The sequence below is a fragment of the Gossypium hirsutum genome, chromosome D05, assembly GCF_007990345.1.
Source record: "Gossypium hirsutum isolate 1008001.06 chromosome D05, Gossypium_hirsutum_v2.1, whole genome shotgun sequence".
NCBI lineage: Eukaryota > Viridiplantae > Streptophyta > Magnoliopsida > Malvales > Malvaceae > Gossypium > Gossypium hirsutum.
Genome location: NC_053441.1, coordinates 57,976,582 through 58,048,670, shown reverse-complemented (window position 1 = coordinate 58,048,670; position 72,089 = coordinate 57,976,582). Strand labels below are relative to the sequence as shown.

Here is a 72,089-nt window from a genome sequence, read left to right as displayed (position 1 = left end):
TTCCTCTCTTGAAGTTCTTTCTTTTTTTTCTTCATTTTTCATATTTCTTTTCTTTTTCTTTTACCGATCGTTAGGTTTCGAATGGATAAAGTATATAAACAGAGGTAACCTTAGAGATTCAGGGGATTGTGTTTCCGGCTAATCTAATGAAACTGCCTTTTGTGAATTTGATTTGATTTTGGGAATGGATAGGCTTGTAGAACATCGAGTCAATGTAGATTGTGCTGCTAAAAGGGTTACTCTGAGGATGGATGAGAATAGCGAGGTTGTTATGGTTGGTGAGTGTCGAGATTACCTCTCGAATGTAATCTCCTCCCTTGTAGCTGATAAGCTAATCTAAAAAAGGTGCGAGACAGACCTTGCCTTCATAATTGATTCTTTTTCTACAAAGCTTTCTATAAGAGATATTCGTATTGTGAGGAAATTCTCAAATTTCTTTCCTTAGGAATGTCCCAGAATACCTCCAGATAGAGTAGTTGAGTTCGGCATCGATTTGTTACCGAGTATTGCTTCGGTGTCCATGGCACCTTACTGCATGGCACCGAAGAAGATTGCAGAGCTAAAAGCTCAGCTCCAAGAGCTTCTCGATAGAAGGTTCATTTGACCGAGTGTGTCTCTATGGGGGGCACCAATATTGTTTGTTAAGAAGGACGAATCGATAATGATATGTATAGATTATCGACAGCTGAACAAATTGACAATCAAGAATAAGTATCTGCTACCGATGATTGACGACTTGTTTGACTAGTTTCGAGGGGCATTTATTTTCTCCAAGATTGATCTTCGTTCTGGTTACCATCAGCTCAAGGTTAAAGAGACTGATGTGTACAAAATCGCTTTCAAGACTCATTATGGGCACTATGAGTTCCTAATGATGCCATTTGGGTTGACGAATGCTCCAGCATCATTCATGGATTTGGTAAACCGAGTGTTCCAACCATATTTGGATCAATTTGTGGTAGTCTTTATCGATGATATACTGATTTATTCTAAAACTAAGTTTGAGTATGACGACCACCTTCGTATTGTTCTCTAGACACTCCGAGAAAAGTAGTTGTATGCTAAGTTTAGCAAGTGAGAGTTTTGGTTGCAAGAGGATTTTTTTTAGGGCACGTGGTGACTACTAAAAGGATCCAAGTCAATCCTAAGAAAATAAAAGCTATGGTGGAGTGGAAACAACTGAGAAATGTGTTTGAGCTTCATAGTTTACTGGGTTTAGCAAGTTACCATCGAAGGTTTGCTGAGGGATTTTCCCTGATTGCGTCACCTCTGGTGAAGCTACTACGTAAGAATGCTCCGTTTGTATGGTCTGAGGCATAGCAGTCTAGCTTCAATAAGCTCAAGTATGTTCTGATGCAAGCTCATTTTCTAGTTCAACCTGAATCAGGTCGGAAGTTTGTGGTTTTCAGTGATGCATTGCACGTCGGGCTAGGATCTATTTAAATGCAAGATGATAAAGTGGTTGCTTAGGCATCGCGACAGCTTAAGACACTCAAGGGTAACTACTAGGGCACAACCTTGAACTGGCTATAGTCTTGTTTGCTCTAAAAATTTGGAGGCATTATCTGTATGGTGAGAGGTGTATCATTTACACTGATCACAAGAGCCTCAAGTATCTGTTAACTCAAAAAGAGTTAAATCTTATGCAGCGTAGGTGTGTTGAGTTGCTTAAGGATTATGATTGTACAATAGAGTATCATCCTAGTAAGGTTAATGTAGTAGCTGATGTCCTTAGCCGTAAATCGATTACTAAACTGAGAGTGATGTTTGCTCGTCTGAGTTTATTTGAAGACGGAGGGCTGCTAGGCGAACTGCATGTTACATCTACGTGGGTCGAACATATTCGAGTTAAACAATCGAGCAATAAGTCTCTAGTTCAGCAATTGCAACAGATCGATCTGAGTAAAAATTTATATTTTATTTTGAACAATGATAATGTCTTGTGTTTCAGGGGTCGGATTTGTGTGCCTAATGACAAGGATTTGAGGCGATTGATTTTATGGGAGGCGTATGGTAGCCCTTATGCTATGCATCCTGGTGGAAATAAAATGTATCGGGACCTCCGATAACTTTATTGGTAGCCTAGTTTGAAACGAGAAGTGGTTGCTTTTGTATCGCGTTGTTTGATGTGTTAAAAGGTTAAGGACGAACATCAGTTGCCTTCAGGATTGCTTCAGCCAGTTAAGATTCCTTTGTGGAAGGGGGAGCGTATAATGATAAATTTTGCTAATGGGTTGCCTTTAAATCCTACTAAGAAAGATTCAGTTTGGGTCATCGTGGATCGGTTGACCAAATCTGCTCATTTCATCCCTATCAGAACAGATTACTCCCGACTTGAATCCTCCTAGGATCTGCGTGTATTATAAAAATAACTATTTTAAAAACCTTAGTTTTGAGGTTTTCGAAGTTTTTATGGAAGTTTTATGTTTACTTTAAAAAAAAGTTTTACTTAATTTTTTATTTTTAATTTTAAAAGTTATGTAACATGATTCTATTTATTTAAAAATTTCATTTTAAATTTAGCTATGTAAGATTTGATATGCCATTTAACGATTGTAATAGCAAAAGGATTCGGTTGATATAGCACCGATAAATTGGGAATGTAATTAGAATAATCTAAAGTTTAGCGACCAATTTAAATTGATAGTCATAATTTAAGGATGCTTGATGTAATTAACTCTTTTCTAATAGAGCAAACCAGGGTAAAAATATGACCCAAAGACTCACCTTTTTGTAACTTATCTACTATCCTGTCATGTTTTTGTTGGTCTTAATTGCAAAATAAATGCATGGGGCCATTAGCAAACCAAACAGTACCGACTTCATTAATTTAGATCCCAATATTGCAGTAATCTCATAGCACAAATTCTTTGGCTACAAAATCAAGAAAACCCAGTTTGTTGAATTTTCCAGGCAGATCAACTTCAATTTCTTTGTGAAGGTTTCTCCTTATTTTAGTTCAACCTTGATTTCTATTTCTATTTTGTTCTTGTTTTTCTATTTCCCTTTCCTTAAAGATAAAAAATATCTTCAAGTTCTTTTGCTCTTAAAAAGAAAAACCCAATCTTTAAAGCCCTTTTGATTGATTTGAAGTAGTGATTAAGAATCTTCTCAACACCAAGTGTAGTTTGATTTTGAAGTTCCCAAGTGAGGTAAATCTATTTATATTTGTGTTTATATATTTGTTATATATTTGATCTCATCTCATCTCATCTTTTTATGTTCTTCTTGAAGCAAACCAGAGCTAAAAGAGTGTCTGGATTTTTTTATTTTGACGATCAAATTCTTGGAGTTACAACTTCTTTTGGAAGTGGTAAGTGTATATGTTTCCATCGTTGTTATAACTAATTATCAGTCTTTTTTATTTATAATTATATCACATTACACACATGTATATAATTTTATTTAGGGATCAACATTGGATCAAATCGAGCCTAAAAATTTTAAATTAATCGAGTTGATGAGTCCTATTTTAATATCTTAGTTCGATTTGAAATTTTTTCGAATTGAGTCAAGTAAAATAAAATTCGAATCGAGTGAAATTAAAAAAATTTAAACATGTCAAATTAAAATATTATTACCGTATAACTAATTACATGTTAAACCACTTAAATTTGAAACCATATATATTTAAAAAAATTTTAAAGAAAAATAAATAAACTTCAATCATTAATTAACTTATTTAGGTTTCAAAATTCTTATTTTAGGAAATTTTTTAAAATTATTAAAAAATGGAATTTTTATAAATATTTTTAATTTTTAAAAATTGTTTTAAATTATTTTGTAATTTTTGTTGAAAAAACCCAATTTGCTCATTTTCAAAATTGTTAGAGATTATAGAGGTGTTTGCACCAATCTATTATTTGAATTATCAAATCGATTCAATTAACTTGAAATTCAATTTTTTAAAATCGAATTGAGTTTTGCTCACTCTTAATTTTATATATTTAAATGAATTGACAAAAATAAAACAAACAAAATGAAATAAAAGCTATAAAGTTCATTTCATTAAATAAAATAGAGAAACCAATTCTATATGGTCTATATCTACTAGACTTTATCACAAATAGAAATATTTTATATTAAAAATATATTTATAAAAATATTTCAACTGGTTTTGTGTTTGATTCTTAAATACTATTTTTAAGTTGTTTTATTTAAATATTAAATAAAAGTATGAAACGATGAAAATACCTTTATATTAATATTAAAATAATATTAATTTAAGGGTATTTTAATTATTTTACTACCGAATTTGTATCTAATTGATTTGTGAGACCAACTTAATCAAACACCTTATATATAATATATATAATCTATCATCTATAATCTATAATCTATAAATCTATATATATGACAGAGTCATGGTATCACTCTCAACTCAAGAAACCAAACTCTAGTAGAGATAAAATCTTAACAATTACTATTGGGTAGTTTTTTGTTTTAACTTTTTTCAAATTTAAATAAATTAATAAAAAAGTACATAGACTTAGTTTAATTAATTTTAATCATTAGATTATATTTATCTGTGTAATTATATAGCATTACACTTGAATTGTATATATGATTTTATCAACTAATATGAATTGATAAAATGAAATAGAAACTTCTCATCTAAGTCTTGCTTTCCTTTATATTTTTCTACCCAATTCTATACAATACTTGCATCAATGTGAATGTCTGTATAATATTGGTATTCTCTAGTTTTCAAGTAATGTTTTTTTATTAAGTTTCTAATAATATTGGCATTTTGTGTTATGTTTTCAGCTGGACTAAGTTGGAAGAAAAGCCTATTGATTCTCAGACTTTGAATCCTCCTTTAATTTGTTTCGAACTCCGTTGGAACACTGACTGTGGACTGTATGGTGAAGCCGGTAGGATGTCAACTTGATTATGTCTGTCGCTTTCATGACAATGTTGAAAAGCTCCGAGAAAAAAGTGTGACCTTGAAAGTGCACGAGATCGTCTGAAACATGAGATTGAGGATGCTGAAAGGCAGCTTCTACTAATTCAAAAGGATGTACAGAACCTGCAATCAAAGGCAGGAGAAATAGTATCGGATATGGGAACTCTGGAAGGGGAAATTCAACTGAATAAGAGGTGTCTCAATTGGTGTCCTAATTGGATTTGGAGATATCATTTAAGTAAGAAAGCAATGAAGAAAACTCACGATATCTCTGAGCTTTTGGAAAAATTTGATCGACTTGGACCAGTCGGTTATGTGATCCTACTGCCCTTCCCACTATAGACTTCCTATGTTCTAAGGAACTATGGTTTCGGAGTCTTCGAAGGCTGCTTTCAAACAAATTATTGAAGCCTTAAAAGATGAGAATATCATCATGATAGGGTTGTGGGGGATGGGAGGGGTGGGCAAGACCACTCTGGCTCGTGAAGTAGGATTTCAAGCTCCAAAACTGAATTTGTTTGACAAAGTTATGATTACGGCTGTGTCTCAAAAGCCAAATCTTGAGAGAATTCAAGATCAAATTGCACAATACATAGGCTTTGATATGAAGAATGAACAAGGAAGAAGATCCGAGCAAGAATTATGGCTAAGGCTAAAGAATAAACCAAGGATTCTTATCATCCTTGATGATATTTGGGAATCTATCAACTTAATGGAGGAGATAGGAATTCCAATTGGGGATGATCATAAAGGCTGCAAAGTTCTTTTAACAACACGTCATTAACAAGTATGTCGAGCTATGGATTGTCAAAACGTGGTACAACTTGGCTGTTTGAATGATGATGAAGCTTGGACTCTATTTGAAAATAAAGCAGGTCTAGATGACTTTTCTGATGATTCTATTAAAATCCTAGCAAATCAAATTGTTAAAAAATGCAGTGGTTTGCCAATAGCTATAGTTCCACTGGTAAGTGCCTTGAAAGGTAAAAGTTATCATGAGTGGCTAGCAGCATATCCGAGACTCGAGGGTCGTAGATTGATTGAAATAGAAGATGTTAATGAAAGAAATGCTTATAAATGTCTTGAGGCAAGCTTCGTTTACTTGAAGTATAAGGAGACCAAGACAAGTTTCTTGTTCTGCTCTCTATTTCCCCGAGGATTATGAGATTTAAGTGGAGGACTTGGTAAGATATGCTTGGGGACTGGAATTGTATAAAGGCATCGACTCAATTAAAGACGTTAGAAGCGAAGTTCTTGCATCGATTGAGATCCTCAAGAACCCTGGTTTGTTACTAGATTGTGGAGAATGGCATGTCAAAATGCATGATGTGGTTCGCCAATTTGCTTTGTGGATAACATCTTCAAGAAATGAGATTTCTTTTGGGACTGTTGACGCACTACCGATGGATGAAAGTTTCAAGCACTACCGATGAACTTCTTAAAGGAGTGGTTTTCCCAAATCTCAAATTTCTTTTACTTGTTGGTGATTATTTTGTGGAAACTTCGCTTGAAATTTCAAGCGAATTCTTTGAGGGTGTGAAAGCAATACAAGTTTGTGCTTTGGAAGATCAATTGATATCTCTAGATGCGTTTAAGTTTAATATGAACATTCGAACTTTTTGTTTGATTGATTGTGTGAACTCTCTAACATCTCAATGCTTGGGAAGCTAAAGACACTTCATAATCTCTCTTTAAGTCGATCTGATATCACTGAATTACCGACTGAAGTTGGTGATTTGGATAATCTAAGGCTGTTGGATTTATCACATTGCTATGAACTACGAAGAATCGCTCCTAATTTAATACGAAGATTGTCCAATTTAGAAGAACTATACTTGCATGGGTGTAGTTCATTAAAATGGGCGACTGAGAACACAACTCAAAGAGAAAGCTATTCTAGTCTGTCGGAGTTGGATTTATTGCCAAAGTTGGTTGTAATATCATTGGATATTTCTTCTAAACATCTTTCAGATGGCTTTGTGTTTTGCATATTATGGAGCTTTAATTTTTGCATTGGCATAGAAAGAGAAATGTGGTACCAAAAGGGGAAAACTTATCCAATCTCAAGATCTTTGAGAATCAATAACTCTATAGATGTATGTGTTGAGATTATGTGTTTAAGATTGCTGCCATTTAATTTTTTCTGTTACTAAGTTTGAATAATTCTACTTGACTTTAGGAGCTTAGTTTTTTTATTTGTTTGGTATATTGTTACCAGATTTTTAGCATATTTTTAGAACATTTTTTTTTCTATTTTTAGTCTTGAACTTTTGTATTTAAATAGTTGAGGTGCAAATCAATTATTCAAGTCTTCAATTATTTTATATCTTAAAACTTCCTGTCTCTTCTTTCTACTTTAAATCTCTCGATCAACCATCAAAGTTTGAGTTCTAATCACCAACAAATTGGTACCGGAGCTGTTTTCTTAAGGGATCTGTGAGGTTATTTGCGTGTTAAGATGGAAGGAGGGTCTAGTTTTTCAGTTGCTGCACCACTAGTCTTTGATTGAGACAATTACCAGATGTGGGCAGTTCATATGGAGACTTACCTGGATGCTTTAGATCTTTGGGAAGCTGTAGAAGAGGATTACGAGGTCCCACTACTTCCAGCAAATCCTACTGTGTCACAGATTAAAGCACGAAAGGAAAAGAAGACAAGGAAATCAAAGGCAAAAGCTTGCTTATTTGCAGTGGTGTCTCAAATGATTTTCACACGAATAATGTCTCTGAAATTAGCAAAGGAAATCTGGGATTACCTTAAGGCTAAATATGAAGGAGATGAGAGGATTCGTGGAATGAAAGTCCTGAATCTAATCAGGGATTTCGAGTTGTAGAAGATGAAGGAGTTTGAGTTAGTGAAAGAATATTCTGACAGACTTCTCAGTATTGCCAACAACGTGAGATTGCTTGGTTCTGAGTTGAACGACTCTAGAATTGTAGAAAAGCTACTAGTAACTGTTCTAGAGAAGTTTAAAGCCACAATTACTACTCTGGAAAACACCAAGGACCTCTCAAAGATCTCTCTTGTAGAGCTCTTGAATGCTTTACAAGCACAAGAGCAAAGAAGATCCATGAGGCAAGAGGGAGTGATAGAAGATGCCTTACTTGTCAAGCATCAAGACAACAACAGGTATAAAAAGAAGAAAAATTTTAAAAACCAGTCGACGAGTGGAGAAAATTCATCAGGCAATTCTCAAAAGAGAAAAAGAGGAGGTGTCAAGAAATCCTACCCACCTTGTCACCATTGTGAGAAGAAAGGTCATCCACCATTCAAATGTTGGAAAAGACCTGACGCCAAATGCTCCAAATGTTTCAGATGTTTTGTTTGTACCTAAAATTGATCAAAATCTATGAAGGTAGCTATTACAAGCTATGAAGGTACAAAATTTGTTTCAGATGTTTTGTTTGTACCTAAAATTGATCAAAATCTCTTAAGTGTTGGTCAGTTACTAGATAAAGGCTATAAAGTGCTATTTGAGAATAAGCAGTGCTTGATCAAAGATGCTAATGGCAGAGACTTGTTTAATGTCAAAATGAAGGGAAAAAGTTTTGCTCTTAATCCAATGGAAAAGGAGCAAATGGATTTTAAATTCAGAGTTAGTGCTATTGAGACTTGGCACAAGAGACTTGGGCACTTTCACCATCGAGGATTGCTTCAAATGCAGTCAAAGAAGCTAGTAGAAGGACTTACAGACATTGATGATGATCTACCTCATCGTCGAGCTTGTAAATTTGGGAAACAACATAGACAACCCTTTCCAAAACAAGCCTGGAGAGCCTCGAAGAAGTTACAGCTTGTTCATACTAATCTTTATGGTCCTCAGAGAATGCCTTCGTTAAATGGTAACCTCTATTGCATAGCCTTTATCGATGATCTAACAAGAATGTGTTGGATTTTTTTATTGAAGCAAAAATCAGAAGTTGCTGGTGTGTTCTGAAAATTCAAAGCTAGAGTTGAGAATGAAAGTGGATGCATGATTTAGATTTTAAGATCTGATAATGGCAAGGAGTACACTTCAGAAGCCTTTAATAGATTTTGTGAAGAGGCTGGAATTGAACATCAGTTGACGGCGCCATACACTCCACAACAAAATAGAGTCAGTGAAAAGAGGAACAGATTCATAATGGAGATGACTCGATGTATGCTTCACAAGAAGAATCTTCTAAAAAACTTTTAGGGAGAAGCTGCAAACACTGTTGTGTTCTTGCAAAATTGGATTTCAACAAAAGCTATGAAGGATCAGACGCCATTTGAAGCTTGGTATGGTTACAAACCTTCTTTAAAGTTTCTTAGAGTGTTTGGCTGCCTGTGTTTCACTTATATTCCATAGGTCAAGCGTGATAAGCTTGACTAAAAGGCAGAAGCTGACATTTTTTTTGGGTATAGCACTGTATCTAAAGCTTACAGAGTCTTTCAACCACACACTGGACGTGTTATTGTGAGCAGAGATGTTTATTTTGTTGAAAATGAGCAATGGAATTGGGAAAACTCGACCAAGACGAACCAAACTTATAGTGGACCAAATCGTTTTACCATTGGCAGCACATTAGAAGAGCTTGAAGATGAAGGGCAAGATGTTTTAGCTAATGACGCACCTGTCAGAGGTACAAGGCTGCTCTCTGACATTTACCAAAGATGTAACATGGCTATTTGTGAGCCTGCAGGGTATCATGATGCAAAAAAAGTCAACATTAGATGGCTGCAATGAAGGAGGAGCTTTCGATGATCGAGAAAAACAAAACTTGAGAGTTGGTTGATCGATCTCTGGACAGAAAGATAATTGGAGTAAGATGGGTGTTCAGAACGAAACTAAATCTCGATGGGTCAGTTAAGAAATTCAAAGCAAGACTTGTTGTGAAGGGATATGCATAAGTCTTTGGAGTCAATTATTCAGAAACATTTGCACCTGTTGCCAGGCTTGACACTGTAAGGTTGCTTCTTGCTCTTGCTGCACAGAAGAACTGGAAAGTTTTTCAGTTAGATGTTAATTCTACATTCCTAAATGGAGTCTTGCAAGAAAAAATATTTGTCGAGCAACCTGAAGGTTTTGTAAGCAAAGGCAATGAAGACAAACTTTACTTGTTGAAGAAGGCTCTGTATGGCCTAAAACAGGCTCCACGAGCATGGTATAGCAGAATTGATGATCATTTGGTGGGTCTTGGTTTTCAGAAAAGTCAATCTGAGCTCACACTGTATGTCAAGCATGAAGGTACAAACACTTTAGTCATTTCTCTTTATGTAGATGACTTATTGATTACAGGGAGCAATATCAATCAAGTCAATCAGTTCAAATTGGAAATGAAAAAGGTCTTCGAAATGACAGACCTTGGTCTGATGTCTTATTTCCTTGGCATTGAGATCAAACAAAGCCAAAATGAAGTGTTCATCTGTCAAAGAAAGTATGCAAATGAGATACTTAGAAAATTTCATATGGAAGATTGCAAAGCAATGAGTACTCCTATGAATCAAAAAGAGAAGCTAATCAAATATGATGGTTCTGCCAAAGTCATTGAAGCTGAGTTTAGGAGTTTGGTAAGTTGTCTAATGTACTTAACAGCAACCAGACCCGACATCTTGAATGCTGTGAGTATTCTCTCCAGATTCATGCATTGTCCTAATGAGACTCACATGAGAGCTGCAAAAAGAGTTATCAGATACATCAAGGGGACTTGGAGTTATAGAGTGAAGTTTTCAAAGCACAGGGAATTGAAGTTAATTGGTTTCTCTGACAGTGATTGAGGTGGCTCAACTGATGATATGAAGAGTACCTCTGGTTATTATTTTTGCCTTGGATCAGGCATGTTCTCTTGGAGCTCGAAGAAGCAAGAAATTGTAGCTCAATCCACTGCTGAGGCAGAATTTGTGGCTGCAACAACAACAGTTAACCAAGCTCTCTGGTTAAGGAAGATTTTTGTTGATCTAAACATGAAGCAAAAGTAAAGCACAGATATTCTAGTTGATAACCAAGCTGCCATTGCAATCTCTAACAATCCAGTCTTTCATGGGAAGACTAAGCATTTCAACATCAAGTTATTTTTTGTTCGAGAAGTTCAAAAGAGTGGTGATGTGTCTCTTTGTTACTGCAAATCTGAAGATCAAATTGTAGATATCTTCACCAAACCATTGCCACTTAGCAAGTTTGAAAGCTTCAGGAAGAAACTTGGAGTTTGCAGCATCTAAACAAGGAGGAGTGTTGAGATTATGTGTTTAAGATTGCTGCCATTTAATTTTTTCTGTTACTAAGTTTGAATAATTCTACTTGACTTTAGGAGCTTAGTTTTTTATTTGTTTGGTGTATTGTTACCAGGTTTTTAGCATATTTTTAGAACCTTTTTTTCTATTTTTAGTCTTGAAATTTTGTATTTAAATAGTTGAGGTGCAAATCAATTATTCAAGTCTTCAATTATTTTCTATCTTAAAACTTCTTGTCTCTTCTTTCTGCTTCAAATCTCTCGATCAACCATCAAAGTTCGAGTTCTAATCACCAACAACATGCAAGCAACTATTTGAATATGTAGAATCTCTTGAATTGAATAAGGTGGAGGGTCACCCAAACCTTATTCCGAGCTTGGACTTGGGATTTAGTAAGTTGACTTCTTTAGATCTTGATTGGTGCGACTCTATGCAATACCTAATTGATGCATCAAAGCAACAGGTGCCAATCACTGGATTATCTAATTTGAGAAAGTTATCATTAAGTCATATGTTTCATTTGGAAGAGATGTGCAATGTTCCCCAGCTGCAAGGTTTTTTACAGAAGCTTGAAGAGGTTATAGTTTCAAATTGTGATAAGATGCAAGTGTTATTCCCGATTGCTGAATTGAAGAGCATAGAACAAGAAGGGCCCAGCCGTCATTTATGCCTCCAAAGTCTGAAGATTGTTGAAATAGAGAGATGCAATAATTTGATATATATCTTCCTAGTTGCTAATAGCCTTGAGCAATTGCATACTTTGAAGATAAAAAGTTGTCGGAGCTTGGAAGGCATAATCCAAGACCCACAACTGCCATACATAAGCCTCTAAAGTTTAAGGGAAATAGAAGTTCCAAAATGCGATAATTTAAAGTATCTCTTCTCACTGTCTGTTGCTAATAGCCTTGAGCAATTGCATACTTTGAAGATAAAGAGTTGCCGGAGCTTAGAAGGCATAATCCAAGACTCACAAGTGCCGTGCATAAGCCTCCAAAGTTTAAGGGAAATAGAAGTTAAAAACTGTGATAATTTGAAGTATCTCTTCCCAATGTCTATTGCTAATAGCCTTGGGTAATTGCATAATTTGAAGTTAAAAGAGTTGCTCGCAATATAATCCAAGATCCACAATTGGCATACAAATGTCTACTCTAAAGTCTAAGGGAAGTATGTGTATCTCATTGCAAGAACTTGACATCTACTTTCCTTATTGTCCTGTGGTCAAAGATTGGGAAATTTGATTATGCTTTTCATTTCAGGTTTCGTTGATTGATTTGCCTCAATTGAAAGGAAGGGATTTGAACGACATTATACTCTCACAATCGTCTTTGCAAAAGTTAAAAGTGTACAATTGTTTTCAATTGACACATTTTATTATTTCGATTAAGATACAAGTAAGATTTTTCTTTTTGTTTTATATTATTTATTTGTTTGTTTGTTTTTTTTAAATAATTTGTTGTTTGAGTAGTTGTTTAGAAAGTAGATTTTATTTTATAATTTATTGAAATCTTCACCTTTTCATAATTTATTGTCTAAAAAAAATAGATGTTTGTATAACTCTTTAAAAGATAGTTTTCATTTTAGAATTTTAGTTTAAAACTAATGTAAATAAACCTTTAAGTAGTTTAGTTAATTACAATACCAATTAATAACATAAATAAAATTTCATTTGAATACTCTTATAATCTATATGAGATATATATATATTATTTATATAGAATACATCGTTAAGACATTTTAATCTTATGTTGCAAACTCAATCTAGTATGACATAATATTATTTACGTTGTGTTTTTGCACCATTATTTTGGTGATTTTTCATTTTTTTTTAAAAAAAATTGATTTCTTTGACTATAAAAGATTTGAAAAGAAATCTTGGTTGGTGTTCAAACTGTAAGAATCTAATAAGTAAAATAAATTAAACCTTAATTCTTTTATAAAAAAGGTTAAAATAGGAGTTACATAAGAAAATGAATTAATAAAATGATAGGTGAGATGTTAATCGCTTTGAATACTTTGAAATTGATGATTGATGATATGTTTATAGGTATTGGAGTTGTCGGAGATGACAAAAAAGTTAGTCCCAGAAATGAGAAGAGAAACATCAACAATTTCCAATTTTGAAGAGTTATTTGATTTTAGATGTAAGTCTGAAGATCCTAAACTTGTCCGAACTAACTGAACTGCGGGTGATATGGAGTGCTCCCATCCAAGTTGAATACTTTCAAAATCTCTGTCAATTGACGGTTCAAGATTACAGAAGGTTAAGATACATCTTCTCACCTACTATCGCTCGAAATTTGCTACAGTTATCCAGGTTGGGTATATTTAACTGTGAGGAATTGGAGCAAATAATTGAGAAGCATCGAACTCCATCACAACATCATCTCCATCCTATTTGCTTCCCTAATTTGAAGCAGATTACAATCAAGAGGTGTGAAAACTTGAAATGTTTGTTCCCAATTACTCTCGCAGGTGTTTGAAGGAGATGAGGGAAATGTGAGTAAGGACGAAGAGAAAGTGATCCACCTACCTCAGCTCGGCTTCTTAGAGCTTGATGGGATACCAAACCCCGTGAGCTTCAGCCTTGTGGGTGATCATTTTATTGTGATTTTAATTGTGATTTTTTATATAATTGAACGCCATTTCTTTCTTGTATATAATTTTAATTGTGATTTTTTATAAAATTCAAATTGTAAAATTTAAATCGATTCAATTAACTTAAAATTCAATCTTTTCGAATCGAATCGAGTTTTACTCACTCTTAATTTTATAAATTTAAATGAATTGACAAAAATAAAACAAACAAAATGAAATAAAAGCTATAAAGTTCATTTCATTAAATAAAATAGAGAAACTCTATCTACTAGACTTTATCACAAACGGAAATATTTTATATTAAAAGTATATTTATAAAAATATTTCAACTGGTTTTGTGTTTGATTCTTAAATACTATTTTTAAGTTATTTTATTTGAATATTAAATAAAAGTATGAAAAGATAAAAATACCTTTATATTAATATTAAAATAATATTAGTTACTTTTTAAAGTAAAGGTATTTTAATTATTTTACGATCGAATTAGTGTCTAATTAACTCGTGACACCAATTTAATTAAATGCGTTATATATAATATATATAATCTATCATCTATAATCTATATATATGAGAGCGAGTCATAGTGTCACTCTAACTCAATAAACCAAAATTTAGTAGAGATAAAAACTTAACAATTACTATGGGTAGTTTTTAATTTTAATTATTTTCAAATTTAAATAAATTAATAAAAAGTACATAGACTTAGTTTAATTAATTTTAATCATTAGAATTATATTTATCTGTGTAATGTAATATATCCTTCCAATTTATAATCATATCCCTTTACACTCGAATTGTATATATGATTTTATCAACTAATATGAAATGATAAAATGAAATAACAGCTTCTCAATCGAGTCTTGCTTTCATTTATACTCTTCTACCCAATTCTATGCAATACTTGTATTTAAATAAAATAGAGAAATCAATTCTATATCTATTAGATTTTATCACACTACTCGAGTGAATGAAAATATTTTATATTAAAATTATATTTATAAACAAATTATTATTAAGGAAATAATAGGGGTTTCCATAGCCAAATCCATGATTTCAACATTGAAAATTCTGTATTTTTACGAATTTTTGAAAAGCCTATTCTTATTTATTGTTAATTTCGAGGAATGGAAATTTTAACATTTCAAAAAAAATGTTACCAAAATTATTAATTTGATAGTAAAAAAATCTCTCCTACCGCTCACAATTTTGAATTTGTGTAAATAAGTCTCCCTAAAAAAAAAAGGAATAATTTAATGTTAGTAACTAAATCCTTGTCAATTTAGACAATTAGTAACTAAATCCTTATCAATTATGCATAGTTTTGATTGGTATAATAGCATATTTAGCCATTAGTATTTACATATTTTGTTAGTTTGGTCTTACTTGTAAATAAAATCAACAAATTTAGTCTCAATATTTATGCATTTACAAAAATATTGCGGGTTAAATTTGTTAAATCATGATCAAATTAATAGAACGCGTTATTTGCTTACTTACAAAATTAATTTGATTTTTTAAAGGGACCAATTTACTTAATATCAAAGTTGAGAGAGAGACTACAGAGGTCGTTTTACCCAGTTTAATTGTTAAATGACATGTTACATCTAATGTGATATAATAATTTAAAATGAATATTTTAAGAAATGAATATTTTAAAAATAAATGTTTTAAAAACCCTAGTTTTAAGGTTTTGGAAGTTTTTATGAAAGTTTTATCATTCACTTTTTTTTAATTTCAATTTTACTTAATTTTTGTTTTTAATTTTTAAAGTTATGTAATATGATTCTATTTCTTTAAATTTTTTATTTTAAATTTAGCTACATAAGATTTGATGTGTCATTTAACGATCTTAATAATAAAAGGACTTGATTGATATAGCATTGATAATTTGGAGATGTAATTAGAATAAATTGAAGTTTGGGGACCAATTTAAATTGGTAGTCATAATTTAGAGATGGTTGAAGTAATTAACTCTTTTATAATAGAGCAAACCAGGGTAAAAATATGACCCGAAGACTCCCATCTTTTTGTTAAGTTTTCTCCTATCCTGTCATGTCTTTGTTTGTCTACAAGAAAACTCAGTTTTTCGTGGCGGAGCATCGTAGAGATTCAGAGGTCATAGTGAAATAGTAAAATTTTCCCAGCGGTTGAATTTTCCAGGCAGATAGACTTCAATTTCTACTTTGTTTTTTTCCCCCTTTCTTCAAGTTCCTTCTTTTTGTATTCAGTTTTACTTACTTTTGCTAAAAACAAAACCAACCTTCAAATCCCTCCCTTTTGATTGTTTTGAAGTAAGAATCTTCTGATCCCTAAGTGTAGTTTGATTTTAAAAGATCCCAAGTGAGGTAAATCTATTTATATATGCTTCATTTCTGTTTTTTATATATAAATTGAAGTTGTTCTATATTTTTCTTGAAGCAAGCAAGAGCTAAAAGACTGTTTGGATTTTGAAATGGTAAGTGGATATGTTTATTATATTTTCCAGCATTATATCTATAATATTGTTACTGTGAGGGTAAAAATATTTTGAATTCTTATTTTTATAAGTAATTAACTGTCTTTTTTAGTTATAATTATATGACATTACACTCGTATATGATTTTATTTGTTTATTAAATTTCTCATTGTGTTTTCAGCTGGACTGAGTTGAAAGAACAGCCCATTGATTCTCATAGGTTGAGTTGTCTTTCACCATCCTTGGTATGTATAAGAAGTAGTGTCTTAATCTTCAAAACACTTTTTGATTCTTTAATTTTTTTTATGGTAATTACTTATGATTCACTGCAGTGTTTATATTCTTCAATTTGAGCTTGTCAAGCATGGGTTGCGGATTTTGCGAGGCTGCTCTTTCTAACACAGTTGGAACACTGGTTGTGAACTGTGTGGTGAAGCCGGTAGGACGTCAACTTGATTATGTCTGTCGCTTTCATGACAATGTTGAAAAGCTTTGAGAGAAAAAGCGTGAACTTGCAGATGCACGAAAGCGTCTACTACTTAAGATTGAGGAAGCTAAAAACCGGCTTTGACTAATTGAAGATGATGTACAGAACTTGCAATGAAGGGCAGACGAAACACTGTCTGATATGGGAACTCTGGATGAGGAAATCCAACTGAATAAGAGGTGTCTCAATTGGTGCCCTAATTGGAGTTGGAGATATCAATTAAGCAAGAAAGCAATGAAGAAAATCCAGGATATCTCTGAGCTTTTGGACAAATTTGGTCAACTTGGACCAGTCGGTTACCCTGCTTCTACTGCCCTTCCCACTATAGATTTCCTATGTTCTAAAGAATTTGTGTTTTCAAAATCTTCAGAGACTGCATTCTATCAAATCATTGAGGCCTTAAAAGATGACAATATCAACATGATTGGGTTGTGGGGGATGGGAGGGGTGGGCAAGACCACCCTGGCTCGTGAAGTTGGAAGTCAAGCTCAAAAACTGAATTTGTTCGACAAAGTTGTGATTACGACTGTGTCTCAAAAGCCAAATCTTGAGAGAATTCAAGATCAAATTGCACAATACATAGGCTTTGGTATGAAGAATGAACAAGGAAGAAGATCTGAGCAAGAATTATGGTTAAGGCTGAAGAATGAACCGAGGATTCTTATCATCGTTGATGATATTTGGGAATCTATCAACTTAAAGGAGAAGATAGGAATTCCAATTGGGGATGATCATAAAGGCTACAAAGTTCTTTTAACAACACGCCGTCAACAAGTATGTCAAGCTATGGATTGTCAAAACGTGGTACAACTTGGCTGTTTGAATGATGATGAAGCTTGGACTCTGTTTGAAAAGAAAGCAGGTCTAGATGACTTTTCTGATGATTCTATTAAAATCATAGCAAATCAAATTGTCAAAAAATGCGAGGGTTTGCCTATAGCTATAGCTCCGCTGGGCAGTGCCTTGAAAGGTAAAACCCATCATGAGTGGCAAGCTGCATACCGGAGACTCAAAGATCGTAGAGTGACTGAAATTGAGGATGTTAATGAAGAAAATGCCTATGTATGTCTTGAGGCGAGCTTCGACTACTTGAAGAATATGGAGACCAAGACATGTTTCTTGTTGTGCTCTTTATTTCCTGAAGATGATGAGATTTATGTGGAGAACTTGGTAGGATATGCATGGGGACTGGAGTTGTATAAAGGCATGGACTCAATTAAAGATGTTAGAAGTGAAGTGCTTGCATCAATTGAGACCCTCAAGAACTCCGGTTTGTTGCTAGATTGCGGAGAAAGGCATGTCAAAATGCATGACGTGGTTCGCCAATTTGCTTTGTGGATAGCATCTTCAAGAAAGGAGATTTCTTTTGGGACTGTTGAAACACTCCCGATGGATGAAAGTTTCAAGCATTACACAGCAATCTCCTTCGAAACTGATCAAACGGATGAACTTCCTAAAGGAGTGGGTTTTCCATACCTCAAACTTCTTTTACATGGTGGCAATCATTTAATGGAAACTTCAAGCGAATTCTTTGAGGGTATGAAGGCATTACAAGTTTGTGCTTTGAATCATCTGTTGATATCTCTGTCTACATTTCAGTTTCATATGAACCTTCAGACTTTGTATTTGATTGATTGTAAACTCTCTGACATCTCAATGCTTGGGAAGCTGAAGACACTTCATATTCTTTCTTTAAGTCGATCTGATATCACTGAATTGCCGACTGAAGCTGGTGATTTGGAAAATCTAAGACTCTTGGATTTATCGTATTGTTATGAACTACGAAGAATCACTCCTAATTTAATACAAAGATTGTCCAATTTAGAAGAACTATACTTGCATGGTTGTAGTTCATTAAAATGGGCGACTGAGAATTCAACTAAAAGGGAAAGCTATTCCAGCCTATCAGAGTTGAATTCATTGCCAAAGTTGGTTGTAATATCATTGGATATTTCTTCTGAACATCTTCCAGATGGCTTTATGTTTCGTAGATTATGGAGCTTTGATTTTTGCATTGGCATAGGAAGATATCAAAAGAGCGAAACTTGTCCAATCTCAAGATCTTTGAGAATCAATAAGTCTGTAGATGCATGCAAGCAACTCCTTGAAGATGTTGAATCTCTTCAATTGAGTAGGGTGGAGGGTCACCCAAACCTTATTCCGAGCTTGGACTTGGGATTTAGAAAGTTGACTTCTCTAGATCTTCAACGGTGCCACTCTATGCAATGCCTAATTGATGCATCAAAGCAGCAAGTGCCAATCACTGCACTCTCTAATTTGAGGAAGTTATCATTAAGTCATATGTTTCATTTGGAAGAGATGTGCAATGCTCCCCAGCCGCAAGGTTTATTACAAAAGCTTGAAGAGGTTATAGTTTCAGATTGTGGTGAGATGCAAGTGTTATTCCCAATTGCTGAATGGAGGAGCATAGAACAAGAATGGCCCAGTCGTTATTTAAGCCTCCAAAGTCTGAAGATTGTTGAAATAGAGAGATGCAATAATTTGAAATATATCTTCCCAATGTCAGTAGCTAATAGGCTTGGGCAATTGCATACTTTGAAGATAAATAGTTGCTCGCAATTGGAAGATATAATCCAGGACCGACAAGTGGCATACAAATGTCTACTCCAAAGTCTGAAGATTGTTGAAAGAGAGAGATGCAATAATTTGAAATATATCTTCCCAATGTCAGTTGCTAATAGCCTTGGGCAATTGCATACTTTGAAGATAAAGAGCTGCTCGCAGTTGGAAGATATAATCCAAGACCGACAAGTAGCATCCAAATGTCTACTCCAAAGTCTAAGGGAAGTATGTGTATCTCACGGCAATAACTTGACATGTCTTTTCCTTATTGTCCTATGGTCAAAGATTAGGAAATTCGATTATGCTTTTCATTTCAGGTTTCGTTAATTGACTTGCCTCAATTGAAAAAAATGGATGTGAACGGCATTTTGCTCACACAATCGTCTTTGCAGAAGTTAAAAGTGCACAATTGTCCTCAATTGACACATTTTATTATTTCGACTAAGATTCAAGTAAGATTTTTCTTTTTGTTTTATATTATTTATTTATTTGTTTCTTTTTTTCTTTAATAATTCGTTGTTTGAATAGTTGTTCAAAAGATATATTTTATTTTATAATATTGGTCTAAATAACTTTTTAAACGAATTAGTTGATTATAATACCATATAATAAGGTTAATAAAATTTTCAAAAAAAAATATTATCCAAACTTTATGTTTTAGATATGTTGCAAACTATTTATCTAATACTAAATTATATTATGGTAAACAAAAATAAGCTATATAGAATTATATACAAGTCTTAGTTTGGTTGGTATCGATATTGTTGTCTGAATAGGAGGATGTGAGTTCGAGTGCACTCAAGCACGTGTATCTTTCTATTTAAATGTGGGAAGGGATTATGGATGATTTTAGAATTTGTATTAAAAAATAAACTAGAAAAAAAATATATTTAAATTTTTTTTTAAACATAGCCTTTTACACAGGTGGTTTTTTATTTTTGTATTAATATATGAAAATGAGTTTAAGTAATTCCCAATTGCGTTGTTACACCTGTCCAATAATTTATATGTACAGATTATGTGATATTATTTATGACTGTTTTTGTACCACATTTTTGGAGTATAATATTGATTTAAGGTAAAATAAATTTTTTGTAAGGAAATTAATTGATGAAATGTTAAGTTAGTTGTTGGCATCTTTGAACATTTTGAAATTGAAAATTGATGATATGTTATAGGAATTGGTGTTTGGGAAGATGACAAATGAACAATTGAGCAATTTGCTGTCATGTAAATATGAGGAATTGGAGAAATATCAAACGTCATCACAACATCATCCCCTACCTGTTTGCTTTCCAAATCTGATTCGAATTGATATCTTGGAATGTGAAAGCTTGAAATCTCTCTTTCCAATTATTGTTGCTCAAGGTAGCTCTAAACAACTAAATGCGCCCAATTTGCAAACTCTGTGGATAAGGAGATGCTTTGGAATGGAAGAAATAATCCAAGACTCACAAGTACCAACCATAAGCTTCCAATGCCTAAGGGAAGTACAAGTCACAGAATGCAATAAGTTGAAATTTCTCTTCCCAATTTGTGTTGCTAATAGTCTTGGGCAATTGCAAACTCTGAGGATAGAGAGCTGTTTCCAATTGCAAGAAATAATCCAAAGACCAGACGTGTTAATCTCAATGTCTCAAGGTCTTGAACGATTGAATGAAGTTGAGTTAATTAATTTGCCTCAATTGAAAGGAAGGGATAGAAACGACATCGTGCTGACATCGCCATCTTTACACGTGTTAAGAGTGAGAGATTGTCCTCAATTGACACCTTTTATCGTTTCAACAAATATACAAGTAAGACCTTCTTATATATATTATTTATTAAAATTTTCACCTTTTGAATTTTTTTTGGTATAAAATAAATAAATGCTTGTATAACTCTTTAAAAAATAGTTTGCATTGTAGAATTTTGGTCTAAAAACTAATCTAAATAAACCTTTAAGTAGTTTAGTTAATTACAATACCAATTAGTAACATAAATAACATTTCGATCTATACGAGAATTATATATTATTTATGTTTCTTATATATATATTGCAAACACTATATGAGAATTATATATTATTTATGTTGTGTTTTTGCACCATATTTTTGGAGTTTTTTTTTTTGTAATTTATGATTATTTGAGTTGAACAGTAAACTTTTTAAAAATTTGAATTCTTTGACTACAAAAGATTGAAAAAGAAATCTTGTGCTTATTCTTAAATTGATGATATGTTTATAGGAATTATCCTTCTCGGAGATGACAGAAAAGAAGCAAATAAGCAACGTGACAGTCCCTGAAAGGAGAGGAGGAACATCAATTTCCAATTTTGAAGAGTTATTTGAATGTCCTAGATATAATCTTTCAAGTCTGGAGAGGCTAACGTTGTCCGAACTAACTGAATTGCGGGTGATATGGAGTGGTCCCATCCAAGTTGAACACTTTCAAAATCTCACTCAATTGACAGTCGATGATTGCAGAAGGTTAAGATACATCTTCTCACCTACCATCGCTCGAAATTTGCCACAATTGTGGAGGCTGTATATATCTACCTGTGAGGAATTGGAGCAAATAATTGAGAAGGATCAAACTCCATCACAACATCATTTCCAACCTATTTGCTTCCCTAATTTGAGTTCGATTACAATCATGAACTGTGAAAACTTGAAATGTCTCTTCCCCATTACTCTTGCTCATGGTGGCCTTCCAAACCTAGATCGATTATACCTTATAAGGGTCGCCAAATTAGAGCAGGTGTTTGAAGGAGATGAGTCAAATGTGAGTAAGGACGAAGAGAAAGTGATGCACCTACATCGATTAACCTACTTACAGCTTGATGACCTACCAAACCTCGTGAGCTTCGGCCCTATGAGTTATCATTTTGTTTTCCCATCTTTGACGGATTTACGAGTAGAAGGTTGCCCCAACATAACCACAAGATTTAGTGTTGATTCAGAGAAATCAGTGCATGCCAAAACACAGGTACACTACTCTTCCAAACTCAACAATAAGCTTTAAAACAGAAATTCATCCATTCAATTATTTTCTGTATGTATTCGCCCAATACTAAGCTTTAATTTCTATGCATTAATGCAATATTTTTATTTTGGTTGCCTGAGAGATTTTTTTTTAAATGCTTTAAATGACTAAATGAAATTGCATCAACTGTAATCGGTTTCTGTTGGCTGTCAATATTTCTTTCTAGATATCATTGTCGCATTATTATTTTCAATTCACACTTCTTGTTCTTAATATGTCATCCTTTGTCCAATTTTGGAACACTGGCTTTGCTTTCCTCATCACCAATCATCAAAAGCAAACAGTAATAAGTGAAGGTTTAATTTGCTTTGCAGGCAAGCCAATCAGTTGATGAAATTATAGTGGAAGAATCTGCTACAGCTCAAGAAACTGCATGGCCAATTGGTAGTGATATAGAGTGGCGGAAACATATTTGAAGATGGTGGAATGATCAAGTCACTGCTCTAGTAGAGCTTTCTGAATAGGAAGATTAATGGAGCAGTAAATGAAGTAATTGGTAGCAATAACTTATCCTCCGCACATGTATAAGATATGCTTGTCTAGAAATAAATATGAACTTTATTAAAAGTAGTAGAAAAGTGGTAGCCATATAGACTGACACAACCATTCTTCATTGTAAACTTCAACTGAATATCATTTCTTTCTTATTAGATGAATACCAATGGTTAATATATTAAAAAAAGTTATTAAAGTATTACACTCTGTCTAAATAATCCTTAAATAAGTTTTTATCTTATCATTTTAGCGCAACTCTAAAACATAAAAAATAAAGACACGAACGGTATATTACAATCACCTACCTTTAAGAGTACAAGAGCTTTCCAACGGAGGTGGGCAAAATTTTTAGCTGCTCATGTACTTGGGACTTAACTTGGAACACTGTTTTCAACTCTGTGTTTTAAGCTTACTTCTCTTTTATAACTTGCTTTTCATTTGAACAGCTTTTTTCCATCTCAGCTTAGATTACACAAGGGTGAACAATGCCTACCCAGTTTTTAGTTTTCTCTAAGAAAACATTATATATATTTATGTGTGTGTAAATACATATTAAGTGAGATATTTCCTTGAAACCTTGCATGTCTTCAATTATGGGAAATCTGAGATGTATTCTACAAAGCAAAGTATGAGAAGATATTTTATGTATTCTTCAATTAAGGGTTTTGAAGGTTATGGAGTTCCTCAAATCACTGGTGGTATGGAAGAAGACAAGTACCCTCTGAAACAAATAATATAGAGAAGAAGAAAATTTGTGTGATACAAACATAGAAAAAGATAGCCTAAGCTATTTATGTTTTTCTTAGTTAACACACGAATGGGAATTGCACAGAGGAACTCCATTAGTCTCCAAGACTGGTGCCTAAACTGTTCTTTTTCAATGCTGCCAATGTCTGTAAGTGTATATTCCTGCCTTAACGTATCTTTCTGATTGGAGCCGCATCATGTTTCCCCTTCAGTTTTGGTCAGTCCTTCTCCAATGGAAAACTCTAAATATTTGTTTTTTCATTCTTTTCTTCTTTGAGAAATATAATAAACCCGTCTTGGCTTCTTCTCTATTATAATTTTACCATTTCTTTTTTGGGGTAATGCAAGTGCAAGGCACATTGAGGTTTTCTGAAAGTAGTACATGTGTTGTGTTATGTTAATTCGGTTAATTCGGGTAATTTAAATAATTCGAGTATTTTTTAAATTAAAAATAAAAAAAAATATAATTTTTGATTAATTCGATTAACTGACTGAATTATCCAAAAAAAATTCGATTTGGTTAATTTTTTAAAAAATTTCGATTTGATTAAGAGTTAAAAATTTTAGAAGTTCGGTTAATTTGGTTAAAGTTATTTCAAGTCGGTTAACCGGACGATCACCCCTCCTTTCCATCCCATCCATAGCCATTGTGTTTGCAAAACAATTGGTCTCCCTCAACCCAATGTTGGAAGTACCGTTAAGCAACAAGCTTAATACTCCACTAAACTCATTGGTGATTTTCCCAGCAAATATGGACTCTCCCCAGCATTAGAAGAAAAGAAGGCTTGGTAATGATAATTTCAACTTTTTGTCTAGCTTTCGTTTATTGCTTTTGGGTTCTTCTAAGCTACCTTCAAGTTTCACCATTTTTGTTCTCTAGGTCTTGCAGAAATAACTCAAGGTTTTGTGATGCGTATTAAACATAAATACCTGTGCTGATCTTTCAAACATATGAAAAAAATTGTCGCAACGCGGGTAAGGACACATGATATGTGTCCGATCCTTCTGACACTGCTATTGGCTTTTGAAAGAAAAAGAAAAAGAAGAAGATTTCACCAAAAAAAAAAAGAAGTGGTGGTGGTGCTGGCGGCGGCGGTGATTGCCGATCAGAAGAAAAGCACTGGAAAAGCAAAAAGGAAAAAAACCAAAGATGCGTGACGATAAAAGCGGAACCAGTCACGGGAAAGAAAAGAAGAAAAATGATATTTGGATTTTAATCTTTTAATAACACATTAACCCAAAAAAATGTGAACTAATCCATACCTTTAAAGCAAAGGATAAATTACACTATTAGTCCCTCAATTATGTCTCATTTAATTTAAAAAGTTACAATTTGGCCACTGACATTTTCAAATTGTTTTTTTTCACCCAACCATTCAATGGCTAAAAGTGACACTTTTGTAGTTAACAATTTCAGTGCTCAACTTTTAAATTTTATGTCAAATTAACACTAATTCTTTATAAAATTATTTTTTAAAAATAGAAAAATCTATATTAAATAAGTTGAAAATATTTATGTATTTTTATTTAATATTAATATAGTTATTTTTATTTAATATCAATATTATTATACAAATTTAAATTTATTATTATATTTTTTGAAAATATTTATGTATTTCTATATATTCCTTTAATTTTTTTTTAAAATTAGAATCAAATCAAGACTATTTGTAAATTTTGAAGGCTATTTTTTTTAAAAATTGTGATTAAATCGATATAATATGTAAAAGTTACGGGCTAAATTTATTGTTATATTTATTTTTCACACCCTCCTGTTAGTGCAATTAATGGAAATGGACAAAAAAAATACAATCTCAATTAATTGAGTGACCAGATTAAAAAAATTATAATTGGATGATCAAAAATTAAACAAATCCATAAATGGTTGACCAAAAACAATCACCCATAATTAGTTGAGTTGAGTGTAGTTTACTCTATATTGTTTTATGGAAATTTTATATTTATTTTTTAATTTTCAAATGTTGATGTGTAATGGAAATAAAATATAACTACTTAATTGAAAAAATGGAATACTAAATTATAAATTAAAATCAAAATATTTTGTAGACTTCGTCACTTGTTCTTCAAATTGAGCCAAATCTTATGGTCAGATGAGCCTATTTTAATATGAAGACTTTCTTAGGTTATCTTTTGTGCAATAGCCATGGGATAATTATGTAATAAATAAATTATCATGTCACTTTCAAGCAAATCAATTGTGTTTAGAAAGTATAAAAGAAGAGGGTTAAAATTCAGCTTAAAATTATTATTATACCAATTTAAAAAGTGTTACCATTAATCTTTCAGCTCAAGAAAAGTAGAAGAAAGAAAAAAAAAAGAGTCTATAATTAAATTGTAATATTTTTTAGTTAAGCGATCAAAACAAAAGTTTACTCAAAGTTGAAAGATTGATGATGTAATTTATCGACACTATTTATTAAGCTTTTTATTGAGTTGGTGTCACTCATTAATTGGGTTCCAACTCACTTAGGGAATCGCCAAAAATTCATTTTATTTTCAAAGTAAGTTATATGATTATTTGAGTATGTTTTTGTCTTTTATATTTTTATAAATCAATAGAAAATTATTCATACTAAGATCCCTGTAATTTTTAGAACTAATTCAGAGTAATGTTCAAAACACATTTATTGCTCTAAGCTAGGGAGCAATAAGAATCCTTTTGTGAAAAAGACATATATCTATTATTTTTATTTTAATAAAATGCATCTTTGTATCTCATTCTTGCAAACATTCTTTTATTCTTTCCATTTCATTCATACTCATACCACACAAATAATTACTCTTAGATTCATTTATTCTTTAGGTCCTCATTCATTCTTATAACAGGTTTTCAGATATCAATGATATGAATGACGCTGGTACTGACTCAGAATCTCCTTTTGAGCAAGATATGTGTTTAGAAGAACCTTAGGACTTTGAAGATGATCGAGATTGTAACATATCCCCTGATTTGTTAAGGATGGTAGAACAAGAGGAGAAACAAATTCTACCTCACAAAGAGTCAATAAAAATTGTGAACTTAGGAGACGGACAAGAAATGAAAGAAGTGAAGATCGGAGCTTGCATCACCACAGAGACAAAGCAATACCTCATTGAGTTACTCCAAGAATTCAAAGATATCTTTGCATAGTCGTATCAAGACATTCCTGGTCTAAGTATTGATATCGTGGTACACCGGTTTCTTTTAAAAGAATAATGCAAGCCGGTTCAATAGAAACTTTGAATGATGGGGCTCGACATCTTGTTAAAAATAAAAGAATAGGTCAAGAAGCAATTTGACGTTGGTTTCCTACAAGTGGTTAAATACTTGGAGTGGGTAGCCAATATAGTCCTCATCCCTAAGAAAGATAGGAAAGTACGAATCTGTGTAGACTACAAGGATTTAAACAAGGCTAACCCAAAAGATAATTTTTTGTTGCCTCATATCATACCTTAGTGGACAACACGACAGGTTATTCACTATTCTCCTTTATGGATGGCTTCTCCAGTTACAACCAGATAAAGATGCACTCTGAAGATATGGAAAATATCACATTCGTAACTATGTAGGGAACCTTTTTCTATAAAATGATGCCATTCAGACAAAAAAATGCAATAGCAACGTATTAAAGAGCCATGGTAACCTTGTTTCATGATATGATGCACAAAGAAATTGACGTTTACGTTGACGATATGATTGTAAAATCCTAAACAGAAAAGGAGCACGTGCAAGTCTTGAGGAAATTATTCTTGAGGCTAAGAAAATTTCAGCTAAAACTCAATCAACAAAATGTACCTTCAGGGTTAGATCGGGAAAATTACTAGGTTTTATAGTTAACGAAAAGGGGATTAAAATTGACCCAGACAAAGTCAAGGCTATATAGGAGTTGCCACCGTCGCGCACTCAAAAGGAAGTCTAAGGTTTCTTAGGGAGATTAAATTACATCGCTCGGTTCATTTAACAATTAACTGAGAAATGTGACTCTATATTTCGTCTCCTTAAGAAACTTAGTCCAAGTGTACGGGATAAAGAATGCCAAAATATTTTCGACAATGTTAAACATTACTTGTCCAATGCTCCAATACTGATGCCACCTAGTCTAAATAAGCTACTGATATTGTATTTGGTCGTATTTGAGAATTTTATGGGATGTGTGATTGGCCAACATGATGAGTCAGGAAGGAAAGAAAAGCGTTATACTACCTTAGTAAGAAGTTCACTGAATGTGAGACACGATACTCGCCAATTGAGAAGTTGTGTTGCACCTTAATCTGGACAACCCAAAGACTGAGACAGTACATGTTGTACCACATAACTTGGCTCATCTCAAAAATGGATCCTCTAAAGTACATGATGGAGTCAACTGCTTTAAATGGCAGAACGACCCAATGGCAGATTCTGCTTTCTAAATTTGATACAACTTATGTGAACTAGAAGGTAATGAAAGGGAGTGCAATAACAGATTTTCGAGCTAGTAGAGCCTTAGAAGATTACGAGCCTTCGAACTTTGATTTCCCAAATGAAAATCTTATGTATGTTGTAACCACTGAAGAAGATTCTCAAGATAGACATCCTTGGAAGCTAAATTTTGACAGAGCTTCAAACGTTATAGGTAACAAAATCGGGGTAGTCTTGATCTAGTAAATTGGATTTTGATTGCACAAACAATATGGCGGAATACAAAGTATGCATCATGGGTATCCATGCAGCCATAGAACGCAATATCAAAGTACTAAATGTATATAGGGATTCTGCACTCGTGATCTATCAACTCAAAGGTGAATAGGAAAGGAGAGACCCCAAATTGATCAATTATCGCAGGTTGGTTCTTGAGTTAATTGAGGAGTTTGATGGCATCACTTCTGCTACCTCCCGCGAGATGAAAATCAGATGGCTGATGCCCTAGCTACTTTAGCTTCTATGATCAAAGTGAACAAACCAGAGGATATAAAACCTATCCATGTGAGTATTTATAAGGCTTTGGCTCATTGTTACAACATTGAAGAAGAAGAAAAGGATGATTACCCTTGGTACCACGATATACTACGATATATAAAGAACCATGAATACCCCAATCAAACAATCAAGAATGATAAAATGATGTTGAGAAGACTGACCAATGATTATGTCTTAGATGAGGAGATCCTATGCAAAAGAAGAAAAGATCAGGTGCTACTAAGATGTGTGGACGCTGTTGAGGATAAGAAAATCTTAGAAGAAGTCCATGAGGGTGTCTGCGGAACACATGCTAATGGTTTTACAATGACCAGGCAAATAATGTGATTCAGGTATTATTGGTCCACCATAAAAGGATATTGTATCAGTTATGTCAAGAGATGTTATAAGTGCCAAATTTATTGAGACAAAATTCATGTGCCTCCTTCACCTCTTCATGTTATGACTTCTCCATGGCCTTTCTCTATGTGGGGCATGGATGTCATTGGGTCGACCTCACCAAAAGCTTCCAGCGGACATTGATTCATCTTTGTGGTCATTGATTACTTCACCAAGTGGGTAGAAGCCACTTCTTACGCCAATGTCGCGAAGTCAGCAGTTAGCAAATTCTTGAAGAAAGAGATCATATGTCAATATAATATGCCAGAAATAATTATATCTGACAATACATTGAACTTGAACAATAGCACAATAAAAAATGTCTATAGTTAATTCAAGATCAAACACCACAACTCATTACATATTGCCCAAAAATGAATAGTGCGGTGAAGGCAACCAAAAAGAACATTAAGAAAATCGTAGGGAAAATGACTGAGACTTATATAGATTGGCCTGAGAAGTTACCATTTGCCCTCTATGCTTATCGAACGTTTGGTAGGACCTTCACCGGGGCAACGCCTTTCTCATTAGTTTATGAAATGAATGTGATTTTGCCCATTGAAGTCAAGATTCCTTTTCTCCGAGTTTTGTTAGAGTTGAAGTTAGATGAACCAGAATAGATCCAATCTCGATATGATCAAGTGAATTTGATTGAAAAAAATAGGTTGAAAGCAATCCTTCACGGTTAGATGTACCAAAAATAAAAGATGCGAGCTTATGACAAAAAGGTTTACCCTAGAGAATTCTATGAGGAGGACCTGGTATTGAAAAAGATCCTTCTCATACAAAAGGATTTCACAGGAAAGTGGATGCCAAATTGGGAATAATCTTATGTGGTAAATAAGGCATTTTCTGGAGGAGCATTAATTTTGAATGAGATGGATGGCAAAAGCCTTCCTAATCTTGTAAATTTTGATTCAGTCAAGAAATACTTCACCTAAAAAAAAAGGGGAGAGGCCAAGGCGAAAACTCGCAAATGGCACATTGAGACCAAATGGGTTTTTGAGTTGAAAACTCAAGAAAAGGGGCAACTCAAATTTGGATTGAAGATTGAACATGTGATGGTCGAGTTTTTTCAGAAGGAAAAACGTTACATATTGGGGCATCAACAATGTACTATGGATCTCCTAAACACATATCAGGCTTAAAAAAGGTCCTCGTGAAGCTAGTGCGAAAAAGCTCATGCTACGATATGTGAGGCATCTATTTTATTCTTACTCATTTTGTATTTTAGTAACGTTTGGTATTTTTGATTAATCTATTCATTTCAAGCTCTACTCCCAATAAATTTCAATCTTGTCCATTGTTACGATCTTTTTCAAGCATTTTTCATTGAAATAATGATTAATGGACTAATAATATTCAAGTAAAAGGATTTCTGCATATTGCTCTGAAAGATTTTCTAAATAATACAATGACTTGAAACAGGACCACTAGTCAGAACTGACCAAATTTAAAAGTTGGAAATGTTTTGAAACAAATAGTTTAAATTGTGATTATTTTTTCGAGTTTTCTGTCAAATATACCAACTAAACAAGAAGCAAGGTAATGTGCTAGTAATAGAACCTTGATGAACAACGAGCAATGTCAACCTAAGCATTAAAAAGGGATCATTCTCAAAAAATGACATTATGCATTCATGCAAATATCATTCATACACATCTAGTTAGGAACATTTGATTCATTTTAATCATAGTATCCTAATCACTTTGCATAAATATAGGCCCATGAAATGGGTTCTACAGGTCATGTTCCCTAGAGAACGGTGTAATAGATTAGTGGAACCCCAAATTCTATACCCCTGAAGTTGCATTGGGACGGATTAAAGTTATTGTGGCAAATATTATCTCCTTGAAGTTGCGGTGGAGCAGATTAAAGCCACAAATCCTATCTCTCTGAAGTTGTAGTGGAGCAGATTAAGACCACAAATCTTATCTCCCTGAAGTCACAGTGGAGCATATTGAAGATAGCAAATCTTTTCTCCCTGAAGTCGTAGTAGAACAGATTGAAGATAGCAAATCTTATCTTCCTAAAGTCACAGTGGAGCAGATTGAAGATAGCAAATCTTATCTCCTTGAAGTTGCAGTAGAGCAGATTAAAGATATCAAATCTTATCTCTCTGAAGTTGCAGTAAAGTATATTAAAGCCACAAATCTTATCTCCCTAAAATTACAGTGGAGCAGATTGAAGATAGCAAATCTTATCTCTCTGAAGTTGTAGTAGAGCAGACTAAAACCATAAATCTTATCTTTGAAGCTGTAGTGGAGTAGATTAAAGCTATAAATCTTATCTTCCTGAAGTTGTAGTGGAGCAAATTAGAACTACAAATCTTATTTCTCTGAAATGGCTGTGAGCAGATTGAAGATAGCAAATCTTATCTCTCTAAAGTTGCAGTGGAGCAGATTACAACTACAAATCTTATTTCCCTGAAGTGGTAGTGGAGCAGATTGAAGATAGCAAATCTTATCTCCTTGAAGTTGCAGTGAAGCAGATTAAAGCTACAAAACTCATCTCTCTGAGGTTGCAACGGAGTAGATTGAAATTACAATTCCCATATCACTAAAGTTGCAGTGGGTTAGAATGAGGCTACTTGAAGAAGAGAAACACCAAAGAAGTCGAGATTCGACAATACCAGGAAAAAATTACTCTATCCCCAAAACATCTTTTCAGAAAAAAGAAACCTTAACCCCTAGCCCCTAACATCGCCGCTCATCCCATGTCAACGCTGCACCCTACCTCTGCTACTGCCAACAACCCCAGCCAAGAAGAAGCAACACACGCAATGAACAGTACGAAATAGTAGAAAAATATAAAAATAATATGTAAAAATCGGCTATAAAGGTCGGATTAAAAAGTATTTTTTGGGACAAAAAAATATTAAAAAAAGGAGATCAATCGAAAAAAGAAATCAATACAGATCAAGTGATTTCATTTTTTCGTTTATTTATTTTTTCGAAAGAAAAAAAACACATATATATTTTTTTAAAATGGCGAATAGAAAAAAAATTGAAACTTTCTTGTTTTTTTTTTTTTACCTTTTTAGGCTCTTAGTCCTCAGATCTAGGCTTTGGAAGTCAAAAGGCTGAAAAAATGTGCCTTTTTCATTTTTCGGCCACCGTGGAAGATGGAGCTGTCGCCGGCGATCGGTGGCCATCACGGCGGAGCTTGCCAGCTCCCTAGGCCGGATTGGGAGGGATGAGAGAAAAAAAAAGAATAAAGTGTTTTTTTTAAAACTGTTTTAAAAATGATTTTTTGAAGCTTTTGTTTTTAGCTAAATAGGGTGCCAAAACGACACCGTTTCGAGGTGTTCCAAAACGCCCCAAAACGACATCGTTTTGGGGCTGACCTGATGACCCGACCCGAATCCCCCTAAGATCCGCGTGTTTTTGGAAGGATGGTTATAATGACCCAAAATTCACAAGCATCTGAAAAGTACATTATCAAGCCTCTGTCTTAGTAAATTGAGTCATAAATAATTATTAAAAGTAATTATGAGTTTATTTGAGTGCTTAATTAGGTATTAATTAGGTGAATTTAGTCTAATTAAAAATAATTAAGAAAAAGGACTAAATGGAGTAAAGGGTAAAAGTTTAATTATAGATTAAAAAAAGTATAAAGGATCAAAATGATAATTAAGCCAATTCATAAGTATGAGGCGGCGTAAGCTGAGTAAGATTGAAGATTTTTATGTGATATTTTTCATTAAAATTTCATTGATAATCATTAAGGTTTAATATTAAATAATAAATTATATTAATTGTTATCATTATTATATTATGAAATAAGTTTAACAAAGACAAATGTATGGTAGTGATTTAATACAAATGTATTGATAGAAGTATATACATTTGTAATAATTATATTAAATTATTAGATAGATATTTATTAGATAAAAAAATTAAATTATAAGATTTTTTTGTGTGATAAATAAAATAAATGATGACAAATGTATGGTATAGATGATAATGTACATTTATAAATAAAATATATATGTACATTTGTAATATTATTATTTGTTGTTAAATAGATTTTTATTAAATAAATAAGATAATTGACAAATAAATGGTATAAAATTTATACAAGTGTAATAAAATAAATATGTACAAATGTAATTAAACAATTGATTTACTTAATATTTAAGCATAAGATATTTTATATTGATATTATATTAATTATTTAGTAATTAAAAAAATAAAGCAAATAAAATAAAGTAAAGTAAAGTAAGTAAATAAAAAGTAAAAGAAAAAAAAACAAAGAAGAAAAGAAACAGAGAGCAATTCGAAATGGTGAAAGGAAAGAAGAAAAGAAAAAGAAAAGGGAAAACTAGGATTTTGAAGCTTAAAGCTTTAATTGGTAAGTCAAATAAGTCCTTTTTACTTAGTTTTGATGTTTTAAAAGTTTTGGAACAAAGTTTTGTTGAAATCAAGTTTGAAATTTTGGAAATTCCTAAGTTTTTGAATATAGTTCATGTTGAACAAATTGATCAATTAGGGGTTTAATTGATAGAAATTTTAGTTAGAATTGATTAAAGGATCAAATTGTAAAGTAAGCTATAAGTTTTACATAGTTGGGATTAAGTTATAAGAAGTCTTAAATTAGGGTTTAATTATGAATATTGAATAGTTGAGTTAAATATGGAAAGAAATTAAGTAGAAAAGAAGTATGAATTAAGCTAGAAATGTAAGTAAGCTTAGTTAGAATTAAATTGGGAATAAGCATGAATTGAATAAAATTTAATTATTATTATTTTTTTATAATTTAATGTTGTAATTAATAGTGAAAATAATTATTATTTTCGTAGCTAGAAAGGAAAACGAGGCATCGGCATCCAAAGGAAAAGAAAAGATCGTTGAGGAGTAAACGCTTATTCCGGGTTTGTATTACTATAATTTAATCTATTTACTAAATGCTATATTGAAATTGTAATCATGAGATATTTAAGGTAAGGTAAGTAATAAAATTTGAAATTAAGATATGTGTGAATATTGAATTATAAGTGAATTGAAATAATAGATGTTTTGAATTGATTGAATATTTGAAATTGTTGTGGAAATGAATTCGAAATTGGAAAAGTAAAATAATGCCCTATTAACTTATTAGACTAGATTGGATACAAATGACATGTCATAGGATTTGTAATGTGATGAGAAGATTTGTAGTTTGCCCGAGAAGATGATTTTGTTATTATATGTTTCGGTTTATCCGAAAAGGCATCTAATGCCTTATTGGTGTGTTTGGGAGGATATGATATACTGGTGTGTTATGGAGGATTTATATTATTCCGGGTGTGTTAGGTTGGATATTCTAGTGTGTTTGGGTGTAATCCATGTATCTGTCAGAGTCCGAGCCTTGTTAATAGAGTAAATAATTGAAATGAAAATTTGAAAATGAGATTGATTGATTTGGCACTATTTAAAAGTACGAGAAAGAATGTATGAATTAAAATATGAATTGAATTAGTATATAAAAAATATATATGAATTTAAGATTTATGAAGTGATATATAATTATGTATAATTAGTTTAAATGATTTTTTAAAAAAAAAAGCTTATGGTTGATGTTGTAATTTATTAATATTAAATAGTTTAAATTATAGTAATACCACTGAGTATGAAATACTCAACGTACAGTTGTTTCCGTGCGTAGGTCATTAGAGTTCAAGGTCCAATTCAGCATCCAGAAAGATCTCGACTCCAACAAGAAAATTTTGGTGATGTATTTCTTCCTTTTATTTAAGTGGCTAGTGTACACGAGTCATATATATGTAAATATATATATGCTAAATGATCTTGGTTGTAAGTAAATGGTTATGGTCTTTTTGATGATAAATAGGGTTTAAAGTTATAAATTAGTAAACTTAGTATTAAATCTTGAAATGGAATGAAAGATATGAATTAGTTTTTTTTTTACATGTTAACTTTAACCTTTATAATTAAAGTAGTAAATCAATTTATTAAGCATGATTTAGTAGCGTTCTAAGGTATAAAATCTTTGATTGAAACATTTGTATTGGTTTTTTTTTTGTTTTAAGTTCGCAAGGGATTTTATGTAAAATAAGCAGAAATACTGTTCAAAAAAAGATTTACGAAAATTTTTTTTGGAATACTCGAACAAGTTCCATTCTACTTTTAATATATGTTTTGGGTTTCGAAAGTCCATTATAGGGATTTAATTATTAAATTATACTATGAATGTTATTTTAATTGTAAATTATTCGTAAGTTGTCTGATAGGTCCGGTAATGCCGTAACCCTGTTCTGGCTACGGTTTGGGGTTAGAGGGTGTTACAATGGTCTTATTGCACCTTTAGTCCTTCAGCTTTTTAATTATTTTTCAATCCAAATTTTTTGTTTTTTAATTTCTACCCTATGATTTTGATTTTGTTTCAATTCAGTCCCTCTCTTTTCTTTGCATGTTACAATTTAGTCCCTTATTTTATTTTTATCCTGATTTCTCCCCTAAAATTTTACTTTAGTTTCAATTTAATCCTTCTTATATTTATGCACTTATTTTATTATAATTTAGACTCTTAATTTCATTTCAATGTCGACTTAGTCCTTATTTATTTAGTTTCGACCCTTTCTTGATTATTCATTTTTATGTATTATTATTATTATTTATTTATTATTTTATTTGATTTGATTTATTTACTTATTATTTCCTTTTTATTTAAAATTTATTTGTTTTTTATTTATTGTGCATTTTATTTATTTTTATTTTTTTATCTCTTCTACTTTTGCCTTTATTGTCGTCATTATTTATTTATTTTTTAAAATATATTTTCTAAATTAGATTATTTACGTTTTACTTGCACATTTATTGTTCATATTAATATTATTATACATTCATATTTTATTATGTTTATCATTATCATGTTATTATTACTACAAATTGATATCGCACTGCCACTTACTAGCACGACATTTTTATTTTTCATATATCATTATTTTTTATATATACTTCATTTAATTTTATTATGACCGCAATCATGTCACGAATCTTGTTTGAATAGATTTTCCGTTTTTCGTACGATGCCCGAATAAATTAAATATATACTATTTTAAGTGTTACACTAATTTTTACTCGATGCATAAAAAGGAAATTTTTAAAATTATGGCAATGTTCCGCATTTGGAGATTCGAGAAGTCGTGCGTTAACTTATGGGGTTTGACGTTCTCTTTGAACCTAGATAGCTGATCATGAACATCTCTTTCGAAATTAAAACACTTGAGATTTGAATAGTAATTAAATAAAGAGAAAACTTATTTTCGAGGATTCTAGATGGCGTGTCCTAACTTACAGGATATGACCTTTTTGTTACCTCTAGATAAGAGGACATTTTACACACTTTTGATTTATTCAACGGATTTTACTTAAAAAATACATTAATAAAAAGAGGGGGTCGTATTTTAAACTCTTTTCGAATTTTTAACTTTCAATCTTAAGACATTAATTAATCACTTAGGTACCAATTTTGGATTTTACGAGGATACTAACCCTTCCTCGTGCGTAACAGACTCCCGAACTCATTTCTTAGATTTTGTAAACCAAAAATCGTCGTTTTAGTAAATTTAAACTTTTATTAAAATGATTAAATTACGAGGTGATCTGATTACACCTAATAAAAAAAGATTGATGACGACTCTCATTCTCGTCATTTTAAAAATAGAAAGTTGATTTCAAAAAAAATTCAACATTATTAATAATTTAATGATTTGATTGTAATTTAGCCATAAAACTATTGAGACTATTAATGATCATTGTTTAAAATTTTCTAAAAAGTGATGTATTAATTATATATTTTATCTTTCATACATTATTTTGATTACGGAAAAAAAAACCAAAATGACAATAGAAGATGTTATGTAAAGCTCAACATTTTGTTGAAGATACCCAAATCCATGATTTGGTATGAAATTTCAAAAAACCATATTCTTATTCCTTTTTAATTTTGAAGGAAAAAAACTTGTTATATAACATAAACATTGGAAAGTTATCTCTAGAATTTGCAATATAATAGAAAATTCACTTTAAATAAAGAAAACTCATCTTCATTTCTGATAGCAAATGAAAAATAAGAAGAAAAAGAACATATTTTCTTGAAAGACGCTTTAAATGAAACAAATATGAAAAACATAAATGTATAATTTTGCAAAGGTAAAAAAGTGAAAACTGACCCAAAAACTTTCACACTTTTCTAGGTCGTCTCCTCTCTTGTCCTGTCAAGTCTTTAATTGCAAAATAAATGCACAGCCAAGTTTAATTGTGATTTTTTATATATAATTTTGCTATATATTTCTTGATCTAATATTATCTTTTTCTGTTTTTCTTGAACTAAAACAGAGCTGAAAAGACTGTTTGGAATTTTCTTATCCACACTCAAATTCTTGGAATCATTACTTCAATTTGAAGTGGTAAGTGGGTATATTTTCCATTTACTTGGGTCACAACAAAATAATATATGAAAATATCTATGATTAAATTGAAATCCATGTTTTTTTAAAATATATTAATCAAGATTTATTGATTTTCAGGCGGGAACATATTTGTAGTTTGTATATCTATGAATTAATAAAATATATCTTCAACAAAAAAAATGAAAATATCTATGATTAAATTGTAATTTTCTTAGTTTCGTTTTGATTCTAAAAAATAAAAAAAATTTAGTCTTAATATTTACATTTTTATAAAAATATTGTGAGTTGAATTTGTTAAATCATGACTAAATTGATAGAATGTGTTAACTTTGACAGCTAAATCTGTTATTATACCAGTCAAATTTATGAAAATTGTCCTTATTCGGTCACTTTTGAAATTGATAGGGATTAGATTGGTTTGATTTTTTTATAGAGATAAATTTATTCAATATCAAAATTGAGATGGATTAGAAAGGTTGTTTTATCCAGTTTAATCATTAAATGATATGTTAAATCTAATGTGACATAATAATTTAAAATAAAAATTAAAAAATGAATATTATAAAAATAACTGTTTTAAAAACTTTAGTTTTGAGGTTTTCGAAGTTTTTATGGAAGTTTTATGTTCACTTTTTAAAAAAAATTTAAGTTTTACTTAATTTTTGTTTTTAATTTTAAAAGTTATGTAACATGATTCTATTTATTTAAAATTTTCATTTTAAATTTAGCTATGTAAGATTGATATGTGATTGTAATAACAAAAGGACTCGATTGATATAGTACCGATAAATTGAGAATATAATTAGAATAATCTAAAGTTTGGGGACCAATTGAAATTGATGGTCACAATTTAAAGATGCTTGATGTAATTAACTCTTTTCTAATAGAGCAAACCAGGGTAAAAATATGACCCAAAGACTCACCTTTATGTAAGTTATCTCCTATCCTGTCATGTCTTTGTTGGTCTTAATTGCAAAATAAATGCAAACCAAAAGGACTTGATATGTGATTTTAAATTTAGCTATGTAAGATTTGATATGTGACTGTAATAACAAAAGGACTTGATTGATACAGTATCGATAATTTGGAGATATAATTAAAATAATTTGAAGTTTGGGGACCAATTTAAATTGATAGTCATAATTTAGAGATTGTTGATGCAATTAACACTTTTCTAATAGAGCAAACTAGGGTAAAAATATGACCCAAAGACCCCCTCCTTTTTGTTATCTCCTATCCTGTCATGTCTTTGTTGGTCTTAATTGCAAAATAAACCAACTTCATTAATAAACACAAATCCTTTGTCTACAAGAAAACTCAGTTTTTAGTGGCGGAACATTGTAGAAATTGAGGGGTCATACTGAAATAGTAAAATTTTCCGAGCGGTTGAATTTTCCAGGCAGATAAACTTCAATTTCTACTTTGTTTTTCCCCCCTTTCTTCAAGTTCCTTTCTTTTTTGTGTTCAGTTTTACTTACTTTTGCTAAAAAAAAAACCAACCTTCAAATCCCTCCCTTTTGATTGTTTAGAAGTAAGAATCTTCTGATCCCTAAGTGTAGTTTGTTTTTAAAAGTTCCCAAGTGAGGTAAATCTATTTATATATGCTTCATTTCTGTTTTTTATATATCAATTGAAGTTGTTCTATATATTTTTTTGATCTGATCTCATCTTTTAATGTTTTTATGATCTCATTGTGTTTTCAGCTGGACTGAGTTGAAAGAACAACACATTGATTCTCATAGGTTGAGTTGCCTTTCACCATCCTTCTTATGGATAAGAAGTAGTGTCATAATCTTCAAAACACTTTTTGATTCTTTAATTTTTTTTATGGTAATTACTTATGATTCACTGCAGTGTTTGAACTTGGAACATCATATTCTTCAATTTGAGCTTGTCAAGCATGGGTTGCGGATTTTGTGAGGCTGCTCTTTCTAACACAGTTGGAACACTGGTTGTGGGCTGTGTGGTGAAGCCGGCAGGACGTCAACTTGATTATGTCCGTCGCTTTCATGACAATGTTGCAAAGCTCCGAGAGAAAAAGCGTGAACTTGCAGATGCACGAGATCGTCTACTACATAAGATTGAGGATGCTAAAAATCGGCTTCTACAAATTGAAAATGATGTACAGAACTTGCAATCAAGGGCAGATGAAACACTGTCGGATATGGGAACTCTGGAGGAGGAAATCCAACTGAATAAGAGGTGTCTCAATTGGTGTCCTAATTGGAGTTGGAGATATCAATTAAGCAAGAAAGCAATGAAGAAAATCCAGGATATCTCTAAGCTTTTGGACAAATTTGGTCAACTTGGACCAGTCGGCTACTCTGCTCCTACTGCCCTTCCCACTATAGATTTCCTATGTTCTAAGGAATTTGTGTTTTCAAAATCTTCAGAGACTGCATTCTATCAAATCATTGAAGCCTTAAAAGATGAGAATATCAACATGATTGGGTTATGGGGGATGGGAGGGGTGGGCAAGACCACCCTGGCTCGTGAAGTTGGAAGTCAAGCTCAAAAACTGAAATTGTTTAACAAAGTTGTGATTACGGTTGTGTCTCAAAAGCCAAATTTTGAGAGAATTCAAGATCAAATTGCACAATACATAGGCTTTGATATGAAGAATGAACAAGGAAGAAGATCCGAGCAAGAATTATGGTTACGACTGAAGAATGAACCGAGGATTCTTATCATCGTTGATGATATTTGGGAATCTATCAACTTAAAGGAGAAGATAGGAATTCCAATTGGGGATGATCATAAAGGCTGCAAAGTTCTTTTAACAACACGCTGTCAACAAGTATGTCAAGCTATGGATTGTCAAAACATGGTACAACTTGGCTGTTTGAATGATGATGAAGCTTGGACTCTGTTTGAAAAGAAAGCAGGTCTAGATGACTTTTCTGATGATTCTATTAAAATCCTAGCACATCAAATTGTCAAAAAATGCGGGGGTTTGCCTATAGCTATAGTTCCGCTGGGAAGTGCCTTGAAAGGTAAAACCCATCATGAGTGGCAAGCTGCATACCTGAGACTCAAAGATCGTAGATTGACTGAAATTGAGGATGTTAATGAAGAAAATGCCTATGTATGTCTTGAGGCGAGCTTCGACTACTTGAAGAATATGGAGACCAAGACATGTTTCTTGTTGTGCTCTTTATTTCCTGAAGATGATGAGGTTTATGTGGAGAACTTGGTAGGATATGCATGGGGACTGGAGTTGTATAAAGGCATGGACTCAATTAAAGATGTTAGAAGTGAAGTGCTTGCATCAATTGAGACCCTCAAGAACTCCGGTTTGTTGCTAGATTGCGGAGAAAGGCATGTCAAAATGCATGACGTGGTTCACCAATTTGCTTTGTGGATAGCATCTTCAAGGAAGGAGATTTCTTTTGGGACTGTTGAAACACTCCCGATGGATGAAAGTTTCAAGCATTACACAGCAATCTCCTTCAACACTGATCAAACGGATGAACTGCCTAAAGGAGTGGGTTTTCCATATCTCAAACTTCTTTTACTTGGTGGCAATCGTTTCATGGAAACTTCAAGCGAATTCTTTGAGGGTATGAAGGCATTACTAGTTTGTGCTTTGAATCATCTGTTGATATCTCTGTCTACATTTCAGTTTCATATGAACCTTCAGACTTTGTATTTGATTGATTGTAAACTCTCTGACATCTCAATGCTTGGGAAGCTGAGGACACTTCATATTCTCTCTTTAAGTCGATCTGATATCACTGAATTGCCGACTGAAGCTGGTGATTTGGAAAATCTAAGATTGTTGGATTTATCGTATTGCTATGAACTACGAAGAATCACTCCTAACTTAATACGAAGATTGTCCAATTTAGAAGAACTATACTTGCATGGTTGTAGTTCATTAAAATGGGCGACTGAGAATTCAACTAAAAGGGAAAGCTATTCCAGCCTATCAGAGTTGAATTTATTGCCAAAGTTGGTTGTAATATCATTGGATATTTCTTCTGAACATTTTCTAGATGGCTTTGTGTTTCGTAGATTATGGAGCTTTGATGTTTGCATTGGCATAAAAAGAGAACGGCGGTACCTAAAGAGGGACCTTGAAACTTGTCCAATCTCAAGATCTTTGAGAATCGATAAGTCTGTAGATGCAGGCAAGCAACTATTTGAATATGTGTAATCTCTTCAATTGAATAAGGTGGAGGGTCACCCAAACCTTATTCCGAGCTTGGACTTGGGATTTAGTAAGTTGACTTCTCTAGATCTTCGATGGTGCCACTCTATGCAATGCCTAATTGATGCATTAAAGCAGCAAGTGCCAATCACTGCACTCTCTAATTTGAGAAAGTTATCGTTAAGTCATATGTTTCATTTGGAAGAGATGTGCAATGCTCCCCAGCCGCAAGGTTTTCTACAAAAGCTTGAAGAGGTTATAGTTTCAGATTGTGGTGAGATGCAAATGTTATTCCCAATTACTGAATTGAGGAGCATAGAACAAGAAGGGTCCGGTCGTTATTTAAGCCTCCAAAGTCTGAAGGTTGTTGAAATAGAGAGATGCAATAATTTGAAATATATCTTCCCAATGTCAGTTGGTAATAGCATTGGCCAATTGCATACTTTGAAGATGAAGAGTTGCTCGCAATTGGAAGATATAATCCAAGACCGACAAGTGGCATACAAATGTCTACTCCAAAGTCTAAGGGAAGTATATGTATCTCATTGCAATAACTTGACATCTGTTTTCCTTATTGTCCTATGGTCAAATATTGGGAAATTTAATTATGCTTTTCATTTCAGGTTTCGTTGATTGATTTGCCTCAATTGAAAGGAAAGGATAGAACCGACATCGTGCTGACATCGCCATCTTTGCACGTGTTAGAAGTGAGAGATTGTCCTCAATTGACACATTTATCGTTTCAACAAATATACAAGTAAGACCTTCTTATATATAGTATTTATTAAAATTTTCACCTTTTGATTTTTTTTGTCTGTATAAAATAAATAAATGCTTGTATAACTCTTTAAAAAATAGTTTTCATTGTAGAATTTTGGTCTAAAAACTAATCTAAATAAACCTTTAAGTAGTTTAGTTAATTACAATACAATTTAGTAACATAAATATATATAATTTACAAAGAATATATATATTGTTAATATTATTTATGTTGTGTTTTTGCCCCATATTTGAGTTGAACGGTAAACTTTTTAAAAATTTGAATTCTTTGACTATAAAAGATTGAAAAAGGAAATCTTGTGCTTATTCTTAAATTGATGATATGCTTATAGGAATTGTACTTCTCGAAGATGACAGAAAAGAAGCAAATAAGCAACGTGACAGTCCCTGAAAGGAGAGGAGGAACATCAACATATACGGAATATTTAACAATTTCTAATTTTGAAGAGTTATTTGAATATCTTAGATATAATCTTTCAAGTCTGGAGAGGCTAACGTTGTCTGAACTAACTGAATTGCTGGTGATATGGAGTGGTCCCATCCATGTTGAACACTTTCAAAATCTCACTCGTTTGACAGTCAATGATTGCAAAAGGTTAAGATATATATTCTCACCTACCGTCGCTCAAAATTTGCCACAATTGTGGACTTTGCATATATCTGACTGTGAGGAATTGCAGCAAATAATTGAGAAGGATCAAACTCCATCACAACATCATCTCCAACCTATTTGCTTCCCTAATTTGGTGACGATTACAATCATTAACTGTGAAAACTTGAAATGTCTCTTCCCCATTACTCTTGCTCATGGCGGCCTTCCAAACCTATGGGAATTATGCCTTGAAAGGGTCTCCAAATTAGAGCAGGTGTTTGAAGGAGATGAGACAAATCTGAATAAGGAAGAAGAGAAAGTGATATGCCTACCTCAGCTCCGCCCCTTAGTGCTTGATGAGCTACCAAACCTCGTGAGCTTCAGCCCTGTGGGTTATCATTTTGTTTTCCAACCTTTGAGGTGTTTAAAAGTAAAAGGTTGTCCCAACATAACCACAAGATTTAGTGATGATTCAAAGCAATTAGTGCATGCCAAAACACAGGTACACTATCCTTCCAAACTTAAGTATAAGCTCTAGAACAAATTTCATCCATTGAATTATTTTCTTTATGTATTCTCCCAAACTCTATATTTACTAAGCTTTAATTTCTATGCATTAATGCAATATTTTTATTTTGGTTGCCTGAGAGAAATTCTTTTTTTTTTAATGCTTTAAATGACTAAATGAAATTGTATCAACCGTATATGGTTTCTGCTGACTGTCAATATTTCTTTCTAGATATCCTTGTTGCATTATTATTTTCAATTCACAGTTCTTGTTCTTAATATGTCATCCTTTGTCCATTTTGGAAAACTGGCTGTGTTTTCCTCATCATCAATCATTAAAAGCAAACAGTAATAAGTGAAGCCAATCAGTTGATGAAATTATAGTGGAAGAATTTGCTACAGCTCAAGAAACTGCATGGCCAATTGGTAGTGATATAGAATGGACCAAAGAGGAATTTTAAAGTGAATGGAGCAGTAAATGAAGTAATTTCTATTTGAAAATTAAGCATTGTGAATGTTTAAATTGAATGCCATTTATTCGTTATTATGTATCATTTATTCGTTAAATTGAAGATAGATTTATTGAGCTATAAGCAAAAACAAAGTATGTGAATTCTGCTAATTAATCAAAGAATAAAAAAGAATGGACTAACTATTAGATAACAAGCTTAATACTCCACTAGCCTCTGCCCAATTATGTCTCTTTACAAGTCCTTCCAAAAGATAACAAAGTCTTTGTCGATTTTCCCAGCGAATATGGACTCTCCTGTTGGAACATTGTCAAATATTTATAGTGTTCCAATTACTATAAATGAATGAGGGTAATTAATCAAAAGTTATATTATTTGATTTTTTAAAAAAGAATTATAATTATTTAAATAATATTATTTGAATAGTTATAATATTAAATGAATAATTATTTGTTTATTTTAAATATATTATTATTCAGAAAGACACCTATTGATAAAAGATGTCTTTATAAAGATACATGAAAACATCAACAAATTCTAATATTCTTTCTTTCCTTCATTTTCTAATATTATTAGATTACTTTATAAAGTATTACTACATAGATCTTTTATAGAAATTGAGTTTCTTGTCATACATTGCTCAGTTTGTAGTGGGGTATTTTAGTCAGTGCAAAATGCAAATAGTCATTGGCTTCATTGTATCGTCGAGATTAATTTGCTTGAAACTCATTTGTACACTGAAAATAGGTGGGCAAATATAATCTTAAAGATAGTGACTTGATACACGCCTTGGAGCCTTGTCCTATTTCTTCTTTTCCTGTTCGGGTTTCGTTTGTGTGTTTGAGATATTATTCACCGAAGATTTGTACTAACACTCCCTAGCGTTATAAGAAAAGAAGGCTTGGTTAATGATAATTTCAACCTTTTGTCTAGCTTTCGTTTATTGCTCTTGGGTTCTTCTAAAGCTACTTTCAAGTTTCTCCATTTTTGTTCTCCAAGTCTTGTTGAAACAACTCAAGGTTTTGTGATACGTTTCAGGGATTTAAATAGTGGACCGATTTCGGAATAGCAGCCGTTATATAGCGGTAGCGCCACCGTCCGAAACCGCAATTGCTGAAAATAACAGAGTGAAGCGGAGTCACACCGAGAACGGTGGATAGTGGTCGCAACTTAATGGATAACGACCAATTGCGGCAATAACGGGCCGCTATTCCCGTTATTTTCCGTTACCATAAATTAAAAAAAAAATCAAGAGATGTAGATATTGAATAGTGATGTACTTTACAATAAAACAAAAGGGAATATATTCCCCTACCTGCAAAATTAGAGGGCTTTCAATAAAAAAAAAGTAAAAACATATATACACTATACAGAACTCCAAATAAACAGAATAAAAACTCCAAACAAAGTTCAAAACTCACAACACAACTCACAAGCAAACGAAAATACGAAATTCTATTTCTCTATATTTCGACAAACAACAGAGTCACAGACAGCAGCAATAGAAATTCTATTCCTAATTTCAAGTACTACTAACTAGTAAGAAAAGTAGTAAAGTAACCGAGGCATATTCTTGGATTTCTTGCTTGCATGTCTTGAATCTGCAGCACGGAGTGCTTTTTCGAGATTTTTATCCCTAGATCTGTGTTCTACACAAAAAAAGGGGTTTAAAATGTTTTGGGGCAATTTTTCGACCACCGTGCACGGCGTCGTCGTCGTCGATGACCGGTGGCTGCCACGGTGGCCGATGGCTGGATTCTGGGCAATGGCCTAAGAGAAAATGGAGAATGGAGAGAAAAGGGAAAAAAATTTAAATAAGGGCTGAAATGAAGTTTTTGAGAAAAATATTGATTTAAATAGGCCTCCAAAACGACGCCATTTTGGGCAGGCCTCTCAGGCACCAAAACGACGTCATTTTGGCCTGACCTGCGTACTTACCCGACCCGTTTCTTAGGATCTGCGTGTTTTTGAACGGAAGGGTTAATTGCGATTTTAACCCTTCCTATTTTTTATTATTTACAATCAAGCTTCTTTCTTTTTTTAATTTTGTCCTATAATTTATTTCGTACTTCAATTTGGTCCACCTTGAAGTTGTGCGTTTTGATGGGTGGGGATTATTTCGCATTTGATCCCTTTTTGTTTTTCGCGCATTCAACTTGGTCCTTTTTCTTTTAATTTATTTCTGATTTGCCGCAAATTTATGTTTTTAGTTCGATTTGGTCCCTTTTTTTGTTATTTTTGCTATTTTATTATTAAATTAATTAATTTAATATTACTATTACTATTATTATTTTTCCTTTTTTTATTTTTTTATTTATTTACTTGTTATTATTACCATATTATTAAAATTTAATTAGTTTTGCATTATTATTTCAATTATATTTCTTTTCATATTTATTTACCTAAATATTTTAAATACATTTATTTTATTATATCATTTTATTTATCTATATCCTTTTATATAATTTTTAATTTTAAGATTTTTATTATTGTTATTATTATTATTAATACCATCATCATCATCATTATTATTATTATTACCATTATTATTATTATTATTATTATTATTATTAAATTGTTTTACACAATATTTATTTATTTATTTCTATAATATTAGGTCTTTACTTTAGCTTAAAATTTTGTTTACTTTTTTTGGTATTATATTGTTGATAATATAAGTAATGAGTTGCTTGTATTTCTAAATATAATTTTATGTTTCTTATATATAAATAAAAATAAAGCATGCCACCATGTGAAGAGTTCCCGACTGAAGGATTGGAGGGTGCACCAAGTAATGATATAGGTTGGCACTTTGGAACTCCAGTGCCAAATGCGAGAGGAAATATCGTATGTAAACTTTGTGGTAAAGTTGTGAAAGGAGGAATAACATGATTTAAAGAGCACATTGCTCATAAAACCGGCATTGTTGCACCATGCCCTAATGTTACTGGTATGTGATACTTTATTATTATTTTAAATGTTATTGTAAATTTATCAATAAAGATTATATATAATTGATAATAATATAAAGTGTGAATTATTTTTATTTTATTAACAGGTGTCATTAGAGAAAGTATGATGAATGTTCTAAAAGAACGCAACACAAAGAAAATAGACAAAAAGAGGAGAAAAGATGAATTCTTATCTCAATTAATAGAAGAGGAGGATGAACACGAGGGATTCATTGATGAGGTTTTTGCTATAAGGCAAGCAACTCGAGAAAGTATCCAATCACAACACGAGTGGCATAGAAGGGAAGAATTCAGACGAAGTACTGGTGGTTGGGATAACATTTATGCAGAAGGGCGATCTTCTCATGGATCAGCTAGAGAACATAATAAAGAAAGAACAAGTAAATCCATCCCAAGTGAGTCTGAGTTTACCTTAAGGAGAGCTATACCTGAATTGGTTAGAAGCAAAAGTTCAAAGCAACCAAAGGTCAATGACTCTTTTTTAAAGACTTTTCGAAAGAAGATAGGTGAAGCGGTATCTAAATTTTTAATATATAAAAGACTTCCTTTTCAATTAGCAAGCTCTTCATGATTGTATAACTTAATTCAAGTGTCAGCAGAAGTTGGACAAGGTGTAAAGCTTCCAACACCTTATGAGGTTTCAGATGTGTATTTGGAGTCAGAGTATCAACGAGTTCGTGATTGGGTAAATGGACTAAAGACTCATTGGAAAGAATTGGGTGCAACTATAATGTTTGATGGTTGGACCAACAGTTTGAATCAAATGCACATCATTATTTCCTTGTTTATTGCAGTAAAGGAACCATTTTTTGGAAATCGGTAGATGCCTCAAGTGTCCGTAGTAGAGATGCTGAATTCTACTATTGTTTGTTAGATTCAGTTGTAGAAGAAATTGGAGAAAATTACATTGTCCAAATAGTGACTGATAATGAGGCAACAATGAAAGCTGCTGGAAAAAAATTGATGTTGAAAAGAAAACATTTATATTGGACCTCATGTACAGCTCACTGTTTAGATTTATGCCTTGAAGATATTGGGAAAAAGCCCAGTGTAGCAAAAGTGTTAGATGAGGCAAAGAAAGTGACTTGCTTTATATACAATCACATTTGGACTGTTGATTTGATAAAGAAGTATACACAAGGGAAACAAATACTTCGACCTGCTCTTACTCGATTTGCAACTCATTTCATTCAACTTGAAGAGATAACAAGACAAAAGCAAGGTCTGAGAGAAATGTTTAATTCAAAGGTCAGTATTTTATAATTAGTTAATATAATTACTTAAATATAGCAACCTTTAATGATTTTATTAGTTCCAAATAATTTAAATTATATTATTTTAAAAATTTTCTTATGAATATATAGGAATTTAAAGAATCAAAATGGGGACAACAAAAGTCAGGGCCTACTTATGAAGCCAAAAAAATTGTTTTGGGAAAAGATTTTTGGAAAAAAGCCAATGACCTCATAAAAGTTTACGAGCCTCTAGTAAAAGTATTGAGACTTGTGGATAGCGATGAAAAACCAACAATGGGCTTTATTTATGAGGCTGTTGATAGAGCTAAACGAGAAATTCAACAAAATTGTCAATATTTCACTGAGTATGAAAAGATTATTGACAATAGATGGAATTTTATGCATTCCGACTTGCATTTAGTTGGTAAGATAAAATGTTTCATATAATTAAGAACTATTTTTATATTTTATTATTTTAAGCTTTAGATTATTATTATTTGATGATATTCTTATAAATTATACTTAAGTTATTTTCTCAATCCTCAATTTCAATTTGAGGTGGAGCATTCTGAAAATGTACTAATAGAAACATTAGAAGGTACACAATCAGTAATTGAAATAGTAGAACCTTCTCTTGATACTCAAGTCAGAATGGTTAATCAGGTTAGATTCAAGTACTATTATTTGTAACTTAGTTACATAATTTGAAATAGAATTTTTATTTTTATTTTTACTCTGTCTTTTATTTATGCAGTTGTTACTATTTAGAGATAAACACGAGACATTTGGTATTCCACAAGCACAAAGAGCTTGGAAGCAAATGAATCCGGGTAAACAGTTAATTAAATTATTTAATTTAATTTATATTATTTAATTATATTGTACATTTTGAAGTTATTTTGAAATTTAAATAATATTATGCAGTTGAGTGGTGGATAATATACGGCACATGTGTTCCCGAATTACAAAAATTAGCAATTAAAGTGCTTAGTCAAACAACTTCAGTATCAAATTGCAAACGAAATTGGAGCACATTTAGTTATATTCACACCAAGGCAAGAAATAGGTTAAAGTATAAAAAACTTGAAAAACTAGTGTTTACCTATTATAATATGAGGCTTCAGATAAGGCATCAAAAAAGAATGAGCACTGATGATATAAATGCTAGTTTTAATCCTATCAGCCTTGATCATATCTTTGAAGATGTGATCCACTATCAGAATGGCTTCATCAGAAAGAGAATCCATTGTTAGATGGTGAAAATGCCAGTGTGTTGCCTGTGGATACCTCTGATGATGAAATAGATGTTGATCAATCTCAGCAACAAATTTTGTCTCATTCAAGTTCTAGTTCAACTCCAAGTCAGAGTGGCGATGGACCCGATGGTGGTGGTTTAAGTCCAATTGATGAGGATGATGGATATAGTGGTGATAGAGGTGAAATTAGGTCTTCTAGTCAGTATGAAGGAGAATATGAGGTTGGTACCACTGGTGGACATTTTCGTGACAGATCAGAGTTTGATGGAAATATGTTTCCTGAACCTAGGAGAGATAGAAGTGAACCTAGAGCTCCATCAAAGGGAAAAGGCAAGAAGCATACTTCTATAGGCTCTTCATCTGGTAGGAGATCGAGTTCTAGTAACCTTGGGTATAGTGATTCATCTACTAGCACTCAAGGTTTTTATCCACCAGAACAACCTTCATATTTTCAACCTTCACATGGTTATCCACAACCATATGGTTATTATCCACCATTTCCTAATTATGGTGTGCCATACCAACCTCAAATGCATCCTCCTCCACCAATGTATCACCCACCTCCACCTCCCATGTATCCTCCTCCTCAAATATATCCTCCATATCAATTATATGAAAACCAAGGTGAAAATGTTACTTTTTTGGATATATTTTTGGACAAAGGCCAAGAGAATCAAGCCAAGAACGCTCCCAAAGTGAAGGTGAAGGATTTGATCTTCCTCGTCATTCCACTAATTGGTGAAAACTAAATCGTACCACTATCATTATTTGTAAGGTATGTTTTTTTAAAGAAAACTTTTGTTATTGTTCTTAATTTTGATGATATTAAAACATTTAAAATAATATATATCTTTAGATAAATGATTGGAGTATATTTTATGAAAAGATAATTAAGAATTGAAGCATGTTAAATTATATATGAAAGTAGAATGAGAGTGAGAATAAGTGGTCGGAAATAGGAATAATTAATGAGTATCTATACATTTATCTATTCATTTTTTCCTTTTGCAGCATAGAATGTTTATATCTTCACCATCTTCAAAGCTGTCAAGAAATATTGAAGACATCTCTTAGGTATGAATTTTCAATTCTTTTATCTATAAAAACTTTCAAACTTATTAAATATGATAAATGTTTAATATTTCTTTTTTTTTTTACTTTGTTATTAGTTAATATAACATTCTTAGAAAATTCGTAAATAAATGTAAGAATAATTAATGATTATAAAAGTTGTGTTCTCATATCATATTAATAAAGGTTCATAAGTGTTAGAAAACACTCTAAAAATCATTAAAAATGACTTTTTATAATTATAATTATAATTACTATGTTTTACAATAAGTTGTGCGAATTTTAAAAAAATTCACGACCGCGATACCCGCAGTGACCGCAATAGCGTCCGTTATGTCTGCGACCGCGATAAACGCGACACGACCGAAAACGCGGCCGCGACCGCAATTTAAATCCTTGATGCGTATGTAACATAAATACATGTGATGATCTTTCCAACATATAAAAAAATTCCGACACAACTTGGGTAAGGACACGTGAATGATATGTGTTCGATTCTTCCGGCATTGCTATTGGCTTTTGAAGAAGAAAAAGCACTGGAAAAGCAAAAAGGAAATAACCAAAGATGCGTGACGATAAAAGCGGAACTAGTCGTGGGAAAGAAAAGAAGGAAAATGATATTTGGATTTTAATCTTTTAATAACACATTAACCCAATCAAATGTGAATTAATCCATATCTTTAAAAACAAAGGATAAATTTCACTATTAGTCCCTCAATTATGTCTCATTTAATTAAAAAAGTTACAATTTGGTCACTAACATTTTTAAATTGTTTTTTTTTTCACCCAACCATTCAATGGCTAAAAGTGACACTTTTGTAGTTAGTATAATAACAATTTCAGTCCTCAACTTTTAAATTTTTTGTCAATTTAACCCTAATTCTTTATAAAATTTATTTTTAAAAATTCAATATTATTTTAAAAATAGAAAATTCTATATTAAATAAGTTGAAAATATTTATGTATTTTTAATTTAATATTAATATATGTATTTAGTATTAATATTACTATACAAGTTTAAATTTATTATTATATTTTTTTGAAAATATTTATGTATTTGATATATTCCTTTGATTTTTTTAAAAAAAAATTAGAATCAAATTGAGACTATTTGTAAATTTTAAAGGTTAATTTTTTTAAAATTGTGACTAAATCGATATAATATGTAAAAGTTGAGGGCTAAATTTATTATTATATTTATTTTTCACACCCTCCTATTAGTGCAATTAATGGAAATGGACAACAAAAACAATCTCAATTAGTTGAGTGACCAAATAAAAAAAATTATAATTGGATGATAAAAAATTAAACAAATTCGTAAATGGGTGCCAAAAAATTCATCCATAGTTAGTTGAGTTGAGTGTAGTTTACTAATACTGTTTTATGGAAATTTTGTAAATATTTTTAATTTTCAAATGGTAATAATCATTGTTACCAAGTGTAATGGAAATCAAATATAAATACTTAATTGAAAAAAAATGGAATACTAAATTATATATTAAAACCAAAATTAGATGCTAAATAATATATATATAAATTAGATACTTTTTAAATTAAGAGTATTTTAATTATTTTACGATCGAGTTAATAATTAATTGACTCGTGACACTAACTTAATCAAACACGTTATATATAATATATACAATCTATCGTCTATAATCTATATATATGAGAGCGAGTCATGGTGTCACTCTCAACTCAATAAACCAAAATTTAGTAGAGAAAAAAACTTAACAATTACTATGTGTAGTTTTTAGTTTTAATTATTTTCAAATTTAAATAAATTAATAAAAAGTACATAGACTTAGTTTAATTAATTTTAAATTTAAATACATTAATTTTAATCTTTAGAATTATATTTATATGAGTAATGAAATATATCCTTCCAATTTATAATTATATGACTTTACACTCGTTTCGTATATATGACTCAATCGAGTCTTGCTTTCATTTATACTTTTCTAGCCAATTCTATACAATACTTGTATTTAAATAAAATAGAGAAATCAATTCTATATCTATTTATATTAAAATTATATTTATAAACATATTTTAACAAATTATTATTAAGAAAATAATAAGGGTTTCGATTATTATTATAGTAAAAAAATCTCTCCAATGCCTCTCAATTTTGAATTTGAGTAAATTAGTCTCCCTAAAGAAAGAGGAACGATTTAATGTTAGTAACTAAATCCTTGTCAATTATGCACAGTTTTGATTGGTATAATAGCAAATTTAGCCATTGGTATTTACATATTTTTTTAGCTTCGTCTTACTTGTAAAAAAAAATCAACAAATTTAGTCTCAACATTTACGCATTTATAAAAATATTGCGGGTTAAATTTGTTAAATCATGATCAAATTAATAGAATGCTTTAGTTGCACACTTACGAAATTGATTTGATTTTTTAGAGGGACCCTCAATATCAAAATTGAGAGAGACTAGAGAGGTCGTTTTACCCAATTTAATTATTAAATGACATGTTACATCTAATGTGACATAATAATTTAAAATGAAAATTTTAAAAAATGAATATTGTAAAAATAAATGTTTTAAAAACCCTAGTTTTAAGGTTTTGGAAGTTTTTACGAAAGTTTTATCGTTCATTTTTTAATTTTAAAAGTTATGTAACATGATTCTATTTCTTTAAATTTTTCATTTTAAATTTAGCTACATAAGATTTGATGTGTCATTTAACGATTGTAATAACAAAAGGACTTGATTAATATAGCATCAATAATTTGGAGATGTAATTAGAATAATTTGGAGTTTGGGGGCCAATTTAAATGGGTAGTCATGATTAGAGATGGTTGATGTAATTTAAATTTTTCTTGAAGCAAGTAAGAGCTAAAAGACTGTTTGGATTTTGAAATGGTAAGTGGATATGTTTATTATACTTTCCAGCATTATATCTATAATATTATTAGTGTGAGGGTCAAAATATTTTGAAGTAATTAACTGTCTTTTTTAGTTATAAGTATATGACAGTACACTCGTTTATGATTTTATTTGTTTATTAGATTTCTCATTGTGTTTTCAGCTGGACTGAGTTGAAAGAACAGCACATTGATTCTCATAGGTTGAGTTCTCTTTCACCATCCTTGGTATGTATAAGAAGTAGTGTCTTAATCTTCAATACACTTTTTGATTCTTTAATTTTTTTAATGGTAATTACTTATGATTCACTACAGTGTTAGAACTTGGAACATCATATTCTTCAATTGGAGCTTGTCAAGCATGGGTTGCGGATTTTGTGGGGCTGCTCTTCCTAACATCGTTGCAACACTGGTTGTGGACTGTGTGGTGAAGCCGGTAGGACGTCGAGTTGATTATGTCCGCCGCTTTCATGACAATGTTGAAAAGCTCCTAGAGAAAAAGCGTGAACTTGCAGATGCACGAGATCGTCTACTACATAAGATCGAGGATGCTAAAAATCGGCTTCTACTAATTGAAAATGATGTACAGAACTTGCAATCAAGGGCAGACGAAACACTGTCGGATATGGGAACTCTGGAGGAGGAAATCCAACTGAATAAAAGGTGTGTCAATTGGTGTCCTAATTGGAGTTGGAGATATCAATTAAGCAAGAAAGCAATGAAGAAAATCCAGGATATCTCTGAGCTTTTGGACAATTTCGGTCAACTTGGACCAGTCGGTTACCGTGATCCTACTGCCCTTCCCACTATAGACTTCCTATGTTCTGAGGAATTTGTGGTTTCAGAATCTTCGAAGGCTGCTTTCAATCAAATGATTGAAGCCTTAAAAGATGAGAATATCAACATGATTGAGTTGTGGGGGATGGGAGGGGTGGGCAAGACCAGCCTGGCTCGTGAAGTTGGAAGTCTAGCTAAAAAGCTGAATTTGGTTGATAAAAAACTGAATTCGTTTGATAAAGTTGTGATTACGACTGTGTCTCAAAAGCCTAATTTTGAGAGAATTCAAGATCAAATTGCACAATACATAGGCTTTGATATGAAGAATGAACAAGGAAGAAGATCCGAGCAAGAATTATGGTTAAGGCTGAAAAAAGAACAGAGGATTCTTATCATCCTTGATGATATTTGGGAACCTATCAACTTAAAGGAGAAGATAGGAATTCCAATTGGGGATGATCATAAAGGCTGCAAAGTTCTTTTAACAACTCGCCGTCAACTAGTATGTCGAGCTATGGATTGTCAAAACGTGGTACAACTTGGCTGTTTGAATGATGATGAAGCTAGGACTCTGTTTGAAAAGAAAGCAGGTCTAGATGACTTTTCTGATGATTCTATTAAAATCCTAGCAAATCAAATTGTCAAAAAATGCGGGGGTTTGCCTATAGCTATAGTTCCGCTAGGAAGTGCCTTGAAAGGTAAAACCCATCATGAGTGGCAAGCTGCATACCGGAGACTCAAAGATCGTAGATTGACTGAAATTGAGGATGTTAATGAAGAAAATGCCTATGTATGTCTTGAGGCGAGCTTCGACAACTTGAAGAATATGGAGACCAAGACATGTTTCTTGTTGTGCTCTTTATTTCCTGAAGATGATGAGATTTATGTGGAGAACTTGGTAGGATATGCATGGGGACTGGAGTTGTATAAAGGCATGGACTCAATTAAAGATGTTAGAAGTGAAGTGCTTGCATCAATTGAGACCCTCAAGAACTCCGGTTTGTTGCTAGATTGCGGAGAAAGGCATGTCAAAATGCATGACGTGGTTCGCCAATTTGTTTTGTGGATAGCATCTTCAAGAAAGGAGATTTCTTTTGGGATTGTTGAAACACTCCCGATGGATGAAAGTTTCAAGCATTACACAGCAATCTCCTTCGAAACCGATCAAACGGATGAACTTCCTAAAGGAGTGGGTTTTCCATTGTTGGTGCAAGAGGCAGCAACAGGCTGTTTTGTTTCTTGCTTGAATAGCAAGCCTCGAGCCTTGGTGAAGAAACAAACTCGGAAGTAGAAAACAGAAAATGAAACTAGCTAGTGAAAAAACAAAAAAGAGAGAAGAAGCTCGAATGAAAATGTGCTGATATCTTTCATTAACACATCAACAAGGCATTAAGCCATTACATATATTAGTCAACAAGTAAAACAAACAAGTAATCACCTAATAACATACCTAACACCACTAAATTGCCTAGTAACTTGGTAAACTTGATTGAAAAAACAAAAACTTCTACCTAAACTTGTCATTCAGCACCTAATTACATCAAAATACTGTTACCAACTTAGTTCAAAACAAACTAAAACACAAAATGTTCATTTGAGTAACCAAATGAAACAATGCAGTTTCGGTTTGCTTGTTAAAGCACGATCCCTGCATGGCCACCTTGCATGGTCACCTTGGCTGCTGCATGGGGGTTGACTTCAACACTCCTCCTCAGCTTCTATGCAGCAGACTCCTAATTGCTTCCTTAGGTTTACAAATCTCGATGCACCAAGTGATTTTGTGAAGATATCAGCGATTTGATCTTCTGAGCTGCAGTGAATTAGCTAGATCTCTCGAGCTTGTTCCATTTCTCCTATCACATGGAGTTTGATGTTGAAATGTTTTGTCCTGCCATGGAAGACAGGGTTTTTAGCAATAGCAACTGCTGACTTGTTGTCACAATGTATCACAGTTGCATCATTCTGCTGTAGATTCAAATCACCCAAAATTTTTCTCAGCCACATAGCTTGATTAACAGCATTAGCAGCTGCTACATACTCTGCTTCTGCTGTCGATTGAGCCACCATTGTTTGTTTTCTTGAGCTCCAACAAATCATAGCTGAGCCAAGAGTAAAAGCATAGCCAGAAGTGCTCTTCATGTCATCCTTTGAACTAGCCCAATCGCTATCAGTGTAGCCAATCAGTTTCAACTCTTCAGTCTTTCTAAACTGTATTCCATGGTTTAAGGTACCTTTGATGTATCTTAGCACCCTTTTCCCAGCCTTGTAATGTTGCTGGTTACAGCAGTGCATGAACCTTGATAGCATGCTCACAGCAAACAGAATATCAGGTCTTGTTGCTGTTAAATAAAGCAAACAACCAACAAGGCTCCTATAAAATGATTCATTGACAGGCTCGTGTTCTTCTTGGCTCGACAGTTTTATGCCAACTGCCATAGGTGTGCATGTTGGCTTGCAATTTTGCATTGAAAACTTGGATAAAACTTTCAAAGCAAATGCCTTTTGTCCCAAAAAGATTCCTTGATCAGCTTGTTGTATCTCTATTCCAAGGAAATAAGTCATCAAGCCCAAATCTGACATCTCAAACATTTCCTTCATTTTTGCTTTGAAATCAGCCATCACAAGCTTGTCTCCTCCAGTCACTAGAAGATCATCAACATATAGTGACACAATAAGCTGTGTTTCAGCTCCATTCCTCTTAACATAGAGTGTTGGCTCACTAGCACTCCTTTCAAATCCCAAACTGACCAAGTATGAGTCAATTCGAGCATACCAGGCTCGAGGGGCCTGTTTTAGGCCATACAAGGCCTTTCTTAGCCTATACACCAAATGTTCCTTACCAGGCATTATAAAACCTGGGGGTTGCTCGATGTATATTTCCTCTTCTAGGAATCCATTGAGGAATGCAGACTTGACATCCATTTGGTGGATTGTCCACTGGTTCTGAGCAGCAACTGCAATCAGCAATCTGATTGTATCGAGTCTGGCTACTGGAGCAAATGTTTCCATGTAGTCCAGACCATACCTTTGACTGAAGCCCTTTACAACTAGTCTGGCCTTTAGCTTGTTTAAACTTCCATCCGCATTGTGCTTCACTCGATAGACCCATTTTACACCGATAGTCTTTCTGTTGGCAGGCTTTTCAACCAACTCCCATGTCTGATTCTTTACAATCATGTTGATTTCATCAACCATAGCTTGTTTCCACCCTTCATCTGCCTCAGCCTCTTCAAAACTGCTAGGTTCTGCTATTGCAACCTGTGCCCTTTCATAAATATCTTCTAGGAGCCTTGTGCCTCTCACAGGCACATCATCAACATCCATTTCAGGTCCTAGCTGCTCAAGTTCAGCTTGATTAGGCACTAGGTCTTCTAGAATTGTTTCTGGCTCATTTTTCTCCCAATTCCAGCAGGTTTTTTCATCAAAGATGACATCTCTGCTCACTTGGACTTTGTTTGTTAAGGGATCCAGAACCCTGTAGCCTTTTTTGACTGAGCTGTAGCCTACTAGAACACCTGGTTGAGCCCTTTTAGAGAGCTTGTCTCTCTTTGCTGCTGGTATTTGTGCATAACACAAGCAACCAAACACCTTCAGATGTGCCAAGGAAGGCTTGAAACTGAACCAAGCCTCGAAAGGTGTCTCGGATGCAAGAGCTTTAGTAGGAAGCCTGTTCTGAAGGTAAACAGCAGTGTTTACTGCCTCAGCCCACATGGTCTTGGGCAGTTTCTTTTCAAACAGGAGACATCTGGCCATATCCATCAGACTTCTATTCTTTCTTTCAGCTACCCCATTCTGCTGAGGTGTGTAGACATTTGTAAGCTGATGTTTGATACCAGCATCATTGCAAATGGCTTGAAACTGAGCTGAAGTGTACTCAGTGCCATTGTCAGTCCTTATCGATTTCAGCTTGCAACCTGTTTCTGTTTCTACAGCATTTTTAAACTTCACAAACACTTGAGCTACCTCAGACTTGTGTTTTAAAAAGAAAATCCAGCAAAACCTTGTAAGATCATCAATAAAGAAGATGAAATACCTGTTTTTGCTGAGTGATTCAGTCCTCATCGGGCCACATACATCAGAGTGCACCAGCTGCAGTCTTTCAGTAGCTCTCCAAGCTAAATTTGTAGGAAATGGCAGTCTTGCCTGTTTCCCCATTTGGCAAACTTCACACACATCATCATGCTCCACTAAGCTGGTGAAGTTCTCTGCCATGCCCTCTTTGGCCAATCGAGCCATTGATCTGAAGTTGGCATGTCCAAGCCTTTGATGCCAAAGCTTGAAGTCATCAACAGAAGTTGTGTATGCTGAGTTTGAGTCATTTGCCCAATGAACCTCAAAGCATTTATCAGTCATTGTGACTATCATAAGGCTTGATCCACTTGGATCAGTAATGTGGCATTGTTTGTCCTTGAACACAACAGAATAACCTTTCTCGAGCAGTTGAGCTATGCTGAGAAGGTTTCTGTCAATCTCTGGCACCAACAGCACATTTGGAATGATCTTGTTGCCTGTGGGAGTACATATTAGCACTTCTCCTCTTCCTTCAGCCCTTATAAACTGACCATTTCCAACCTTAACCTTGGTTTTATAACTTTTGTCCAAGGTTTTAAACAAGGAGGCATCTGGTGACATGTGGTTAGTGCAACCACTGTCCAGCAACCAGCCTTTTGAGCATTTCTTCTCAGCAGCTAAACAGGAAACAGCAAAGACCTGTTCTTCTTGGTCACTACTATCCTCAGCTACTCGAGCTTCAACCTTTGACTGCTGAAATTGATTCTGCCTTGGCTTGCTCCTATTTTTGCAGACCCTTTCAACATGGCCCTTCTTCTTGCAGTGTTGGCATACTGCATCTGGCCTAAACCAGCATCTGTCTTCTGGATGGCCAGGCTTCTTACAATATCTGCAGGGCTGGTCATTGCTCCTTACAGCATCAGGCTTAGGCCTGTTTTTCCAAGGCTTTTTGCCTCTTTGAGCATTGGTGCTCGAGGCTTCTCTGGCCTTGGCTTGAAATGCACATTCTTGGTGATCTTCAGCTCTGCTAGCTCTCCTTTGTTCCTGAGCATAGAAGGTGTTGATTAACTCAGTCAAAGAGATGCTAGCAAGGTCTCTTGAGTCCTCTAGGGAGGATATCTTGGCCTCATATCTCTCAGGCAAAGTGGAGAGGACTTTCTCCACAATTCTTGCCTCATCAAAGTGCTCACCTAGGAGCCTTATGCTGTTAACCACTGCCATAATTCTATCTGAATACTGCTTCACTGTTTTTTCTTCCTTCGTCTTCAAATTCTCGAAATCCCTTCTCAAGTTCAACAGCTGCTGTTGCCTCGTTCTCTCAGTGCCTTGAAACTCCTCCTTAAGCTTGTCCCAGGCCTGTTTTGGAGTCTCACAGGCCATAATTCTGGTAAAGATGACATCTGATACACAGTTCTGAATACAGGACATGGCTTTGTGCCTTTTGGTCCTCTCATCAGCATGTTGTCTGATCTGAGCTACTGTGGGATTAGCCCTCAGTGGTGCTGGCTCAGCATCTGTGTTAACAACTTCCCACAGATCGAAGGCCTGTAGGTAAGTCTTCATCTTGACCAGCCATATGTGAAAGCCTTCTCCATTGAAGACTGGTGGGGCTGCTGGTGAAAATCCTGAAGAAGCCATCAGGTTCCTTGATTTTAGGCAACAGGTCCACTAAGACAAGAGCTCTCGATACCAATTGTTGGTGCAAGAGGCAGCAACAGGCTATTTTTTTTCTTGCTTGAATAGCAAGCCTCGAGCCTTGGTGAAGAAACAAACTCGGAAGCAGAAAACAGAAAATGAAACTAGCTAGTGAAAAAACAGAAAAGAGAGAAGAAGCTCGAATGAAAATGTGCTGATATCTTTCATTAACACATCAACAAGGCATTAAGCCATTGCATATATTAGTCAACAAGTAAAACAAACAAGTAATCACCTAATAACATACCTAACACCACTAAATTGCCTAGTAACTTGGTAAACTTGATTGAAAAAACAAAAACTTCTACCTAAACTTGTCATTCAGCACCTAATTACATCAAAATACAGTTACCAACTTAGTTCAAAACAAACTAAAACACAAAATGTTCATTTGAGTAACCAAATGAAACAATGCAGTTTCGGTTTGCTTGTTAAAGCACGATCCCTGCATGGCCACCTTGCATGGTCACCTTGGCTGCTGCATGGGGGTTGACTTTAACATCCATACCTCAAACTTCTTTTACATGTTGGCAATTGTATCATGGAAACTTCAAGCGAATTCTTTGAGGGTATGAAGGCATTACAAGTTTGTGCTTTGAATCATCTGTTGATATCTCTGTCTACATTTCAGTTTCATATGAACCTTCAGACTTTGTATTTGACTGATTGTAAACTCTCTGACATCTCAATGCTTGGGAAGTTGAAGACACTTCATATTCTCTCTTTAAGACGATCTGATATCACTGAATTGCCAACTGAAGCTGGTGATTTGGAAAATCTAAGATTGTTGGATTTATCGTATTGCTATGAACTACGAAGAATCACTCCTAATTTAATACGAAGATTGTCCAGTTTAGAAGAACTATACTTGCATGGTTGTAGTAAATTAAAATGGGCGACTGAGAATTCAACTAAAAGGGAAAGCTATTCCAGCCTATCAGAGTTGAATTTATTGCCAAAGTTGGTTGTAATATCATTGGATATTTCTTCTGAACATCTTCCAGAGGGCTTTGTGTTTCATAGATTACGGAGCTTTGATTTTTGCATTTGCATAGAAAGAGAATGGTGGTACCAACAGAGAGACCTTGAAACTTGTCCAATCTCAAGATCTTTGAGAATCGATAAGTCTGTAGATGCATGCAAGCAACTACTTGAAGATGTAGAATCGCTTCAATTGAATAAGGTGGAGGGTCACCCAAACCTTATTACGAGCTTGGACTTGGGATTTAGAAAGATGACTTCTCTAGATCTTCGACGGTGCCACTCTATGCAATGCCTAATTGATGCATCAAAGCAGCAAGTGCCAATCACTACACTCTCTAATTTGAGAAAGTTATCATTAAATGATTTATCCTTTTTGGAAGAGTTGTGCAATGGTCCCCAGCCGCAAGGTTTTTTACAAAAGCTTGAAGAGTTTAAAGTTGAACGTTGTCACAGTATGAAAGTGTTATTCCCGATTGCTGAATTGGGGAGCATAGAACAAGAAGGGCCCAGTCGTCATTTGAGCCTCCAAAGTCTGAAGATTGTTGAAATAGAGGGATGCAATAATTTGAAATATATCTTCCCAATGTCAGTTGCTAATAGCCTTGGCCAATTGCATACTTTGAAGATAAAGAGTTGCTCGCAATTGGAAGATATAATCCAAGACCCACAAGTGGCATACAAATGTCTACTCCAAAGTCTAAGGAAAGTATGTGTATCTCAGTGCAATAACTTGACATTTTTTTCCCTTATTGTCCTATGGTCAAATATTGGGAAATTTGATTATGCTTTTCATTTTAGGTTTCGGTAATTGATTTGCCTCAATTGAAAGGAAGGGATGTGAACGACATTATGCTCACTCAATCGTCTTTGCAGAAGTTAGAAGTGTATAATTGTCCTCAATTGTCACATTTTATTATTTCGACTACGATACAAGTAAGATTTTTCTTTTTGTTGTATTTTATTTATTTGTTTGTTTCTGTTTTTTCTTTAATAATTCGTTGTTTGAATAGTTGTTTAAAAGATTGATTTTATTTTATGATTTTGGTCTAAAACTAATCTAAATAACCTTTTAAACAAATTAGTTGATTATAATACCATATAATAAGATTAATAAAATTTTCAAAAAAAAAAATTATCCAAACTTTATGTTTTAGATATGCTGCAAATTATTTATCTAATACTAAATTATATTATACCTATTATATGGGTAAACAAAAATAAGCTGTCCAAAATTATATTGTTGTTTGATATTGATTATGTGATATTATTTATGACTGTTTTTGTGCCACATTTTTGGAGTATAATATTGATTTAAGGTAAAACAAATTTTTTTGTCAGGAAATTAATTGATGAAATGTTAAGTTGGTTGTTGACATCTTTGAACATTTTGAAATTGAAAATTGATGATATGTTTATAGGAATTGGTGATTGGGAAGATGACAAATGAACAATTGAGCAATTTGCATTCATGTAAATATGAGGAATTGGAGCAATATCAAACATCATCACAACATCATCCCCTACCTATTTGCTTTCCAAATCTGATTCTAATTGATATCTTGGAATGTGAAAGCTTGAAATCTCTCTTTCCAATTATTGTTGCTCAAGGTAGCTCTAAACAACTAAATGTGCCCAATTTGCAAACTCTGAAGATAGAAAGGTGCTTTGGAATGGAAGAAATAATCCAAGACTCACAAGTATCAACCATAAGCTTCCAATGCCTAAGGGAAGTACAAGTCACAAAATGCAATAAGTTGAAATTTCTCTTCCCAATGTGTGTTGCTAATAGTCTTAGGCAATTGCAAACTCTGAAGATAGAGAGTTGCTTTGGAATGGAAGAAATAATTCAAGACTCACAAGTATCAACCATAAGCTTCCGATGCCTAAGGGAATTACAAGTCAGAGAATGCAATCAGTTGAAATTTCTCTTCCCAATGTGTGTTGCTAATAGTCTTGGGCAATTGCAAACTCTGAAGATAGTGAGTTGCTTTGGAATGGAAGAAATAATTCAAGACTCACAAGTATCAACCATAAGCTTCCGATGCCTAAGGGAAGTACAAGTCACAGAATGCAATAAGTTGAAATTTCTCTCCCCAATGTGTGTTGCTAATAGTCTTGGGCAATTGCAAACTCTGAGCATAGAGAGTTGTTCCCAATTACAAGAAATAATCCAAGGACCAGAAGTGTTAATGTCAATGTCTCAAGGTCTTGCACGATTGAATAAAGTTCAATTGATTAATTTGCCTCAATTGAAAGGAATGGATAGAAACGACATCGTGCTGACATCGCCATCTTTACAAGTGTTATTTGTGAGAGATTGTCCTCAATTGACACCTTTTATCGTTCCAACTAATATACAAGTAAGACCTTCTTATATATATTATTTATTAAAATTTTTACCTTTTATTTTTTATTTTGTATAAAATAAATAAATGCTTGTCAAAATATTTAAAAAATAGTTTTCATTGTAGATTTTTGGTCTAAAAACTAATCTAAATAAACCTTTAATTAGTTAAGTTAATTACAATACCAATTAGTAACATAAATAACATTTCAACTGAATACTTTTATAATCTATATGAGAAATATATATATATTATTTTCAAAGAATAAATTGTTAAGAATATATATATCTAGTACTACGTAATAATATTTATGTTGTGTTTTTGGAGATTTTTTTTTTGCGGTAATTTATGATTATTTGAGTTGAAAGGTAAACTTTTTAAAACTTTGAATTCTTTAAGTAGTTTAGTTAGTTACAATTCCAATTAGTAACATAAATAACATTTCAACTGGATACTTTTATAATCTATATGAGAAATATATATATTATTTATGTTTCTTATATATATATATATATATATTGCAAACACTATCTAGTACTACGTAATATTATTTATGTTGTGTTTTTGGACCATATTTTTGGAGATTTTTTTTTTGTAATTTATGATTATTTGAGTTGAACAGTAAACTTTTTAAAAATTTGAAGTCTTTGACTATAAAAGATTGAAAAAGAAATCTTGTGCTTATTCTTAAATTGATGATATGTTTATAGGAATTGTACTTCGTGGAGATGACAGAAAAGAAGCAAATAAGCAACGTGACAGTCCCTGAAAGGAGAGGAGGAACATCAATTTCCAATTTTGAAGAGTTATTTGAATATCCTAGTTATAATCTTTCAAGTCTGGACATCCTAGCGTTGTACGAACTAACTGAATTACGGGTGATATGGAGTGGTCCCATCCAAGTTGAACACTTTCAAAATCTCACTCATTTGACAGTCCAAGATTGCAGAAGGTTAAGATACATCTTCTCGCCTACCATCGCTCGAAATTTGCCACAATTGCGCACTTTGGATGTACTTGACTGTGAGGAATTGGAGCAAATAATTGAGAAGGATCAAACTCCATCACAACATCATCTCCAACCTATTTGCTTCCCTAATTTGAAGTGGATTACAATCGAGATGTGTGAAAACTTTAAATGTTTGTTCCCAATACTCTTGCTGATGGCAGCCTTCAAAAACTAGAAGAACTAAAGCTTAGCAGAGTCTCCAAATTGGAGCAGGTGTTTGAAGGAGATGAGGGAAATGTGAGTAAGAACGAAGCGAAGTGATACACCTACCTCTGCTCCGCTCCTTAAGACTTGATGAGCTACCAAACTTCGTGAGCTTCAGTCCTGTGGGTTATCATTTTGTTTTCCCATTTTTGATGGGTTTACATATAAAAGGTTGTCCCAACATAACCACAAGATTTAGTGTTGATTCAGAGAAATCAGTGCATGCCAAAACACAGGTACACTACTCTTCCAAACTCAACAATAAGCTTTAAAACAGAAATTCATCCATTCAATTATTTTCTCTATGTATCCTCCCAATACTAAGCTTTAATTTCTATGCATTAATGCAATATTTTTATTTTGGCTGCCTGAGAGAAATTCTTTTTTTTAATGCTTTAAATGACTAAATGAAATTGCATCAACTGTAATCAGTTTGCATCAAGTGGCTGTCAATATTTCTTTCTAGATACCATTGTTGCATTATTAATTTCAATTCACAGTTCTTGTTCTTAATATGTCATCCTTTATCCAATTTTGGAAAACTGGCTTTGCTTTCCTCATCATCAATCATCAAAAGCAAACAGTAATAAGTGAAGGTTTAATTTGCTTTGCAGGCAAGCCAATCAGTTGATGAAATTATAGTGGAAGAATCTGCTACAGCTCAAGAAACTGCATGGCCAATTGGTAGTGATATAGAATGGTGGAAGATGATAGACATGTTGAATTGAAGATAGTGATTTTTCAATTGAAGATTAATCATTGTGAATGTTTAAATTGAATGCCATTTATTCGTTATAATGAGTGGAGAAAGATTTATTGAGCTTTAAGAAAAAACAAAGTATGTGAATTCTGCTCATTAATCAAAGATTAAAAAAGAAAACTAAGATTTATTTGTTAATTTGGAAAAATGCATGTCATTTATTCGTTAATTTAAAGATAAAAAATCTTTGTTCAAAGTTTAACCCGAAACGGATTGGACTAACCAAGTTGAATTGGCCACCTGTCTCCTGAGCAATTGTACTTGTAATATGATTGTTGGGCGAGGATAAATGTAAAACAAAAATAATTGAAATTGAGTAAAAAATGAGTGATATTTAAAACATACAGTAACATAGGTTAAAACTATCACCCAATTTAAGTAAAAAAGTCACATGACCTTGTTGTTTTTTAAGGCTACCAAATGCCTTGTTATTTGAAACTTGTATGATAATTACATAATAAATAAGCTATCATGCTAGTTTCAAGCAAACTAAACATGCCCAATAAGTATAAAAACCGAGGGTTAAAATTTTTATTATACCAATTAAGAAAGTGTCACCATTAGACACTCAACGGTTGAGTGAACAAAAAAAAATTGAAAATGTCTGTGATTAAATTATAACTGTTTTTAGTTAAGTGATCAAAACAAAAATTTACCTATAATTAAGTGACTAATAGTGTAGTTTATTCTAAATATTATTTTTTAATTTTATCAATTTTATTTATATTTTAATTTAATAAATATTTGATACACGACGTAGGAATTTTATACCCTATTAATAAATAATTATATAATAAAACAAAACATAGCCAATGACCATTGTTAATACCACTTTGAGCTTTTATTAATTCTCAATAATTTAGTTGTTGAAGATAGCCAAATTCATGATTTTAACACTGGAATTTTGGTATTTCAAAAAAAAAAAATTGAAATCCCTTGTATGAACAATGAAAATTCGAAAAACCTATTCTTATTTATTGTTAATTTGGAGGAAAGGAAGTTGCTATATAACATAAACATTGGAAATTTTAACAAATATATCTACATTTGTCTCTAGAATTCGTAAAAATGAATAATGAAAACCCATTAACTAAAAAAAATCATTTTATTAAGTTATATGATTATGTGGGTATTTTTATCCTTTTCATATTTTTATAAATCAATAAAAAATTATCCATAATTAGGTTTGAACCACATACATCATACATATAAATCATTTTGTATTTATGATTTTAACTAAAGCAATTTTTTATTTTATATGAAATTTTAATGAATATATTTTTATATATTTGTGTATATTACTTATGTTGTTGACTAAGTTAATATCACAAATTAACTCGACATTAACTTAGGGTTGATGACAAAACAACGATAAACAAATGCATTCGTTTGGTATTCTTAATCTGATGTGTTGTTGTGTTTGATTATTATTTTATTCACAATTTAATCTAATATTTTTTATTTTAATATTGTACATTCGTCATATATTACTATTAATTAGTTCAAAACTATACTTTTCATTATTATATACGTATATACAATACGCATATACTTTTCATTATTTTTAAATACACCTTAATGTTCTAAATATGTGATTTCCATGTATTGTAACGCCTAAAAAATTTGAATATTTGACTTTTGGATTTAGTTGTAATTAAATCTCTGTATTTGTGGCTCTGTGCTTAGTTTATGTGGTTGGGGTCAGGAGTTTGAGTCGCAGGCATTTTTAAGAATTATGTTATTTTAATTTAAGATAACCTCTATCCTGGAGCGATATATTTAAGTTTAATTCAGTTTAAGCATGTGTTAAGAATGAGCTTATTGATTCACTAGTTAAGCTTTGGTATTCTATTTGGTCCTTGTTCGAGTTTCGAAGTACGTGATAAGGAACATTTTTGCTAAATGCCAGGAATCTGAGTGGAAGTTAATTAATAATTAGCGTTAGTTCTTCTTCTATTTTTTCCTCTTCCTTCTATTCTTTATTTTCTTTCTTTTTCAGTTCTTCTTTCTTTACTCTTTATTTTTTATCTTTGCCGTAAGCAATACGGGATTAGTTGAAGTTACGTTGTTAGTTTTCTCAGTTGGAAGGTTAATAAGTAAGGTTTCACTGTCAATTTGTCAATGCCAAGGAGGAGTGTTGAAGTTGGCTTCCATGCAGACAAAGAAGTAGGGAAGCTGTTCGAGCCATGCAATTGCAGTTGAAGCATATGTTGCTGTTTTGTTCTTTCAAGTTAATGTTTTGTTAATTAGTTAGATTTGAACTAATTTGTTAATGTACTTGATGTAATTAGGTGATGTTTGAGCTGATAAATCAGCTTTTCAAGTGTACAAGTTATGTTTAACAAGTTACTAGGCTACTTAGTGGATTTAGGTAGATGTTTAGGTGACATTGTCTCATTTTGACCAGCTGATTTACTGGTATTAATGGCATTGTGCCTTCATTCAAAAAAATTGAAAATCTTTTACAAAACTCTTGTTCATTTGTTCTTTACTCAAGCATTTCTGTTCATAAAACTAGAGTTGCATTTTGTTGTTTGTTTAGCAAGACATTGAAGCTTAAAGCTTAAGTTTCTGTCAAATTTTCTCTTACGGTTTTCTTAGTTCCAACACCTACCTCGATTAACCGACTTAGTGCTTGGTAACCTACCAAACCTCGTGAGCTTCAGCCCTGTGGGTTATCATTTTGTTTTCCCATCTTTGACGTATTTGAAAGTAAAAGGTTGTCCCAACGTAACCACAAGATTTAGTTTTGATTCAAAGGAATCAGTGCATGCCAAAACAAAAGTTCATCCATTGAATTATTTTCTTTATGTATTCTTCCAAACACTTTATTTACTAAGCTTTAATTTCTATGCATTAATGCAATATTTTTATTTTGGCTGTGAAATTGCATCAACTGTAATCGGTTTCTGCTGGCTGTCAATATTTCTTTCTAGATATCATTGTTGCATTATTATTTTCAATTCACAGTTCTTGTTCTTAATATGACATCCTTTGTCCAATTTTGGAAAACTGGCTTTGCTTTCTTCATCATCAATCATCAAAAGCAAACAGTAATAAGTGAAGGTTTAATTTGCTTTGCAGGCAAGCCAATCAGTTGATGAAATTATTGTGGAAGAATCTGCTATAGCTCAAGAAACTGCATGGCCAATTGGTAGTGATATAGAATAGCGGAAACATATTTGAAGATGGTGGAATGAACAAGTCACAGCTCTAGTAGAGCATTCTGAATAGGAAAATTAATGGAGCAGTAAATGAAGTAATTTCTATTTAAGGATTTCATTTGAAAATTAATGATTGTGAATGTTTAAATTGAATGCCATTTATTTGTTATTATGTACCACTTTTTGTTTTTCTTGTGAGAGAAGACATATTTATTGAGGTAGAAGAAAAAAACAAAGTGAAGTTGAATTTATGTGAATCATGTTGATTAATCAAAGATTAAAAAAGAATGGAGTAATTATTAGAAAGAATATTAAAAAATAAAAATAAGGTCTTTGACAGAATTTAAAATTATTTATTTTAGTCTGCCAGATCCTTCTGCACATGAATAACATATACTTGTCTACAAATAATTATCAACTTTATTAAAAATAGTACAAAAGTGGTAGCCATATATTCTGGCATCAGCATTTTTCATTGTCAGCTTTGAATGTCATTTTGTTTTTATTATTAAAATGGTGAAATTACATTCTTACTATTATAGACATATATAATTTAATTTTGACTCCAAAAAATATTTTCCAGCTCCATGCTATTAAACATATGTGAATTAATAACACATTAGCCCAAATAAATGTGAATCAATCCATGTGTTTAAAAAAGATAAGGGTAAATTATACTATTAATCCCTCAATTATGTGTCATTTAATTAAAAGAGTTACAATTTGACCACTAACATTTTTGAAATTGTTTTTTTCACCCAACTATTAAATAGCTAACAATCACACTTTTTTAGTTAGTATAATGACAATTTTAATCCTTTATTTTTATATTTTCTCTCAATTTAACCCTAATTCTATATAAAAATTATTTTAAAAAACTCAATATTATTTAAAAAATACAAAATTCCATATAAAAATTATGATTTTTGCAACAACAAAACATTCAGCATTGCCATAAATCATGAAAATGGATGAAAAAAATACATCAATTTCAATCTCTTAATAGAATATTCATTTTGCACAAAGTTTAAATGTGATTAGAAACTAATGTTCATACAAGAAAACTTAATATTATATTGCAGTAAAGCTCAAGATTGTTCGATATTGAGACATAAGAAAGAAAAAGATTATTCAATAGAATCCAATAACAAATTTAAAACAACATAGGACCAAATTAGTAATACCTTCAAGTAGAGTTCCATGCTGTTGAAGAACTTCTTTCAAACTAATCTCACTAAGACTTGTGAAATTGACTTTGTTCCATTCTTTTAGTAAAAAAAATACAAAATATACCAGAAAATATTCTTTTTCAAACTCAATTAATAAAATTTAATTCATTTAAATCATTTTTTTGTTGATCTAAAACAATTGCTAAGTAACAAGCAAAGTATGAGTAGAAGTGACTACAAATGTGTGTACTTCTGCAAGCACTGTGATAAGCAAAAGCAAAATAGGAAACATCAAAGTTTGTTTATGTAGTTCAGTTTCCCTACGTTTGTGAAGCCTTGCTCAGTGAGAAGAATCACTATATTGCTCAGTGATAAGATAGTCCAGTTTAAAAGAATTGTACTTGCATGGTTGTAGTTCATTAAAATGGGCGACTGAGAATTCAACTAAAAGGAAAAGCTATTCCAGCCTAACAGAGTTGAATTTATTGCCAAAGTTGGTTGTAATATCATTGGATATTTCTTCTGAACATCTTGTAGATGGCTTTGTGTTTCGTAGATTATAGAGCTTTGATGTTTGCATTGGCATAACAAGAGAAGCGTGGATCCAAAAGAGGAAAACTTATCCAATCTTAAGATCTTTTAGAATCGTTAAGGTTGTAGATGCATGCAAGCAACTATTTGAAGATGTAGAATCTCTTCAATTGAATGCTGTGGAGGGTCACCCGAACCTTATTCCGAGCATAGACTTGGGATTTAGTAAGTTGACTTCTCTAGATCTTCGATGGTGCCACTCTATGCAATGGCTAATTGATGCATCAAAGCAGCAAGTGCCAATCTCTAATTTGAGAAAGTTATCATTAAGTCGTATGTTTTATTTGGAAGAGATGTGCAATGCTCCCCAGCCGCAAGGTTTTTTACAAAAGCTTGAAGAGGTTATAGTTTCAGATTGTGGTGAGATGCAAGTGTTATATCCGATTGCTGAATTGAGGAGCATAGAACAAGAAGGGCCCAGTCATCATTTAAGCCTCCAAAGTCTGAAGATTGTTGAAATAGAGGGATGCAATAATTTGAAATATATATTCCCAATTTCAACTGCTAATAGCCTTGGGCAGTTGCATATTTTGAAGATAAAGAGTTGCTCGCAATTGGAAGATATAATCGAAGACCCACAAGTGGCAAACATATGTCTACTCCAAAGTCTAAGGGAAGTACGTGTATCTCATTGCAATAACTTGGCATCTTTTTTCCTTATTGTCCTATGGTCAAATATTGGGAAATTTGATTATGCTTTTCATTTTAGGTTTCGTTAATTGGGAAATTTGATTATGCTTTTCATTTAAGGTTTCGTTAATTGACTTGACTCAATTGAAAAAAACGGATGTGAATAGCATTTTGCTCACACAATCGTCTTTGCAAAAGTTAAAAGTGCACAATTGTCCTCAATTGACACATTTTATTATTTTGACTATGATACAAGTAAGATTTTTCTTTTTGTTTTATATTATTTATTTATTTGTTTCTTTTTTTTTCTTTAATAATTCATTGTTTGAATAGTTGTTTAAAAGATGGATTTTATTTTATAATTTTGGTCTAAAACTAATCTAAGTAACCTTTTAAACAAATTAGTTGATTATAATACCATATAATAAGATTAATAAAATCTTCAGAAAAAATATATAATAAGATTTTGTGTTGATTCAAAGAAATTAGTGCATGCCAAAACACAGGTACACTATCCTTCCAAACTCAACTATAAGCTTTAAAACAAATTTCATCCGTTGAATTATTTTCTTTATGTATTCTCCCAAACTCTATATTTACTATGCTTTAATTTCTATGCATTAATGCAATATTTTTATTTTGGTTGCCTGAGAGAAATTCTTTTTTTTTTAAATGTTTTAAATGACTAAATGAAATTGCATCAACTGTATATGGTTTCTGCAATATTTATATAGAACTAGGGCCAAATTGATAGTTTGGCCATATTTGGTAGGCTTGATGTAAAAGAGGAGTATTATGTTAAATAACACTCAACTCTCAAATGATGAATAAAAGATAGATGCTACTGCATCAAATTGTTTGGTTGTTGAAAATTGTGATATATATTACTATTCTTACCATGTGTTCTTTGATAGAATATTAGGGATAGGGGATGGGGTTAACACGGTTCGCACTTGTACCAAGCAAGTGTTGGGTACAATATATTAATCTTCTTACCATGTGTTTTCTATGAGTTAAAACATAATTGTTATTTATTAATTTATCATCTTACCCTTAACATCTTTTTTTATATAGTTTAAAATAAAATAAAAAATATTAGTATTTACAAAATATTTACATTAAACTATAATAAAATAACAAAATAAAAATATTATAACATTTAATTTTATAAAATATTAAAACAATAAAATAAAATTATTAACAGTTCTATAATTTATATTTTTGTAATCAGAGAATATATTCTCTGAAAAGTTTTAATCAAAGTCTCAAATGTAATGATTTCCCGATTGATTTCCTGATTCAAATGATGTAAAGAGATAATAGCCCTCTATAAAAGGCTATCAGATTGAGAATGAAAGACAGAACTCGATATCCCCATTTGAGTTGTTTCTCCAAATTTTCCAAAAGTTTCTTCAAAATTTAATACTAAGTTTTTCAAATTTTCAAATTAAGTTTTCAAACTTAAGTTTTTTATCATTACCAATCCGATCCTAAGATCCTCGGGACTTACTGGTATTAGAGCCAAGGAGGAGTAGGTATTTCTAAGTTTAAGAAAAATTTCAATTTGTTTTCAATATTTTCGAGTTCTGGTTTAACTATCTCCAT

The 72,089-nt window shown here is 32.5% G+C and overlaps 5 protein-coding genes across 11 annotated transcripts; all 5 read left to right on the top strand.

Annotated features, from left to right (window-relative positions):
* Positions 1-5,270: 5,270 nt before the first annotated feature.
* LOC121217242 (putative disease resistance protein At3g15700) lies at positions 5,271-5,690 on the top strand. Its single transcript, XM_041092766.1, has one exon. It carries the CDS (start codon positions 5,271-5,273, stop codon positions 5,688-5,690), a length of 420 nt encoding a protein of 139 aa, XP_040948700.1.
* Positions 5,691-15,707: 10,017 nt separating this feature from the next.
* On the top strand, positions 15,708-22,936 carry LOC107903656 (probable disease resistance protein At4g27220). Of its 3 annotated transcripts, XM_016829779.2 has the most exons (9): positions 15,708-16,038; positions 16,112-16,148; positions 16,330-16,393; positions 16,481-16,587; positions 16,667-19,443; positions 19,536-19,670; positions 20,397-21,014; positions 21,445-22,185; positions 22,557-22,936. In XM_016829779.2, exons 5-9 carry the CDS (start codon positions 16,777-16,779, stop codon positions 22,656-22,658), a joined length of 4,263 nt encoding a protein of 1,420 aa, XP_016685268.2. In that variant the 5' UTR covers positions 15,708-16,038; positions 16,112-16,148; positions 16,330-16,393; positions 16,481-16,587; positions 16,667-16,776; the 3' UTR covers positions 22,659-22,936. The 3 variants fall into 3 exon arrangements, with proteins under 3 accessions (XP_016685268.2, XP_040948198.1, XP_040948199.1); XM_041092264.1 differs by having other exon boundaries at positions 15,708-15,984; positions 16,481-19,443; XM_041092265.1 differs by having other exon boundaries at positions 16,481-19,443; positions 19,611-19,670.
* A 15,529-nt stretch (positions 22,937-38,465) lies between these two features.
* On the top strand, positions 38,466-43,399 carry LOC107902277 (disease resistance protein At4g27190). Of its 5 annotated transcripts, none has more exons than XM_041092269.1 (5): positions 38,469-38,820; positions 38,939-39,015; positions 39,090-42,142; positions 42,498-42,760; positions 42,846-43,399. In XM_041092269.1, exon 3 carries the CDS (start codon positions 39,136-39,138, stop codon positions 41,389-41,391), a length of 2,256 nt encoding a protein of 751 aa, XP_040948203.1. In that variant the 5' UTR covers positions 38,469-38,820; positions 38,939-39,015; positions 39,090-39,135; the 3' UTR covers positions 41,392-42,142; positions 42,498-42,760; positions 42,846-43,399. The 5 variants fall into 5 exon arrangements, with proteins under 5 accessions (XP_040948200.1, XP_040948203.1, XP_040948202.1 ...); XM_041092270.1 differs by having other exon boundaries at positions 38,470-38,820; positions 38,939-38,977; positions 39,090-41,916; positions 42,009-42,142; positions 42,498-43,399; XM_041092267.1 differs by having other exon boundaries at positions 38,470-38,820; positions 38,939-38,977.
* Positions 43,400-53,506: 10,107 nt separating this feature from the next.
* Positions 53,507-55,659, top strand: LOC121217241 (disease resistance protein At4g27190). Its single transcript, XM_041092765.1, has 2 exons — positions 53,507-55,125; positions 55,563-55,659. The coding sequence occupies exons 1-2, from the start codon at positions 53,507-53,509 to the stop codon at positions 55,657-55,659; spliced, it is 1,716 nt and encodes a 571-aa protein (XP_040948699.1).
* An 8,026-nt stretch (positions 55,660-63,685) lies between these two features.
* Positions 63,686-64,227, top strand: LOC121217240 (uncharacterized). Its single transcript, XM_041092764.1, has 2 exons — positions 63,686-64,080; positions 64,128-64,227. The coding sequence occupies exons 1-2, from the start codon at positions 63,686-63,688 to the stop codon at positions 64,225-64,227; spliced, it is 495 nt and encodes a 164-aa protein (XP_040948698.1).
* The last annotated feature ends 7,862 nt before the right edge of the window (positions 64,228-72,089 follow it).

Bases quoted from the DNA above. Each gene is read 5' to 3' on its own strand.
- LOC121217240 (XM_041092764.1), top strand. From the start codon at position 63,686: ATGACAGAAAAGAAGCAAATAAGCAACGTGACAGTCCCTGAAAGGAGA. The intron at 64,081-64,127 runs GTGTGAAAACTT...TGCTGATGGCAG, and splicing joins AAGTGGATTACAATCGAGAT to CCTTCAAAAACTAGAAGAAC.
- LOC107903656 (XM_041092264.1), top strand. From the start codon at position 16,777: ATGGGAACTCTGGATGAGGAAATCCAACTGAATAAGAGGTGTCTCAAT. The intron at 19,671-20,396 runs GTAAGATTTTTC...GATATGTTATAG, and splicing joins TTATTTCGACTAAGATTCAA to GAATTGGTGTTTGGGAAGAT. The intron at 22,186-22,556 runs GTACACTACTCT...TTTGCTTTGCAG, and splicing joins CAGTGCATGCCAAAACACAG to GCAAGCCAATCAGTTGATGA.
- LOC121217241 (XM_041092765.1), top strand. From the start codon at position 53,507: ATGGGTTGCGGATTTTGTGGGGCTGCTCTTCCTAACATCGTTGCAACA. The intron at 55,126-55,562 runs GTTGGTGCAAGA...TGCTTGTTAAAG, and splicing joins AAAGGAGTGGGTTTTCCATT to CACGATCCCTGCATGGCCAC.
- LOC107902277 (XM_041092266.1), top strand. From the start codon at position 39,136: ATGGGTTGCGGATTTTGTGAGGCTGCTCTTTCTAACACAGTTGGAACA.
- LOC121217242 (XM_041092766.1), top strand. From the start codon at position 5,271: ATGGTTTCGGAGTCTTCGAAGGCTGCTTTCAAACAAATTATTGAAGCC.